Here is a 72,089-nt window from a genome sequence, read left to right on the forward strand (position 1 = left end):
CGTGTAGAAGGTCAGGCGGTCATTGAGGTACTTGGGGCCCAGGTCATGGAGAGACTTGTGTGCGTGGGTGAGGAGCCTGAACGTGATCCTCTTGTTGACGGGGAGCCAGTGCAGGTCCCTCAGGTGGCCGGAGATGTGGCTGCGTCAGGGAATGCCCAGGATGAGTCGGGCGGAGGCGTTCTGGATGCGTTGGAGTCTTTTCTGTAGCTTGGCTGTGGTTCCGGCGTAGAGGGTGTTTCCGTAGTCCAGTCGGCTGGTGACGAGTGCCTGGGTGACCGTCTTCCTGGTTTCGGTCGGGATCCATCGGAAGATCTTGCAGAGCATGCGAAGGGTGTGAAAGCAGGATGAGGAGACGGCGTTGACTTGTCTGGTCATCGAGAGGGAGGAGTCCAGGATGAAGCCCGGGTTGCGTGCGTGGTCTGTTGGTTTGGGAGCGGTGCCCAGGGCAGGGGGCCACCAGGAGTCGTCCTAACTTTCTGCAAATGTGGCGGAATTCCATTCAGCCATTCTTTTCTGTATTGCTGTTCAGTTTTTCCATTGAAAATTGCATGGAAATATGAGCTTTAGAATCCGTCCCTCCGTCTCCTTTTTTTTACCCCTGCTTTATGGATTACCCAGAAACTCTCAAGGACGGAACTGAGGTGGATAAGAACTTAAAAAAAATATCCATGAAGATATGTAAAATGGCGCAAAAGCTATCACAAAATTCAAAAATAAATTTCTAATGGAAACATGATCCTACGTATAGTTTGTAATAAGTTATATATATAAAATAGTAATCCATGTGAAAAAGCTCCCAAACTTGGTTTTATGCCAGGCAGCTCGATAACAGTCTACATCTGCACAGTAATGTTCTGCCAAAAATCTCCCCTACGCATTTCGGGCGTCTTCTCGACCTTTTTCCAAGGTAATGGCTTTAGTGGAACGGCAGCAAGCAGGTGATTTCATTAAGTTTGCAGTGCCGCCCAGTGGGCGTGTGTTCAGTGCATTATGGTATTCAGAGTCCTTAGCCTGTGTACCTCAAGTGGGAGCTGCTGCCAAATTCCTACCATGTTCTCAAACCCCCAATGGGTACTGTGCCAGTTGGTGAATGTTAAAGGGCTATGTGTTTACCTCACAGAACACCTCTCTGTCCACGTTGCACTAGTGGCTGCGCTGTATCCACTCTTCTGCAGTCGGGGTTCTCCACGACCAAGGCAGGCCGCTACATAATCCATGTGAAAAAGCACCCAAACTTGGAGGCCCGCACGCAGTTTTCTTTATTTCTGCCATGCAGCTCGATAACAGGCTATATAATAGTAAATCTATATTAACCTAAATATGTTTACTGTAAGAAGATGGATTATTATTTGAGGTTGCCCACCTGAAGGTCTAATAAAACTAATTTGTTAAAGTGAACCCCAAAGTCGCTAAATTTACCTAAGCTCAACTCTTTGGAAGCTATGGCACAGAGCAGACATCCCTAATTTGGACAATATGTAAAGCTTTTATGTAGTACCAAAAGTTTAAAAAAAAAAAAAATCCTAAAGCAAATTAGACATTTCTGCAAACTAAATGAATAATGACTACAAAAATTCATTAAGGAGATCCAGATTTAATATCAAAAGTGAAAAGTCATAAGTGCTAACAATAGTCTATGGAAGCAGAATAAAAGGAACTAGGTGCATTTTCAGGTTGATCCTGATGGAGCCCAGGACAGATACACCATGAGGATTCATCCTGGTCAGAGTACCTTCTGACTAAGGGGACGATTACGATGTCGTTCGGAAGGGCTCCAAACAGGAAGAAGCAAATCCAATTCGGAGAGTATGTTTCCGAAGGAATCGTCTCGCGTTCTGAATGACCAAGTACGATGCGAGGAAGCCGTCCGCTCCGACCGAATTGGTTCCAAACCTGAATCAGTCAGTCCAACTTGTTTGGAGACGATCTGTTCAGCTTAATGGGGCTGGCTTCTGAACAAGCGAGTACGATGCCCGATTCTCCCAGCCATACCAACTTGGTTTTGCCGAGATGAAACAGCTGTGGAAATCGGACTTGGGGGGGCGAAGCCGGCCCCCCTTCACTCTGGGCCCTCCGAATTGGTCACAGGGGGGTACCCAGTGGTCTCCCCTTTCCATGCATGAACCATATAGTGCCCGCCACAGGGGGCAAGATTTTCACCATCCACTCCATTTTGCAATGGGAGCCTGTGTACGCATTCGGTACACAGGAGCCCATTGAGTTCAATGGAAGTCCGACTGAACCAAGTCCGTCACTATACGGACACATCGAAATCGGTCGTTCAGACTCCTGGAGCATGATTCGTTCGGAAAGCTCTCTGGAACTGAGTCGTTCAGAGGGCTTTCCTAACAAGATCAAAATTGGGCCCTTAGTCTTTTTCATTGAACTCAAAATCCAGCATTGGGGCCAGCCTGAAGTTCTATCCAACTAAGGGGTATCAAAAAGGGCACCTTTGCCGGGAGATCCTGATGATTGCTATGGAGGTCTTGGAAGACTAAAAATTTTCTAATTCCCAACGTTTCAGGTATTCTGGAGAAGCTCCTCTTGGTCACTTTTAAGGCTCCAAGGTTTTCTAGGACTTCGCTCAGGGAGAAGGACTCAGTCTAGAAGAGGACACCAGCAAGTCCTGTTCAGGTCCAGTTAGTATTAGTCAACTTGTCACTTCAGTAACACACCTCTTGCATACCACAGTGTCATTTTAGCTATACAGGAGGTCAGTCAGTTTACACATGGAAAATGCGCCTTTTTCCTTGGTACCAGGCCCAGTCTTTCACAGCACCTGTGAAGTCACAGACAGCAGGTTTAGTTGTTTTCTGATCATCCCCTGGTTCAGAGAGTGTTCAGAGGATGGTTCCTTTGGGTGATGCATTTATAGGTGGCAGAGCTATTGAGTGGTGGTGACTTCTGTTCACTTCCTAACCAATGGGGAAAAGGTTTGTGGGGCAACACTACCCATCTTTGCAGGACATACTGCGACCAATCCCATTATGCACCTCAATCCTAAATATCAAGAAAGAGGGGCCCTTCCTTCCATGTACAGACTCATTTTGTCTACTTCACTCATGTGTGATCAGGGAACAGGGCGGTCCCCTCCCCTGTGTCCACTCAAAACCACTTCTGAAGGTAGCATACCACTAACTGGGTTGGTGGCAGCCTAGTTGGTGTGGGCGTTGGGGACAAAGGGTTTTCTCATCCTCAGATCTCCCCTTTCACTAAACTATGAAAAGGGTAGTTTTCAGATGTATCCCTTTCAAATTAAAAAGTTTCTGGGTACACCCCAGTTTTATTTCTTGAGCTGTTAGGAATTGTATACCCCACATCCAGCACATCTCATCACTAGGTATAAGTCATTGTTCTGCTCTGGGAGCAGTTTGTACACCTCATTAAAGTCAAACATTGGCAAGGCAGCTGTTAGCTAGCTAATGAATGTCAGCCTCCAGAAGCTTCAAGTAGGGAAAACGTAACTTTCTAAATGTTACTTTTTCTAATTATTTATTCAAATTCTAACTTTGCCAATGACTTGAAGTTCTAATAAATATCAAATATATTGTTTGAATTACTATTTTAGCTATTTCCTTTAATAAATTACAGATTAAAGTTTATAATCTGTATTTGACGTTTTCTAGAATCCAGCTACAGCTCTGCCACTGAAAATAGCTTTTAGGGTCTAGTCTCTGGAGGAAAATACCAACTTTAATGTCGCACATATTCTACTTTTAAATATGAGGCAACCTACCTTGTTGGCTACAAGGTGTACTCAGGGGTGACTTATTAATATTTTAAAGCAGGTTTTGAAGCCTGCCAAAAAGGGTTGTTGTGACATGTTTGAAAGCATGTTTTTAGACTCCTAAAGTCAAGTTACATAGGGTAGGCCTGCAACCATGTTTTACAGGCCCAATCTGTGAATGGCATAATAGGTGCCGTTTGCCACAGGTGGCATTTAACTTCACGCTCTGGGTTTAGTTTCTACACCATATACTAGGGTGTTACATGCAAGTTTAATATGTCAATCAGGGGTAATCCAATGTAACAATGTTTAAAAGGGGGAGCACAAGCCATTTAACCCTATTTACCAGGGGTAGAGTGCACAGAGTTCCAGCCAATGAAACAGATGGGGCAACAATTGACAACTCAACTTCAACTCTTTTTGATAGTTGATAATCTGGATGTTATTTTTTTGTTCACTGTATTCTGACAAGCACTTGTACAACAGCAGCAGCTTTAATGCAGTGCTCCAGAGTAATTAAAAGTATTGAAGCCTAAAATGTTTGGTAAAAAAATATGAAATGAAGGAGGTTTTTTCCCTTATCTTTCTTCTTTTTCTAAGCACTTTCACAGTAGTGTATTGCAATGTAAATACTACATTTGAATTTATCAGTGTTTTTTGCTAGTTTGTTCATGATATATTTTTAGTGAGTTGTCTATTTGATGAGGTTAATGCTAGATCCAACAAGTCTAGCTATAGTATCTATTTAATAAATATAATAATAATAAAGCAGCCAATCTATGCACCATTGTCAGTTGTCCACATTTATATTCCTGTTCAGTTGTAGCTATAGAAAGCCTTTTCCTTATTGTTTATGGAATAATGCAAACTAATCTGTGATCATCTATCATCATTCATTTTCATGAGAGCGTAGAAACTACAATAGCCAACATCAAGAAGGGCCTTCTTTTTGCCCAAGAGGATGATCACCAGGCAGCACTGATCACGCTGGACCTAATCATAGCATAAGTTAGGGTACACCTAAACATTCAATTCTACTAACAGGGTAAAAGGAACAGACTCAAATCACAAGAACAACCATAGTCTAGATCCATTCATTCCTCAACATTAGAAACGTTTAATTGTTTTAATGTGGTGTGCATCGTATTTTAATTCAATAGCCGTTTGAGGGGTCTGCTCTTAATGCTACACCCCTGACCACCGCACGGTCAGCCTAAAAAGTGGAAACAGCTATGTAGTTGTGTTGTTTATACTTTTAGCTTTAGCTTCTCTCTTGTGCTTTTTATTCTGTTCTCGTAAATTTTCCCATTGTCTATTTGTCAAAGACTGTTGTGGAAAACTGGTAGGCATTATGTGATCAGTCAAAGCCTCTTTAAACTCCATAGAATCTGTCAGTTTGATTGTGTTTTTGTCGGATCCCTGTACGTTTTCAGGTTATGTCTTCCTCTGAATTAATTGTCTCCTAATCCCATTCTCTATGCACTTCAGCCACATGTAGCAGAGTTCTTCAAGTTGTTGTTATTGTAGTTACAGGTGGGATTATTGTTTGTTGCCCTGTATTCGGAGTTTCCTCCTCCTGGTTTATATTTCCTCTTCTGTTATACCCTACTACCATGTCGTGTCGTAAACTTTTCATTTCTCCTGCTCAAGTGGCAAGAGAAGAGGGAAGTGATGTACATTTTTCTAAAATTGCATTACCTTTATATATTCATACGGAGGGCTTGGTTGTGCTGTATGAGCCCCTGTTTTGGGAAGTGGCAAGTAATTCTCTGACAGTAGTGCAGTCTTTCAAAGCAGGAGTCGATGGATAAAATGTACTTAACTTTTGTCTCTAAGCATGAGATTTGAATTTCAAATTTGTTTGACTGAAGTTCTAATGTTCTGGCTTTTGTCTCCGGTATTTAAAAAGATTTTTGCACATATTTTGTTTTGAACCCATCGTTTTACAATCAAAAAGCCCCAAATCTTCCAGCTCATCATTCATGCTCCGATTTAAGAAAGCCTTTTTTGCTATCAGGTGTTGATGCCAGTACTTAAACACACTGTCACTCAGCACGTAGGGCCTCATTTATGAGGCTGTGCGTCACTTTTACGCCGCCGGTGCGTCACCTTTTGTGACGCACCAGTGGCGTAAAAAATGCACCTTGTTGCGCCATTATTACAAAGTGACGCATCTAGTTAGATGCATCACTTTGTAAACCCCTGCGCCACATTATACATTCGCCAGGTATAATGTATGCAAGGGGGGCATATTGACGCAAGAAAGGGTCGTAGAAGCCACTTCTAGGACGCCATTGCGTCAAAATCTTGCACCTGCCTCACAGCAGGCGTAAGACTGACGCAGTCCCTGTCACATGGGGCTTGCCCCATGTGAAAGGACGCATTGTGGGAATTGTGTCACTTTTGTGACACACTCCCGCAAAGCGTCACTTTTTCGCTTACAGATAAGTCAGAAATACTGACGTATCTGTAACTCCTTGCGACATGATGCGTCATACTGTAAATATGATGCATCATTAGTGTCGCAAGGAGGGCGCAATTAAAAGTGACGCATCGCTGTTTTCACGCAGCGATGCGTCACTTTTCATAAACTAGGGCCGTAGAGTTTGCCCCTTCCTCAGCAGGGGATCAGACCCAAAGCCCCTATGTTCCTTCGGTGTACTATGTGCCATCACAGGCTCTTGGTGTACATGCATCGGAGACTGCCATGTTATTTCTCATCCCTTTATCTTCACCGTTTAGACCCAACTGGTCACTCAAAATAAGGCGTGCTTCTTTAGAGCGGCTCCCCCATTTCCTTCCTTCCCAGTCTCGTCACCAGCCTGTTTTGCTTCAGGCTGTGCCTGTCAATGATAGCCCGCACTCTTGTGTGCATCATCGGTCTTATTTGGTGTGAATCATATATAGCTGGATTTGTAGTCAAGAAAACGTTATGCTGAGACTGTATTTTATAATGTACTCGACGGCATTATATGTATTTTAGGTTCTGTTGTGTAAGAGGACACTAATGGCACATTTGGCTTTCGTTATTTTTGACACAATCATATCAGTGTGGATGGAGTCCAGGAAAATTAATGTTGGTGCCATAGTGGAATAGAAATCTTTTGTTTTGCAATTGAGTCCGGATAGCGTTTTGTATGTGTGCCGATTTTTATTGTGATTGTTTTTTCTTAATCGAAATAAAATATACTCCCTTTACTTATGCATGATGGGCCCGATTCTCAAAGGTAAAGTGAGACGAAAGTCTAACTTTACGGCTTTCGGTATTCACAAAGGGCATTTACTACTTGGTAATGCCCTTTGTGAATACTGAAAGTCGTAAAGTTCAAATAACTTTATCTTTGTGAATCGTGCACGTTATGTTTCAAGAAGCATTGCAGGAACACAAAACACCACCTGTGACCAGTGAAGTATTTCCAGATTGTTAATGTTAGACCTGACATCCTTGGCGTGGTTACCCCTGACTTTTTGCCTCTGCCTCCAGTGTTTTTGATGCTATGCTGGATTTCACTTTTGTTGGTTTAGATGCTTTGGGCACTTTGCAACTGCTGTTCAGTGTCAAAATGCAAGTGCAAGTGCTCCCTGAGTAAATTGTTATTAGGATTGGTTATCCATGATTGGCATATTTGTGTCACCAAGAAATCCCTAGTAAAGTGTGCCAGGGCAGGTGATAACAAATGCTACTAGTGGGCCTGCAGCACTGACTGGGCCACCCACATGAGTAGCCCTAAAATGGTATCTTAGGCCTGCCACCGCAGTGCCTGGGTGCAGTCTGTGAACTGCCATGTCGTCCTGGCAAGTGCCCACACTTGCCAGGCCCTACCCTTCCCTTTCTGTGCACATAGGACACCCCTATAGTAGGCCCAAGGTACCCCCCGGGCAGGGTGCTGTGCAGGTGAAAGGTAGGAACATGTACTGATGTGTGTAACATGTCCTAGTAGATAAATACAGCCAATTTCGTTTTTCACTATTGGGAGGCCATCTTGCCCATATGATAGAATGGGGAAGGCTGTGTACCATCATACCAGCCTATCTTCCCATAGGAACAAGATGGAGACATGGGGACTGGTACCCTTGAATTCAGAATTTAATAACACATCTTTTTGTGAAGAAGGTTTTTAAATCCTGAATTTAGAAATGGCACTTTTAGAAAGCTGCTGTTTCTCTGTTCAAACCTTCCTGTGTGTCTCTGCCCGTTTGTGGATTGACTGTCTGGCTGTGGGGAGTGACAGGGGTTGGTGAGGTGTCTTGGCTCCAGGAGTCTGGGTGTGTAGTCCTAGGCTGAATAGGCCCATCTGCATTTAGAGAGGTGGGTGGGGAAATCCCTGTAGCTGAGTTGGGCTGTGCCTGCCTCCACAAAGGACTGGCTCCACCTCCTGCTGGGCGTCTGAGGACCCTGGCCCCCTGTCCCAAAGGAAGAAGTTGTGCACTGGCAGAGTGCTCCAAGGACTGGTTTGAACTGGGTCCAGAACCCCCAACACATGATGAACGAAGACTTTAGGGGTATAAAAGTAGAACAGAGAACCCTTGAAAATGAGATTTCTACAATCTAGATGAACCTCTGCCGGAGGAAGACAGCTGGAGAAACTAAGGAAGACTGCCCTTGCTGGGTGCTCTGGGGCTGACCTGTTGTTTTGCTGCTTCAACTAAAGGAGAGAAGAAGGGGACTTTGCTGTGTGGGGAGGCCTGGAGAGGAGTCTACTGACAGCATGCAGGGACTGTTTTTCTGTACGTCACGAAGAGGCAGCGGGGGCTTATGTAGTGTTTGGAGTCCCGTGTTGAAATCACGCAGCTTTGCCATACTCGCTGCAATAGTGGGACCCAGAGACTGCCTCATGATTTGGAGCTGAGCCCCCTCCCCCCTTTTGGGCTGGAATGTGTTCTTTTTGCAAGGACAAGTGAACTATAAGTTAAAGAAACCCTACCAGACCTAGTTTTTGTTTGGTTATCAAAGAACCACTTTTCTTTTCATCTACAACAGAAGCTATTAAGTATGTTGGTCTTGCATTGTTGATTTTTGGTTGTGCCTAAATTTTAGATAAAGAGTCTATTTTTGATAATTACCTGTGTGGTGTCCTTTTGTGGTGTGTCACAGTGTTATTGTGGGTGTTGGTGAAAAATACTTTACGCATTGCCTTGGGGATAAGCCTGTCTGCTCGTGCCAAGCAACCAAGGGGATGAGCAGGGGTTATCCACAGTGTGTGCCCCTTTACGCTGACTAGAAGTAAGGGTCCCTATTTGGTCAAACGTACCCACCTCTGCCAACTAGAGACCCCCAATTCTAACAGTTAACATAAAAATAAATTCTAAAAGCGTATGCAAGGTGAATAAATCCATAGCTTGATGTATTGTCAATTGAATAGGTAAGTGTTGTGCTCTGGCATTTATTGTGTAAAAATGCTTTAACAAGGGTGCCAGAGCAATCTCTGTTAAAGGTTCATGGAGGCACATTAACAAGCAAAAATTATTCTGATACAAAATCCTAACGCAAATATTGTTCACTTTCTTTGAACGGAATCTCTTGCTAAAACATCATGCGTAAGACTAGCAATCTATCCCTTAACAACATCAGGAAGGATTCACAAAGGTAAAGTGAAATGAAAGTCTTTCGGTATGCACAAAGAGCATTTACTACTCCTAAATTCGCTGGAAGTATCAGAGCTCAAATTCATGTACTCTTTGTGGGTCATCCACACAGTACTTTGTTCATCTAATATGTATCTGCCCAGCCTTAGGTCCCAACGCCGCAAACTGCTGAAGAGACAGTTCAACGAAAGAGGTATCCGCTACTGCATAACTGCTATATTAAAATGCCTTGACTCAAATGACCCACAGCTTAGTTGCCATTGAACAATATTTCTAATCAGCTGCTAGAAAGTCCTATAACATTGAAACTGGTCAGGCATAGTGTCACTCCAGAGGTCATTATCTGCTGCTGCTGACACTCACTGTGAGTTGTAAGATGGTGAGCAGGGTCATTGATGATATCACCGAGAGAGCTGAGAGCTTTATTTGATGTGCCCGGGGAGTCCTCTATGACTATTAGGGCAACGTAATTTGTATTATCTGAAGAGCCCTTCGGTAACGCTCCTGTCCCCAAAATAGCGCCTATGGAAGACACTCGCCAGGTACCTAAAGCAATATCCCTCACTATTGGGCCCCCTTAGCTTCTACAATGATGAAGCTGCTAATGAGACTAAATCAGTAGCAGCAACTCCGATCTCAAGGATAGCCCTGGATTCTCTTTTTGAGCAACCTAGAGGGATCACGGAGGTGCCCCGCCTGATCCTAATATGGCGGCCGTCTCTCCCCCGGGCAGGTCCATTTCGGAAATACTCCTCTCTTAGGGAGGCAATCTGGCACTGACCCTGTCCTTAAACTGTACCATTGCACAACAAGCACCCCCCTCCCACTCTCAGAGAAAGATCAAAATGGGGGCCGGGTGAATACTACACCAAGGACTCAATCCCTTACCTGACCCTAAGATGGCTGCTACAGTGGCCCCTTTCATGCTGTGCTACTACCCGGGGACAAAAACGGGACTCTGAACAGAACTCGATCCTAACCCCCATCCAGTCTACTCACCTAACCATTGAACCTGTGTTCTTTCCCCTGACCATTGAGACCTAGCCTTTTGGCCGATGCCCAGTGGAGCTACACGATAGCTATAGAGGAGATGGGCTATCCCCTCTGCCCTCACCTACCCAGCCGGACTTTGGGCAGATTTTCATTCGTCTCACCGTCGTTCTCTCCCTCCTACATTTTGACCCTACCCTTTCCCCTCTACGATTCACTCTTCCAGTTATCCTTGCTCTTTTAATGTCTACCCGCCGAGACCTTGCTTTCTGGCCGATGCCCGGTGGAGCTACCTGATAGCTTTAGAGGAGATGGGCTTTGGACTTCCTCCACTGCCGTCACCTTCCCAGCGGGTCTTTGGGCAGGCATTCCCTACATTTCCCTGTCCTACCTCCCCCTTACACCCCCACCCAACGCCATTACCCTTTTACTTTCCATTTTTATTATCTTTCCTACTCTGGAAATGTTTTTCGCTACTGATGTATCATGATTCTAATGTACTTTGTTATTTTGTGAAACCTTATGTTAAGCGCTCTGATATCACCTATTTCATCTCCCCCCCCTTCCCTCTAACCCTTTAGATGTCATTTCTCCGTTCACTCTGTAGATAAGTAATATAGTATCGTTTTTAGCCTAATTGTGTGAAAATGGAATCCTGAGTGAATTTGCTATTTATATAGTTTCAACCCTAACACTAGTACATGTAGACGTTCTTTGTACTTAATATCACTACTCTGTGATTCTGAGCTTTCCCGTTTGCATCTCTCCCCTGAGTGACTCTACAACATATACATTTCCTTTTCTGCGATCTGTATCTCTTCCTGGTAGGACTCTTTTTAAAAATATATTTTTATTTGCATTTAGAATCAACACAAACACAGTTGGCACATCACCGTTAATACTCCATACTCCCAGGCATCCCCCCACCCACCCACCGACCATCCATAGTGCTAACATCATACACAGTATATCGAGAATAGCCATCCACCACCCATAGTACACAGCTGCACCAGACTCCAGCACTCCCTCAGAGGTCCCCATAGCATCCGGTCCCCTGGCACACCGCCTAGTAATGAGAAGTAGGGTCTCGATCAGCAGGAGTTGTGATACGTCAGTCAGGTCCCAGACCCCCATCAAGGCCATGATACTTCCTCCATTTGCCCCAAACTTTCCGAAACTTTTGAGGGCAACCCCTAGCCTTATAGGTCACCCTTTCAGTCGCCATGTACATATCTATCCCCCTCCTCCAGGCTCCCACTTGGGGGGCGATGGCGCTCCCCATGCTCGCGCCAGGTCCCGTTTTGCCACTACCAGGACCAGCAGCGCAAAGATCAGGTGTGGGCGACTCAGATCCACTTCGGTGGATATTCCCAATAACACAAATTTGGGGTCCACTTCTAGCGTCACCTCTAGCACTCTACTCAATTCCCCCAGTATCTGTGTCCAATAAATGCGTATGATGGGGCAGTCCCAGATGATATGATAGAAGGTTCCCTGCAGGTGTCCACATCTCAAACAACAAAGGTCACTAGCTCTGCCCATACCATGTAGCCTGACTCTGTCATAGTAGACCCTATGCAATACCTTATATTGGATGAGGCATAGTCAGGATTTAATCGCGACTTCCCTATGATGCATCAGAGCCACCACCCAATCCAGTGTGTCCATCTCGCCCAGGTCCTGTTCCCAAACTGCTCGCAGCCTCCCAAGCCTATCCGGGGTGTTATTATTCAGGGTCTTATATTTCATGGATACTAGCTTATTGGGTACTCGCTCTTGCAACAAGCGCCCCTCTAACGGGGCATATTCTGGCAATGTGGAGGCAAGCGCCGCCTCGGCCTTCCAGGCATGACGTAACTGCACATATTTGGGTTCAGTCCGTACTCCGTCTTCAGGGTCCCATATGTTTTAAGCTCTCCTTTTGCCACTAGGTCTCCCAACGACAAAATCCCAATGACATCCCACCCTCTAAAACCAGTGAGTTTATAGAGTTCCCTTAACCAAGAGCATGTCCATATTGGTGTCTGTTTGGTCGGTTTATGCGACCACCCCATCATCTTCGTCGCCCTGTCCCATACCTCTGTAGTTATCTGCATGGCCGGGAGTAGCCGCCTCCTTCTGACCCCCCATATAGAAAATGTAGGCTAGTACGATGTGCCATGGTCGTCCTTTCCAGTCTATAGGTCGGGTGGTCCGCAGGCCCATGTAGCCAGTCATTTATCGGTGCTAGGTGTTCAGCCCAATAATATGCTTCCACATCCAGTAATGAGATCCCCCCATTGCGTTGATTTCTTTGTAGCGTGTCCAGGGCTATCCTTGGTTGTTTCCCCAACCAGAGTAAAGCACGCAGTTCTGCATTTATCATTCTGAATGTCTGTCTGGGGAGAGGGAAGTATTCATTCTGTAGAGCGTATAGGAAGCGAGGCAGCGTGATCATCTTGAACATTGCCGCCCGGCCTAGTATCGTGAGTGGGAGGGTCTGCCATCTCGTAGCATCATCTGCGAAATTCCTAATCATTCCCAGGATATTTTTCTGATAGGAGACATGTTTGTTGGTAGTCAGGTAGATCCCCAGGTATATAAACCCTGCGTGGGTGACCTGAAGGGCGCCCGGCAATGGGGGCCAGTCCTCCACTGAGCGCAGGCTATACAAGATCGATTTGTGCAAGTTAATCATGTACCCTGAGAACGAACCGTATCTATCTAGGAGTTTAAACAGCGTAGGGACTGTGACAACTGGGTGCGTCAGGTACAGGAGAATATCATCCAAGTATAGCGAAATCTTCTCCTCCTGTAGATCAGACTGCGTTATTTGGAAGCCCGTTACCTCATCTGTTTGGTGGACCTCACAGGCCCCCACTTCAACTGTGAGGGCAAATAACAGTGGGGACAGGGGGCACCCCTGTCGGGTCCCCCTCCTGGTGGGAAAATCTTCGGACAGTATCCCGTTCACTTTAACCCGGGCCCTAGGGTCCGTGTATAGAAGTCCCACCCATTTCCTGAAATTGGGCCGATACCGAATTTAACCAGGGCGGCCTCTAGAAAGGGCCAATGAACAGCTTTGAACGCTTTTTCAGCGTCGAGAGAGAGAAACATATGTGGGTCATCCCTCTTTTGCACCCCTAGGAGCCAATTATGTGTCCGCCGTAGGTTTTGCCTAGCCGCCCTGTCCGGCAGGAATCCTGTCTGATCCTGGTGTACCAGGCCTGAGATCACCTGGCACAGGCAAAGGGCAAGGACCGTTGCCAGGAGCTTAGCCTCCACATTCAAGAGGGAGATTGGTCTGTAGGACGTGCAGTCATCGGGGCCCGGCCTTGCTTATAAATAGGCACTATCATGGCCATTCTCAGGTCAGGCAGGAGGATACCCTCTTGTGCTGCATCTCTGAAGAGCGCCAGGAGGTGGGGTGTCAGCAGGTCGGCGCCTTTCTTAAAGAATTCTGCTATTGCCTCGCTGATTTATGTGGATGAAATATCAGCCTCCAGGGTCTCTTTGTCCTTGTCTGCTAAAGTCGGGGTGTGAATATTAGATAGGTAAATCTCGATCTCATCTTGGCTACGCAGTTCCCTGGCATTATAAAATTCCCGGAAGTAGGTAGCAAATATCCTGACTATCTGGGGGTCCCCTCTCTGCAGCTGTCCCTGTCCGTCAACCAAGCCTTCTACCCACCTGGCGTCTCGCTCCCTACGGCCCAGCCACCCCAAGAGCTTTCCGGACTTGTCCCTGACATCATACAGTCTGTGCAGGGTTGCAAGTGCCTGCGCTTTTGCCTCATTTGTCACCAAATCCCTATACTGGTGTTGAGTATCTGTTAGTCGTCTAAGCACTTGTGGGTCCCTACCTGTCAGGTATCGCCGCTCGAGGTTTAAAAATTGGGTTTCCAGGGTACTAAGTTCCTCTTGGGCTTTCCGTTTCACCCAAGATATTCTACTTTGGGCCCTGCGTCAAAGTGCTGTCTTGTATGCTTCCCACACAATCACTCCTGACTGTACTGAGCCCATGTTTTCTGCGAAGTATACTTTCGTATCTGCCCTGAGACCCTGCAGTATCTCAGGAGTATGCAAATCCCATGCCGATAATCTCCAGCCCCCGTCATGTGGTCGGGCCCTCCCACCTAGCCAGACCAAGATCGGCGAGTGATCCGAAATGCCCCTTGCCAGATATTCAGCTTCATCAGTAGCCCTAAGTGCATGTCGGGGAAGGAAGACGTAGTCCAGTCTAGAGTGCACTTTATGCGCCCCTGAATAGAATGAATAGCTTCTGGTGTCCGGGTGTAATCATTTCCATACGTCTGTCAGTCCTAGGGTACCCACCGTCTTTGTTAGTGGTGTTGTTGGGGAGACACCATCCCTAGTCCCTGACCGGTCCATGGGGTAGACATAACATCATTAAAATCACCAGCTATGATGTGAAACGTGTCAGGCGTGTCCAGTAGGACTTCCGCCAACCCAGGCAGTGTCCTGGCTTGGAGTTTCGGGGGGTATAGACCGAGACTAATGTAACCCGTTGTCTCACGTTCCGGTCACACCTACATATGTCCCTTGGGGGTAAGTCCATGTCCAGGTCACCTTAAAGGGAGGGGATTTTTTAATCAGGATAGCAGCCCCCTGTGATCCTGCCATATATCCTGCATGGACCAGTACTTTGTAAGCTCCTCTCGCCAGGAAACCACATTTCGTTCCCTTTAAGAGGGTATCCCGGAGAAAGACCACATCAGGGCGTAATCGCTTAATATGCATCGCTACCAGCCCCCTTTTGATTTTGTCCCCTAGTCCATTCACGTTCCTCATGAGTACCCTGCAGGAGCTCATCACCAATCCACCCTCAGGTGCCCCATGCGCATCTACGGAGGCCATGTCACGATGGTGGTCAAGTGCATCATCATCACGGGCAGGGCGGTATGTGGGCCTACCAGAGTGAGTCTGTGATCAGTGTGCCAACCAAACATAAAGCAAAACAAACACCAAAACTGTCCCAACCAGAAAACAGGCGTAACCCCCCACCTCCCCTCCCAACCCACCTCCCCGTCCCCCATGATTCCCTCTCGGCAACGTGATGGAAGGTGGACTCTAGGGCAGGCAGAGGTCTGTCGCCCACCCATGCCCAACTCACACCATAAGTTCCAACTCCTGTGGGTGTCCCAATACCATCAGTGCAAAGTTCAGAGATAAGTGTTGTCGTGCGCTTCAAGAGAATAAAAGAAGATAAGCTTGGAAAAAACAGATATCAGCAAAGTAAGAAGGAAATGAGAGAGTAGAAAGAAGAGGGAGTGCGTGTCCATCTCGCATGCTCCAGCTTACTGGTTCCTGGCGCGGTCAACCCTGCAGGCCCTTGTTCATGAGTTAGAGTCTGGAGGTTCATTCTGTGATGCCCCAGTGTCATTTCGGATTGTTTGTTCCATTGCCAATATCTCAGCCGCTAGGGGATGCATCGAGGGGTCCAACACCTCCTCCCCTCCGGATAACGACTGCCCACTTTCCTTGTCAGCACCCCCTACCACTTTGTCATCCGCCTGCTGTCGCCCGGATGAGCGGAGCGCACATGCACTCGTCGAAAGTCTGGAATCCAGTGATCCTCCGGTGCGTCGTCTTTTCCTCCTCGAGCCCCTCAGGACATATGGGGTGGCTTCCAGGGTGCAGTCCTTTCACAGCTATTGTGGTCGGAGCGAGCAGTGTGGGTCCAGGGACCGGCCGTCAGACCCACCAGTAGGTGCCTCTTCGCCCGTCCGTGTGGCCATTCGCCCCAGGTGGGGCGCTCTTCAAGCCACTGCCATGCCTCTTCCAGCATCTGAAAAAAGTGAGATTTACCCATGAAGAGGAGCTTCAGCTTTGCCGGAAAAAGCAACATGTATTGGATTTTTTGTTCGTGCAACTTAGCTTTCACTGAGTCATTTCATTTCATTTCATTTCATAACTTTATTTCGATTTCACAAAGAAATCATAAAAGTATACATCAATATAAAACACCAGCTACAATAAAATCGCGATACATATTTACATAATTCTAATTTTCATAAACATTTGCTGATTTTCATAAAACATTCACTATGGGTTTCTAATAGCAAGCGCTGATCTAAAAAGGGTAGGAGAATTGATAGTACCCTTACCTAGGGGATATTAGTGTAAGACTGTTAATCTTGGTGGGGGAATAGGTGGGGTACTCGGATAAAAATCATACAGATCCCAGACGGAGATGGAGCCATCATTTTCATGGGGCAGGGAGGACCGTAAGTAGGGGACTTGTGTGCCTGTCCCTAAATTTGACTAGAACTAGGTCCCCGGGAATTTCTTTAGAAGATGACCCTAACCAGCCCACCCTTTTAACGCTCAGGATACCACCGTCTTTGTTGGGTGGCAGGGGTCTATTTTTTGATAACCAAAACAGGACCTTGTGCAATAGGTCCTGGTGTCTTTCAGGTTTTCCATGGATGGGTGCAGGTACTCCTGCAAGAACGAGCACAAAGGGGGCGGCTTCTGGAGGCAAATCTATACAAGCTGCTCTGTTAGGTTCTGCTCTAGTAGCAGAGTAATTAGATAACGCAGGTATACGAGCAATTTTGGTGGCAGTTGGAGGTTGTCTCTTGGGAGGTTGTCTATCGGTAAAGACATTTTTTGTGGTATTGCTCACAGATGTGTGGGCAATTTTGGTAACTATGTGAGGTGGGCAGTTGGGAGGTTTACTTACAGTTGGAACAGTTTTTGTAATGTGGGGCCCTTTGGGAGCAGTAGGGAGAGTAAAACAATTAGATCTATCAATCTTTGCGGGAGGGAAAGAATTGGCTTTAATGATAGTCTCTAGGCTTGTCAACCTGTCCCCTAAGATGTTGATTTGGTCAAGCAGGGGTGCTATTACAGATCTTATCATCAGTTCAAACTGGGGCAATAGTTGCAGACGAGGGGATGCTATTTCGTCATCCAGAGCTTCAGCGCGCATTTTAGGTAAGATAGAATTTATGGCAGGCGATGAGGGATCAGTACAGAGTTTTTGTATTTTAACTTCTGTTTCGTATTCGTTAACCCCTTCGTGCTTCCTTTTCGCACTTTGGCCATGTGACAGTCCACTAGCTTGGCTGCTATCCTCCTTGGGTGATAGGCGTGGATCGCAAAGAATATCTGCGCAATGGTCGATAGTAGAGCCTTTTACAGGGGAAGGGGCTATAACAGGAAGAAAATTAGTCCCGCACAAAGCATTTAGTTCCTCCCAGTAAGACATTTTTTCCGGTCTGACCGGGGTTTGTGGGAGGATTTGAATTGGATCTAGAAGTTGACGCCAAGCATCGGTGTTTGTTTCGCTGATAGTGCTAAGGGTTCTATGCTTTTGAGTGTACGTGTCCATTTCCTGGCCCGGGCATCGTTTTTGAATGAAAATTGGATAGGCCCCCTTAGATGTCATGATTTATGTGATGTGACTATGTTGGCGAAACAGAAAGTCCATAAGTCTTCTACAAGTGAAAATAGACACTATACCTTCTCTTGTGGGGATGACAAGGGGGGTGACCCGTCCCCGTCCTCCTCGTGCCGCTGAGGGCCGTAGAGGGCCTGCCCTTTGCCCGGGCTTAGCCCCGTGCGCCAACCCGCGCGCGATCCCGCAACACGGGGTCTGTTGTCCTTTAGTGGCGCCTCCTGGCACGATGATCCCGTGTCTGGCGAGAATCGCCGCTGGGGCGTCTGGGGATTGAAGTCCCGACCCCTCGCGCTCCGGCCGCTGTTGTGCTTGCGGCGGCGAGGGGGAACTGGCAGGAAAAGTTGGTCCCCGGCGTAGGTGAGCCCTATTACCACCTCACAGGACCCCCGCTCCCCCGGGTCTGTTCTCCTTTAGTGGCGCCTCCTGGCGCGATGATCCCGTGTCCGGCGAGAATCGCCGCTGGGGCGTCTGGGGATTGAAGTCCCGACCCCTCGCGCTCCGGCCGCTGTTGTGCTTGCGGCGACGAGGGGGAACTGGCAGGAAAAGTTGGTCCCCGGCGTAGGTGAGCCCTATTACCACCTTCACGGAGTCAAAAGTGCGTCTCTGCTTTTGCACGTCTCTACTGTAGTCCGGGAAGATCATTATGCAGGTATTTTCGTGCCTTATGGCCCCCAGTTTCTGGGCCTCTCTAAGTATCATAGCTCTATCTAGGAAGTTCAGAAACCGGGCTATCACCGGCCGTGGCTGCGCCCCTGCGGGTGAACGGGCCAGCAACGCCCGATGGGCTCTTTCTATGACAAAACAAGAGGAGAACTTATCCGCCGGAAAGGTAGACCGCAGCCACATGTATAGGAAGTCTGGCATGCTTGACCCCTCAATTATCTCTCTAAAGTCCACAAAGCGGAGGTTATTAGGGCGGGCCCTGTTTTCCGTGTCGTCCACCCTCCACAGCAGATCCTTATGTAAAGATTGGAGCTCTCGCATACCCTTTTGGAGGTCAGGTACGGAATCTTCCACCTCACCCAGCCGCGTCTCCACCTCAGTGACCCTACCAGCCAGGTTTCTGAGGTCCTGCCTCAAAAGCGCCACATCCATCCCCACCGCTCTGATCTGGCTCTCTAGCATTGTCCTGGATGCCTGGATCGCCTGCAGTAGGGTATCTGTGTCAGATCTGGCACCCGGGCACTCCTCCTGCGCGGGGAGAAGGACCTTCGCATATTGGTCCATCCGTCCTTGTCACAGCGGTTTCGGGCCCCCATCCCGTCCCATGCTGCGGCTAATAGCCTGTCCACGACACAGGCGATGCCCATAGACGATGCACTGGGGGGAGGGGAAAGGACAGTCCCCACGCGGTCACTCCGTTGTCTCGCCCTCAGGGCTACTCCGCCAGCGTCTCTCTCCAGAGCATCCACTTCTTATGCTGGGTCTATCACTGATCTCCACATTAGCGAGGCGGCCGTCCCCAGCACCAATGGGCTGCTCCAGTCTCCAAGGGGTACCTCACCCGCCGTATCGTCAGGTCTGGGTCAGTGGAATGGTAGCGCTACTTCCCCTACGTGATGGTCAATATGGGGAGGGGGGAAACGACCCGAGGGTTCCCACCACTTCAACACCTTGTCCAGCCCTATCTCCGCTGCTGTTTCCTCCGCTTGTCACTGTGTGCCGGGCTAAGGGTGGGGGGAGTGGGGCTCTGCGCCCGCTCTATCTTCCTAGTCCAGGCCTTCCTCTCCTCCCCCACAGCTCCTCACCTTCCAGCCGGTCTCAGCCATGTTCATTCGCTCTGGGTCCAGGGGTGGGGGGCGGCCGATCACAGCAGGTGCTCCATTCCCCTGCGCTGCAGCACCGCTCCCTCTCTCCTTTTGGCAGCCCCACAAGTCCAGAGGGCTCCCCTGCGATCCGCCAGCCACTGTGCCTTTCTCTCTGGCGGTCCGCGGAGCCCCACAGGGACACGCTTCCACCCTCAGCAAGGGACAACACCCTCGGCGTCCGGAGGCCACCCGGTGGCAACACAGCTCCAGCCGCAGCCAGCACCTCAGTCCCCGGCCATCGAGGGGGAGAGGCCTTCCTTCCTCAGCCCATCCATGGAACACCAGTCTCACTCAAGCCTCCATGGATGGGGGGACCATCTCCGGTCCACCTCGGGACGTCGCGCACTCGGGGGTTCGCCGCCTCAGGCCGCCTCCTCCGTCTGTATTCACACTGCCTCGGATCTCGAGCAATGAGGTAGGCTTTTGGTCCTCAGACCCCGTGCGGGGTCATCTTGATTCTCCCCTCGGGTCGGAGCCAGTCCTGGTAACGGGCTGCAGGGCTCGATTCCGGCAGTGTGTTCACCTTCCGTTGCAGCAGCACTGCTCAGGGCACTATTCCAGGTGTCGTACAGGTATTCTCTGAGCCTGCAGGGCATTAGAATCGATGTTGGATGAAGCTTTCAGCCGGAGCTCGGCGAAAGCGCGTCCTACTCAGCCATGCTGCTGGCCTGGCCCCTTCCTGGTAGGACTCTTCAACTCATTGACTCCCTCCCTTTGTTCTCCCTGACCCCTGCCTTGTGGATCCTGTCTGTTTCTGGATCGCTAATTTACCCTGGTATTGAATTTGTTATCTTTCTGTAATTAATGTGATTTTTCTTTTGCAGTTTGTTACCCCTCTGTTGACCTACCAGTTCTGACCCGTCTCCTAGCCCCCTGTCCCTTGTTGCCCTTGACTAAGCACTCCTTCTCCCCTTGTTGTGGAAAGATCCAATATTCTTACCCTGGAGTCTCAGTGACCCCTCTGAGAGAGTTCACAGCATCTAGGGAGCCATGAACAGTAGAGGTATGGTATGGCACCCCTAGCCAAAGCACTCCCTCTCCCCTTTTTGGGGAAGTATCCAGTAGGTAGGCCTTGGAGTCTCAGAGACCCCTCTGAGAGAGTCAACTGAGTAAAGGAAGCCTCTCGCAGCGAAGATGTGGGAATGATACCACTTCTCCTGGGTTCGCATCTTACCGGACCTCGGACGTGGCTTTTACTCTACCGGTTTGTGCACCCTTCACCCTTTCCCCTCCATCCTCCCCCTCCTCTTTCATGCTCTGTCTCTCACCCTCCCCCACCGCTTTCCCTCTTTCATTTTTTGGCTACTTCCTCTGCTGCTATCCCTTCTCTCCTGAATCTCTCCCCCTGCCTGCGACGCCGCCTGGCCCCCTGTCCCTTGTGCCCTTTGACTAAGCACTCCTTCTCCCCTTGTTGGGGAAAGATCCAATATGTATACCATGGAGTCTCAGTGATCCTTCTGAGAGAGTCCACAGCGCCAAGGGAGCCACTCACAGTTGAGGTATGATATGGAGCCCCTTGCCAAAGCACTCCAGTAGGTAGGCCTTGGAGTCTCAGAGACCTCTCTGAGAGAGTCCACTGCGTAAAGGGAGCCTCTTGCAATGAAGATGGGGAAATGATACCACTCCCCCAGAGATCACAGCATACCTGACTTTGGACGCAGCTATTACTCGTCTACCGGTTTGTGCCCCAGTCACCCTCCCCCTCCTCTTTCATGCTGTCTCGCTCCCTCCCCCTCCTCTTTCCCTCCTTCATTATCTGTCTACTTCCCCTGCTCCTACCCCCTCTCCCCTGAATCTCTCCCCTTACATGATTTTTCCCTCACTTGTATGTCCTTATTGTTTGTCTCGACCAAACATGTAACTATGTAGCTATGCTCTAAAACTGTGCAACTGTTATAAGGATGTAACTTGCAACTATGGTCTGATACTCTTGTAAACCGCTCTGATACCTCCGGGTCTTGCCAGCGCTATATAAAACATTTCAAATAAAATAAATAAATAAAATAAATAAATTATCGGTCTCTTTTAACACCGACTGTGCAGTAAAAATCAATTATTTTTAACGTATTGCATAAATGAGGTCGTGCATCACTCACTCCTATTCACCTTACACCTCCAAATCGAATGTTTAAAGAAACGGATGTAAATATGAATTTTAACATGTACATTCTTCTGTGTGCTTTTAAGGGTTCAATATATCTAGTGTGTTTCGAACATTGTTTTGGTTTTAATTAACTAAACAATAAAAACTTTTCACTTTCACTTACTCCTAAATGCCCTTTGTGAATACTGAAAGACGTAAAGTTCGACTTTCCGTATACAAAAAGGGCATTTACTACTTGGAAATGCCCTTTGTGAATACCGAAAGTCATAAAGTTTAGGGCCCATCGTCTTTCCTAATATTTTTACAATCTGCCTTGCGACCTGACCTGTGTTTTGATCTGTGACTTAGGAGGGAGTCGCAAAAATTCCTTTCTTAAAAATACATTTGCAGCACATGTGGACATATTTACAAGGGCATTGTGCCACTGGAGCATCACTTTTTACGACTCTTCAGTGGCACAATGCCCTGCTCCATATTTACAATGCAGCACTAAGCCACTTTTGTGTGGCTTAACGCCGCATTGTAAACATTGTACCCTTTCACACAGTGTTCTGCGTCCAAAGGAGCATGCAATGGGTATTGCTTTTCCACACTCCCCCAGATTTACAATGCTCTGTAAATCAGAGGCATCACCATAAACGAACGCCATTGAAAAGCAGGCTTTAGAGTGGTGCATCGAGGAGAAATACTTTTATTTTCTGCTCTTTCTACGTGTGCTGCATTTTGAAGCACAAACAGAAGGAGCAAATTGCCTTTAATGATTGTTGATATGCAGTAAGGTGCCCCTTTCTGCACATAATCAATCATCCCTGCAATGCAGGCACCATTGCGCAAGGGTGTGTGTGTTGGTGCTTTTTGTTGCGAGGAAAAACACAGGGGTGTACCTGTGATTTTTAAATGATGCAGCGCCGTGCTGCTAAATTGTTTGCTTTGCTGCATTCTTTTTGTGTACATATAGCCCATGGTATGTAAAAACACGTCACAAAGTCCATTTAACAAAAATAATGACAACATATTCTTCAGAAAATTAGAAACAAGCAGTTATTTCTGCTTTTATTAGAGTTCATTGTGTTAGGCATGCTTATGTCAATATTTGCTGTGCTGTGAGTTAAGCTATCGTGTTGCTGGTATGATCGGCTACCTTATTAAGTTACAGTGAAATACTTTATAACAGATATGTAAGTTCTGTGTATTAGATATCAGAGCATTACTTTTATTTTGGTCTATAGAAAGCAGCAGCTTATTTAGAGTTTGGGCAGAATTTGGGGCGGATATACCACTAAGCTATGATGCTGTTAAGCTCTCCCTGCGCTGTTGCACATGACGCGGCCTAGAGCCAGCAAAGGCAACCTTGCACCATGGTACAAGGGTGCTCACATTACAGGCAGGATTGTTTTTGTGAAGGACAGGACATTTTCCTGCAAAAAACAATCTTTAGAAGCATACTAACATGGAAAATGAAACTAACGAGGAGAAATGAAGATAGTTCTCCTCATTATGCTTCACTTTGCAGGATGCCCGTGGTCCCTGCAGGGGACCCCATAGGAGGGCAGGCCCCGTAGTATCACGGAGGACGCAGACAGCCAGCTTATCCTGGAGGGGTGGGCGGCGCGGGGGACAGGGGAAAGGAGTGGGGAAATAGGTATATAGGGGTGTCCCCTCCTCCCACGCGCTCTCTTTGCCTGCTGCCACCTCTCCCGCCAGGTCGCATCCTGGGCTGCCACCAGGCCCATTCAGCCGCAACGGCTGTAGCCAGTCCCCCCCCCCGACCAGGTCCCTTAGATCCCCCTTTTGCATCGTCGAGCACCGTCGGGATCGAGGTAAGCGGGACACTCTTCACCTCCCCGGGCCCTGTTCTTGGGCAAATCCCAAGTTACACAGGGCTCTGTGGTCGGAGACCACGGGGAGGTGGAGGTGTCCGTGGAGAGGTCATGCGGCATTGGGATCGGGCAGGGGGCGGCATTAGAGAAGCTCCAAACCTCAATGGAGAGGGTGGGGCTAGGTGGGGCCTCTAGCCGGCGTGGCTATGGGGCGCTGCTCAAGTGAGGATGAAGCGAGCCCCGAGGGGCCTGTCGTGTGTCTGTGGGGAAGTGCTGGGGAAAAAGCTTTCGGCGAGCGGCACAGTATGCATCCTTAATTTTGATTAGATTGGAGATGCAGCTCTGAGGTAGAGCGCAGGCTTCGCATACATGAAGCCTCGTGTGCTTTCCCGGTAATGCTGGATTCGTATCTGGGTTCACGTAAGTGATTTATCCTCTGTCCCCGATTTGTTACGGTTAGCCGAGCTGTGATTGCACCGGTCTGCCGCCCTGGGGCATCCTGGCGCGCCGACTTTCAAGGCGGGGAGCTGGGTCCGAGTCTGACGGGAGGCTGAAGCGAATTGTCGGTCTGGGCAAATCACTTCATCACTCACTGCATACAAACTAAGGCCCACAACACACTGGGTACTAGGTTAATTTATTGCTTTGCCCTCTACGGGGCTAACATGTCCGTCTAGGCGCGACTGGCCGTTAGGAATGTGTGAAGCTGCCTCAGCATTGAAGTCGCTTGATCGCGTGATTAGGTTAGGGCCCGGCTTCGCTTCCCCCACACAACAGCGACAATGATTCCGCTGACGGAAGGGTCGCTCAGGGCAGCGGGTAGGCTTGGGCTGCGTGGAAGCCAGTCTGTAATGAAAAGCAATGCCACTTCGATTAAAAAACAAATGCGAGAAGGATCGCAGTGGCGGCGTGCAGCTCATTTAACATGGGCAGGGTACAACAACCATCACGGACAAGTGTTCGATTGCCCTCTGGGAACAGTAGATACTTATTGTGTTTATGCAAGCTCTTGTTGTATGTTCTGTCGCATACGGTCAATAGATTACTACTTCCACTCCACGAATCTGGCTCGACCTCGTGGTCACCGCTTCGAACCTCGGCAAGTCCAATCCACCTTCATCCTCCTGAGGTCGATAAACCGACCACAATTCCGTGGCTAACAATACACATTCAGCTATTCAGCGTCAAGACGCCTCAAGCAGTGGACGTGTGAATTTGCCTTGCACATGCCTGACTACTGGAGGTCGTGTCTGTCGGAGGTAGGGGAGCAGGACAGGGGTGGGGGAGGGCAAGGTTGGGGACCACAGGCAGCAGCTGCTTCACGTCCTGACAGCACTGTGCCCGCATTCCTAGACATCCACGCCGCAGCCCTTCCTCGTGGGCTCGGCGAACCCCCTCCACCCCCGCCTTCCCAGCGGGCTAAGGATCCATGTTTCCTTGAAGACCGGGAGGATCGCTGAGCTGGTTAGGCCGCCAACTCGCATTTACAGATAAGGCCTCTTTTGCGCCACCCCCCGGTGTCCTTGCTGTGACTGTCTCGGGGACTAGGCCTCCTCCCCCATCTTAGCCTCGGATTAGTACAGGCCGTTGCACCCTTCGGGGAGCAAACCGGTCACGAGGGGGCGATCATTTTCGGGAGCTGTTATTAGCCTTGCGATGATCATTTTAGGTTGCGGAACAAGAGGACACGCGAATAAGAGCGGGATTTGCATTATAAGAATTTATGTTGCATACATAGACAGTGAATTAACTTTTAATGTTACAAGGAAGTTTCGTAACCACTGGAATGTACACCGACGTAAATGCAAAATGTTCATGGCAAACATGCGACCAAAAACCCCAATTTTCTCTTGCAGAGGCGTCAATTGCAGGCCCCGTTTAATTCACACGAGAATTTAAGGGGAATAATTTTCTATCGGCTTAATTATCAGCCTCTGTGGCGCTATCTTTACCGCGTCGGCTACTAATCGAGGGGTTGGGGGTTCGAGCTCAGCCAACTCCAGTTGGTAAACTCATGCACAAATGTCGGTGCACTGCTAATCAATCCATTACGCTTTATCTGCTGTCACATGCAGGATGGTATTCATTAGCTAAGTAATGATTTTAAACTTAAAGTCTCGTTTTGTATCTTCCATTAGCAGTGCCGAGGCATAACTTTTCCTTGACAGTAGCCAGAGAATGTAGAAAAGCATTTTAATGCAAGGGTAACCTTCATAAGACCTTTAAAATAAGAACCTCAGCTCAGCGGGTTTTCTCAGACTCAATAGGAAAGGAAGATATACATTCCAGAGAGTGGACATCTTTTCACCAAAATGCCAAAAGCAATGGACTTGAATTTACACGCCCCTTGATCACTAATCACATCGCACGGCTGAGCTCTTGTCATACCCTATCCCGCTTACCTGTATCCTATTTGCCACAGAGGGTATGGAGTACACAGGACAGATAGTAAAAGGGTCCCATGAGCTCTCTATATTTTCTCGTCCTAGCACACTTTTCATGAGCCCTGAGACCACGGATATCAGGAGTGGTGCAGGTGGCACCAAAGAGTAGGCAGGTGGTAGCAGCTTCTCCTCCTGAATGTACCAAATTGACTTCAGCAGATAGGGGTAGCTACTGCAACCCCTGGTTAACCTTAAAAAGACTTAATGGTCTATTCAGATTATGCTCCAAACATCTCCTGCTATCATGAAGGACACATTACTTCATTTGGCTTTACATATTACATGGGCAATTACTGCAAGCCTAAGCACACGCTAAAATTACAGTGCTTATTGCGACATAATACGTAAATCTTCACAGAACTCAAGAGTACATATATTATGCAAAGAAAGTGCAGTTGTAATTGTATTGTTCTTCTTTAATCCGAACAGTTACCCAGTCAACACATGTTTCGTCCTGGGAAGTACCCCACGACTTCTTCAGGGCTGAAAAGATGTACAATATGACATCATGTATCATGGGATCGGCTGGTGCTGCCATTCATGTTTGCCGAGGGAGACGTTTTGGAACGAGCTCCTCAAAACAAATACTTTTAATTAGGCCCGTCAGAGTAAGAATCCACACTGGACTTTGCTAGCTATAAAGATTGTATTTAACTATACTCGCACATCCCGTCCATAGACAAGATGGAATCTCATTACAGATTAGAATGAACGCACATTTTATCTCAGTACATTAGACGTGTCCTCAGAGGACCAACAGCGGAAACATGAGCTGTGTTTTGATTCTCGCAGTGCACGAGGCCTGCTGCTTGAATTGCATGCACCCAGTCGGAGAACCCCCGAGTTGGATGCACGTGCTTTAGGAAGTGCAATCGCCTTGAAACAGTTGTAAAGCATCGCCCTGCGCAGATTACATATCCGTTTTAGGCGCTAGGTCTTCATCTGGAGGTCTACAGTAAACAGATAAAAATACGGTAACGAATGACCACATCTTTATTCCAATCTTCAAATATCATAAAGTAAAACAGGCTGGAAAATGTACCGATTGATGTTCGGGGTGCCTTAGGTGTTTTAATGCACATTTGCTAGTTAAAGTAATACTGGCACGTCACAATTGTCTTTGATACATTTCCATACATGGAAAATGTGTCCAATTCATCCCGAACAGCAGTGATGCGGCTGCTCCATGATGATCTCTAGTTGCAACGTCACGTGTTTGTTGACACAAGCTAATGTGTGGACTGTAGATGGGGTTGGGACTGGCACAGGGGGCAGAGAAAGAGTCGAGCATTTCTACATCAGAGTTCACGATTAGTTATTATACGTGGATCACTGCATGGAAGGAATAACTTATGTACCATGCCAGCCATTGATGCCCAATATAAAGTATCACAGCATATAACCGATAGCAGAAACGCCATTATATATAACCTAGCTAAAGCAAGTGTAGAATTATACACAGCATAAAAGGAATGATTACTATTCTAAAATAGATTGCTTATAAAGCACGCCCTGGTCAGATTTTACCACTGCACAGCACTGCAACTAACAGATAATACTATCGGACGGCTCAATGAACTCAGTTCATCAGCATCGCAATGATGAAGGTACAAGCAGGTGCTGCAGGGATTTCAATTGTGAATGCAATGCAGCATACATGGTAGCAGAAGACGCTTATTATGTGATCTAACTTACTGACTGCAATCGAGGCAAACTAACGTGCTGCAGGAAGGGAAGTTCTGAAGTGTTTTCAATTACTTAATTCATTAGAATGAGAACATATGGCAATGTGCACGTGTTGATGACACGGCAGCTCTAAGTACAGTAATAGGACCAGGGAAGAAAGGTAGATTGTGGAGGAAATCTTCAACCCAGTTTTGAAGTCACAAAATAATAGACCCCTCAATGTCTGTGGTGGAGTCAAACTCCTCGAGGTGTAGCGGAGTACACACTTACGGTCGGTGGCGGCTACTCCGCAAAGGCAAGGGAGCATTGCTTGCAGTAAATGACAATAACCCAATGACATTACCGTTTTAGGTTTCTCTGCTGCTGCAGCTTGGCAGGCAGGCGGGGCGGGGCTGCTCACACAGGAGATGGGGAGAAGTGATTCGCCCACTCCACGGGCTCAGGAATGTTTGACCGCCCGCTCGGATTGGCCAAACATTCATGAGCACCTTGCATGTTCTCCACTGAACTGCATTGTAGCCCGGGAGGAGAACATACCCAGGCTCCCACTGCGTGTTCGAGCAAAGAACCACGAGCGCAGCCCAAGCACAACAGGGATTGTAGCATTGCGAGTGGCCATGAGGAGCATGGCGCTTCCTGCTTCCTGTTCTGGCTAGGACAGACGACAGAGGAAGACGCGGAGGAGACGCGGCAATCAGGTTAGTTTTGTGTTTCACAGCAGTGAAAGGAGTTACATGGGCAAGCCCTTGAGCGAGAGAGAGGGCCCCCAGAAGGTATCAGCATTAGCTTGGAAATGGTAATTTCCGATGAAACTGATATTATGCTCCATTTTAAGAATGTATGAATGACTGCTCCACAAGTAAGCAGTCCCTAGATTTGCTCCAACACAACCCCTGCGGAGGTGCAGGGAGCTACCGTGAAGAGTTGCTGGAACCTAGAGGAAATTAGGGCAATTTCAACGTTGATGTCTGGAAATGTAAAGATCTCCTGGTTTACCGGGCTAAATTGCAGGGAACCTGGTATTGCTTCCGTTACAAAGAGCAACGCAGTATTAACAGCCTAACAGCTTCGCGGTAGTCATGATAGATTTTGCAGGCACACCTTTCGGTGCCCTGATTTGCAAACAATACAGACCAGAAGACATCTATATGAATTTGGGGGGTAAACTTCCGTTAAAGCGAAAGCAACACAAAAGCAACAACAGATTCAGTTTTCTTTACTAATGTCCCCCAGAAAGGACCTATCACTTAGCGTACTGACCGTATAAATAGAGTTATTATCAGATTTTAGCCAGAATCTTAGAGGCAGGATATGCTCCGGGTCACACCTTAACTAATTGATCATTGCGAAACAAGACAGAAGCAGAACAGTCACACCACACCAGAGCAAATAAACTAGAAAGGTAACGCGATGCACCGGTGTGGCTGGGATCCACAGAACACGGACCTTAGGTAGGATCCACAGAGCAGGGACCTTAGGGCAGCACACTGTCTCCACCAAACACATTTCCATGAATACAATAGAAAGCATATTCCCCAGTCCACATAGAGCCACACCAGCATCCCTAGACAGCTTCCGTGCAATAATTGAGTTGAATTACTTCCAAGCTCAAAGTCATTTATGGGTTTCATAGCCATGCTGCCCAAGATCACACCCTGAGGACAGGGTGATATTACATAATAGTTTGCCTGCGTGCTAATTGGGGAACCACCACCAACTTACATTAGCTCTGTCTGGATGCTCAGGTACCCAGTAAACCAGTTAAAGGTTTAGGATGTTGGTAGCCCAACCCTGCCGGAGCTCCCGGGTGAGTGTTCTATTGACATCCGTGACGGCAGATCCGCACTCTTAAGGGGCTCATCATTAGGAGAGCTTCGGGACAGGTTCTGAATAGGAAGTGCTTTATAGTAACCCTGGACTATAGCAGTCAATGCTCCCGGCCCATGGCGTATGGTCCATACCGCAGACCTAGGGTGTCCACAGACGCTGGCCAGTTTAGAGGAAATAAACGGTTTTCATTTGATCTTGTAGTTCTCCATTGAAGTAGGCGGCTGAGCCTCTTTGCAATGAATACATGCAACTAAGGGGAACTGGTGCACGACTTTGATATCCAATTTTATCAGGGCTCTTATCACAGATGGTATCCTCAGCAGAGGTGAGATGACATAGCAGGGCCCCATGCAATTTGGAGAGTTGTATTCTTGATATGGGGTGTTATCAATTCAGAAGGCCGTCTTGTCATCCCTTAAGGGCTTTGGGTTAGGAAACATAACAAGAGGCTAGTTATAACCGGGCATGTGGGGTGCCCCCCCCCAATGCCCTTGCTTTTAATTACAGCCCCTTTCATATTTTAATTTGAGGCATGACGGTGAAGGAGGGTAGACCGCAGCCGTGCATCGGACTCAGCGCACTGAGCAGTGAGCTGGGATCACGTGCCTCTGGTGGTCTGGGATGACACCTGGTCCCATATGGCACGGGGCGAGTCCCAGGAACATGGGAGGTTGCCCGCGTGCGCGTAAACGCATCCATGTGCAATTCACAGAGATGCGAGGGTTAGGTTTCACAAGACAGGACCTGCTGCAGGCAAAACGATCGGCTGCTGGGAAACTTACGGGGTGCATTGGTCCAAGTTAGTCATGGCAATCCTTGCTAGTCCTGGGTGACGCTCTAGAGACAGCCGGGTGTCAGTAGGATGAGATCTAGGGGGCTAAGTGGTGGGGGGCCCTGGGTGCAGCTGGGGCCACACCCAGGGCTGTGGAGGATTTACAGGGCGATCCCGATACAGGAAAGGCGCAGGAACAGGACCTGAAACCTCCAGTGCTAGGCGCACCATGCATAAGTCATACAGGCTCCAAGGGGTCCTTCTTGGGAACTTGGAGTTCGACGGCGCCCCGTTAGTCTTTAGGACGTTTGTAAACCTGAGCAAACGGGGGCTTGCTTTATAGGCTCCGCCCAGCTGGGGATGGTGTGAGCTCACTCTCCCTTGTTCAGCGGGCGGAGTTGGTGGACGATAGGTTCACCGGTGGGAGGAGAGATCCTCCCAGGACCACACCGGGCTATGGCCGCTGGTGTTTATCTTGGCTGAACTTCAGGTGCCCTGCAACGAGGGGTTGCGGGGCGAACGGGATCGCCTGTAAGATAACCTACCTTTTATTTGTATACCAAATGAACCTGCAACTTTATCTCTCCAATAACATTGTGTCTGTGTATTATTGTAGATTATTGTGGGGTTGCGGGCGGCGGTGTACCGATGGAGATACTATGCAGGATGCCCGTGGTCCCTGCAGGGGACCCCATAGGAGGGCAGGCCCCGTAGTATCGCGGAGGACGCAGGCAGCCAGCTTATCCTGGAGGGGTGGGCGTCGCGAGGGACAGGGGAAAGGGGTGGGGCCATAGGTATATAGAGTGTCCCCTCCTCCCACGCGCTCTCTTTGCCTGCTGCCCCCTCTGCCGCCAGGTCGCATCCTGGGCTGCCACCAGGCCCATTCAGCCGCAACGGCTGTAGCCAGTCCCCCCCCTGATCAGGTCCCTTAGATCCCCCTTTTGCATCTCCCCTCCCCACCGCTCACCCGCTGAAAAGGGGGGAAGTGGTGAGGGGGACTGTATTAATGTTTGTTTTCTTGTTGCAGGAGGAGTTACAGGGCGATCCCGATACAGGAAAGGCGCAGGAACAGGACCTGAAGCCTCCAGTGCTAAGCGCACCATGCATAAGTCATACAGGCTCCAAGGGGTCCTTCTTGGGAACTTGGAGTTCGACGGCGCCCTGTTAGTCTTTAGGGCTGTTGTAAACCTGAGCAACAGGGGGCTTGCTTTATAGGCTCCACCCAGCTAGGGAAGGTGTGAGTTCACTCTCCCTTGTTCAGCTGGCGGAGTTGGTGGACGATAGGTTCACCGGTGGGAGGAGAGATCCTCCCAGGTATCACACCGGGCTATGGCCGCTGGTGTTTATCTTGGCTGAACTTCAGGTGCCCTGCAACGAGGGGTTGCGGGGCGAACTGGATCGCCTGTAAGATAACCCACCTTTTATTTGTATACCAAATAAACCTGCAACGTTATCTCTCCAATAACATTGTGTCTGTGTATTATTGTAGATTATTGTGGGGTTGCGGGCGGTGGTGTACCGATGAAGATACTATGGAAGTTGTAGCATTTTAACACATTCCCAGGTTTACCTGCGTTCGCTAATCTAATAATGTGCCAAAATTCATGGGTGCATGCATGGGAAATTCCATGCTCCACACATGGAACAACTTCCCAATGCAAGGTAATGCAAGGCATTGCAAAGAGTCTTTGCATGGCTTAGTAAATACCAACATTTATTTTGTGTTGAAGCTACCCCCAAAAAAGTGTCGGAAACCTGACACAAACTCCAAGGAAATCTGTCTCATATAAATGGGATGAATACCTCATAGTCATATAGATACCACACGCTTTTCTTGCATTTGCTTGAATTTTTCCACCAGCCATTTGTTATTAAAGATCATTACTAGATTTCACTTATAATTTGGGTAATATTGCATAACTACACCAATGACAATGCTCATATGAGCGATAATACAGTCTGCACTTTTTCAACTCTGCAGAAGCACTATAAATGTTTGCGTTGGGCATTTTAGCTAATATGGGGCACTCCTCTTGAGGCCTGCAGAGAAACTTGCACTGTTTTCTTGATGCGCTTTGCGTAATCTAAACCTTACCATCTGTGCTGGAAATGTGCAGATTACAAGTACAAAGGAAGTGTTTTTTTAAGAAAGAAAAAGAGGAAGACCACAGGGCTTTGAATAAATTACATGAGTGGCCGGTGGAACAAATAAAATCCATTGTCAGAACTTTGCTGATGCATTTTTAGGTCGATCTTCAATCGACCTGTAATATCTCTTCTGTGGGGTTTGGCAAACCCACTGATTGCATTGGTTACTATAGGTGGCATTCAGACATACTGGCTTCTTATTGGTGCATTTCTGTCAAAGTCCCACTTTTTCAGTCTGTGAAAATTTTAGTTGGCCAACACACAGTACAAAATAGGATGGCCTCTCTTCCCTCCCATCTGGCTATTGCAGGTCAAGCCTTATTTTTTTTGTCTTTTTAAACCATCCCGCCCTGCTGGTTATCAGGGGCCCAGGCAGCCGCTCATTCTGGAGCTCATGGGGATGTGGGAAGGGACAATTTTCAACTTCTCAAAATGAAAACGTTCTGAGGTGGATGGGTTTACAAAGGTTTTGCATTTACACAAGGGTTGTGTACTACATTACAATAACAATTGTGTGCATGCTGCCTCGATGTATCAGCAGCAGAGTAGAAGACACAGAAAAGGGCGAAGTGCTTGCCACCGAGTCCTTGGCACTGAAAATGTGGCGGCCATTTTACAAATGAACTGCCACTAAAGACTGATTTCCTGTGATGTCAACATCAGTCCAAAGGGCATATGATGTAATTTTAATTAATGTCATTATAACACTAATTAATAGTTTAAAATAAAATCTTAGCTCTTTGTGATCACGGTGTTGGGAAGTATACCATTTTTCCGTATTTTAGCGCATCTGGGTCCGTGTAACACCCAATCCCATGGGTGTTAACTAATAAAATCATCCATGATTGAAGCATGTTAGATGCCACATCTAATTGTAGTAAGCATACATAATTCCGAAATGGTGATTGGCTTTTGAGTCAGCTCTATCTAGCCCTGATCTGAGCAGTTGGGGCTGAAGAGAGTTTGGAGGGACTCGACTGGTGATGACTCAGAATCTAGTCACCGACTGGGCATCAATAACTAGGTTGCTGGCGCCTGCTGCTCTGGTTTGGTAGGGGGCGCAGAGTAGAGCTCACGCCAGATTGTTGTGCCTCCTCGGTTTCCTTTCTGTTCATGGCTGGTTCTTTTGCTGTCAACGCTCCTGGTGCCCATGCTGAATCATTTGAGTGTCATATGAGGCGTGGCTGAGGCATGCTGGAAACTGGTTGAAAGTCCTTTAAGGCAATGTGGTATTGTGTTAGTGTATACTGACGCTGGATGTTCCGTTTCTTATGGAGGCAAGCAAGCCAGCAAATTCAGATGCAGTGGCTTGTCTGGGGCACTGTTTAGGACCAGACCACAAGACGATCAATCAAAAAATGTGCACGCATGTAAGCCTGGTTCATGAAATTATTTTTGGGCCTCGGCCACAAGCCCCATTAAAAAAAATACTTTTGGAAGAATTGCTTCTAGGGTGGCAGTACAACAAGAGTATCCACTTGTGAAATCCAACAGTTTTGTCATTTGATTTTATTGTTAGCTCTGTTGCAGCACCCTATGTACATACACTGCCCTCTTTGCCGCTTATGCTCAGCAGGGCTGGCCAGTAATCTTGGACACTAGTAGATGCTATATATCTGTTGAGTGAGCCAGACTTCTAAGAGGGCTCTTAGAAGGTAAGCCCCTGTCCACTCGAATGCTGTAAAAATATGGGTCAAATAGTGCATTTTAAAGCTTCACTTACACATAACATTTGCTAAAAAGCCTTAGGCTCTGAAAGAGCACTTATGAAACATTCCTTTACTCTCGTGGCATGCCCAAAAAGCCTGGCCCTACCCAGGAGATTACTTTTTTAGGTTTCGCCCTGGCCGTAGCAACTGCGTAGCAGTTGCTCCGCCCGGGGCGAAATCTTATATCCTACATATGGGGCTTTGGTCCCGCCTCTGTCTTCCATTGGCTAGCTCCATAAATGGAGGCTAGCCATTGGAAGAGATTGGCTGTCAATCACGCTTTCCCCGTGAAAACGCGATTCGGGGGCGTTTCTGGGTCTTTTTTTAAGCCCCGCCCCTTGTTGCTGTGTGCCCCGGGCCGCGCTGTGATTGGCTGCTGGCCCGGGACACCCCCGTGACGTCATTCCCCGGGCCGCGCTGTGATTGGCTGCCGGCCCGGGACCTGACTTGGTTTTTTTGGCCGCCTTTAATTTGTCATTTGCCCCGATCTCTGGTGAGTGCTTGCTGCTGTCCTGCCTTCCTCCCTCCCCCCTCCCGCTCTCCGTGTGCCGTCCCCCCTCTCGCTGTCCGTGTGCCGTCCCCCCTCCCGCTGTCCGTTTGCCGTCCCCCCTCGAGCTCACGCATTCTGTGTTTATAAGTATGTGAGAGTGGGTCCACAATGTTTAAAATTACGAATCAAGGGCTTTATATAAGAAGCTCTAGGGTTCCTGTAAAATGTACAAATAAACTAAAGTGCATAATGCTTTGAACTCGAAGCTCTTCCTTTCGACAGACTCTGGGGTAATGTTTCCGGTCCTCTCCCACCCCTCAATGTACTCTCTAATCCGTCTTTAATTTAATTTAATTTAATTGCGGGTTTATATAGCGCTAGGAATCGACTCCCGGAGGAGTATCTCCACGCTTCGACCGCTGGGGAACCCGTCCTGGCTCACCCTGAAAGATGGTCCCTGATGGGTATCTCTAAGGTGCGACCAAGCATCCCCGGCGGTCTGGGGGGGCCGTTGTGAAGATGAGGCAAGCTGATGCCCAGAGTTGCCGAGTGTGGTTTCTGACTAGAGTAGGCACCGAGGCGAGAATTATCGAGTCCGCTGACCCTGGTCCACGACCCTGCCGCGTCGGGAATCGAACCCTGGTCCCGGGCCGTTCTCTGCTTACAGGTCTGCCGCCTCTAACCAGTGAGCCACACTTCTCCATAAACTTAAACTGTCTATGGTATGCATATTGTCATTGTTTTGATTCGGTCCGTTTGTAATTGGGATTCACATGTGACGTTTTATTCTGGCCCTACTGTAAAGCGCTCTGATGCTCACGAGCCAAGTCCGAGCTGTATAACATCACAAAATAAATTCTTTAGCGCCATGGTGAGGGCCATTTGTTTTCACCGTTCCCTCCTCTCTTTTCTAACACCGTTGCGTCTCTTGTTTACATCGCTTTCACTAGCGCTGTGCTGTGTTTGTCGGCTCCCTCGCGCACATTTTTCTTCTCCCCTCCCTTTATTGAGAAAAAAATCTCTATGAACCGGCCAGCTCTGGCTACTACAAAGCGCTTTTTTAACCATCCAGTTACTCACCTCCACCTTTACAAATCACACTTCTTTAAAAGTTTCTTGTTAAACATAGGTGTCTGCAATTGAAGCTTGTTTAAGTGTCACTTTACACATGTGTGTTTGTAATGTTTCACATCCGATACATGGGCTTCTTTGCACTGCACACTTATTTTGAAGTTTCACATTATTTAAATGTGTTTGTCTACATTGCACACTTTTGTGAAGTTTTACATCACAGTGTCTGTCTGCACTACACACTCGTTGTGATGTCTCACGTTATGCACAGATACATCTCTCCACTCACTGCACCCTTGCTTAAAGGCCTCACTTCACACACTTCTCTTTATCAAAGATGTGCATGCCTTGGCATGCTGCATACCTGCCGGTGCACAGCTGAGGTTTGTGTTTACACTGCCCAATACTTTGGATGTTTCATATTATATAGTAGGATTTGTCTGCACTGCACACTCATTGTGATATTTAACATTACACATAGATGCTGCTCTCCACTGCACACCTTTGTGAATGTTCACAAAGCAGCGTTTGTCTGCATTGCACAGTCATGATGTTTCATGTTACACACGGATGCATCTCTTCACTGCACACTTATTTAGAGGCCTCCCATCCCACACTTCTCTTAACAATAGATGTGCACACATTGTGATGTGCTGCATCCCTGCCCGGGCACAGGTGGGATGTTGCGATGTGCGTGATGTTTCATATGGCACACAAATGCTGCGGTTCTCCACCGCACACCTGTTTAGAGGCTTTCCCTCACACATTCTCTTTATAAAAGATGTACACGCTTTTGTGAGTGCTGCATAGCCGTCTGGGGAAAGTTGGAGTGTTTGCTTACACTGCATCCTAACTACCACCACCACTCCCACTCTAGCCACCATTCTAATGACCACCACTACCACCCTAGCCAGCTCACCACCTTAAACTCCATTCTGCCCACCACCACCCTAACCAACTTGTTTCTCATTGGTTAATGCATGTGATTTTATTTTTCTCCTTTGTGTCTCTGAAGTGTAGACCCAGTACAGTTTAATAGCTTTATTAATGTCCTTCCACTACTTGTGGTACAATGCTGGTACCACCATGTTGTCTTTCTTCCCACCCCCCTTCCGCCGTACTTTCTGCTGCCTCTCTTCTTGCCCCTTTCAGTTGTCCGTATTCCCTTAGCTCCCACCCACGTTAGCCGTGTTGTCTTTTTTCCCGCCCCCGTTGTCACGATTCCCTTTGGTTGCGCCCCGTTGTCTGTGTTACCTTTCTCCTACCCCGTGCTCTCCCGTAACTGCCTGGGGAAGAGGTGTGGCATCTGCACTGGACAGGTAAGGGAGGTTTATTTCCAGCTTTGTTTTTGCCATTTTTGCAGTGTCGTCTTCAGGGTTAGGTTGCGCGATGTCCCGCTCTCATTTCCCGACCCCCCTCCCGCTGTCCGTGTGCCTGTTCCTACCCCCCTCCCGCTGTTCGTGTACCCCCTCCCGCTGTTCGTGTCCCCGTTCCCGCCCCCCCTCCCGCTGTCCGTGTGCCCGTAGGTGCTTGTTTTCATCGCACTTAAAGCACCAGGGCTCACTTTATATCATCCCTCACTCTGAGATTACACTGACCCACTTCCCCCCACCGCACCCTCCATCCTCCCCCTTTCCCCAGCCAACACTTTCAAAACCCCAGCTCCACTTTTGCACTCTCAGACTCACGCTTTCCACACTTTGCCTTCACATTTTGCACACAGAATATTGGTTTCTCACACACGCACATTCATGCACTCACGCACTCACCGAGCCTCACTGTTGACACTCTGACTTCACTTTCCACACTTAGCCTGAGCCCCACTTTCCACTCTTCTGTCTCTATGAGTCAGTGTGCCCGAGCTCCGGGCAGGAAGCTGATGGAACCGGACTCCGGGGGCTCCTGGGATCCCAGAGGTGACATGGCGCAGAAGGAATGTGAGGAAAGACCCCGGAGACGGACCTCCTCCTCACCGGTCGGTGAACTCTCCAGGGGCCAGTTTGGTTCACACATGTGTCATAGTTCCATCTTTTCTTCCAACCACAAACCACTAAAAATAGAACTTTCTCACATCATCACTGCTTCAAACCCACGCTGTACGTGGAAGGTCGGAACCAGCTGGACAATAAATACATCTATTGCAGGAATCTATGTTTGAATATAAGATTACATTTTCGCTTCCCAGCAGGGCCATTTAGGCGTTCATGCCTCAAAGGTCGATAAAATGGTTAGCACTACGTTTGGGCATAATAAACGTTTGTTATCTGTCAGGAATGCAATATGCCGCCCCCCCCGTTATATAAAGGTCTTTATAGGAGAAATATCCTTATAGGTCCTGTATCACAGGGCACAGATCTCAGTCCACCTGTCACCAGTAGCTCTTCCCACAGGAGTTGGAGCTCAGACACGCTAGTACCAGAAAGGTGGAGAGAAAGAGGCATGAAGCATTGCAAAGTGAAGGAATGGATGAGGAAAAACAAAACAAAAAGTAAGATTTTCGGGTAGATTAAAACACTGGGGAACTGAAATAACGACGAGATAAGCTCTGCTAGAACAACTTCTTGGAAGTGGCAGCCTCTTCTTCATGTGTGTCACATAGGACACATATGACCTTATCTTTAGCCCCCACAGCGCAGCACACCGCGACTTGTTCGTAGAAGGCGCAAGAGCACGATGTGTGCCTCCACTGGCCACACCCATTTGGATGCTGGTCAGAGGGTGGAACCAAAAGAGGGTGGTGTCTTCCTGGAGAAGCAAGTACATGAACGCAAACACACATGGCGTTGTCCAGCTAGTCACAGACCCTGCTCCTATGCGTCAGTCGTGCACTTTCAAGGCCACTGTTGCATTTGTCTTTCTCATCCTAACACGTAAATGTAGCAGCCATCTTGATTAGGGAAACCTGTTGTGTATCGGGAAAGATTTATACCATGAAGGTGGCCCGCCCCATTTAAAATGACGTCAGTAAGCTCTTTTTATGTCTAATACAAAGTTTATATCGGGACTCTGGCTTCGCCCCATCTATGATCACAATTAGGACCGGTAGAAACATAAAATGGTTATCAATATGTGCGTGTTTTCTGCTGTCCAAGTCAGCTTAACGCGAAGGATGAGGACAGGAGGCAGTAGCTGTTAATCTATATTCACCCGGGAGCGGAAGATATGCTGTTTTGCTAGCCGAAGCAACTTCCGGTGTCTGAGTGACGGGTTAGCTGAAGGAAGATGGCTGCACCGGAGGAATTGGATCTGACCCAGGAACAGACCGAGCGGCTGTTGCAATTCCAGGTAAGGGGACCGGTGTTTACAGGCGGGAGAGTTTTAGAGAAGAAGGGAAGATTGTAAAATGGTTTCGTGTTGAAGAAGAGTCTTACAGTGACGGGTTAAAGATGGACTGTCAATGACAGGCTAAAGATGGGCTTCCGCAGTCCCAGGCTTCTTCCTTTTGAACCAAGGGTTGTCCTCAAAGTCTGCTTTCAAGAGTATGGTGGCTATTGTGTCCTATTCTATGGTCTCTTTCGCTTAGGAGGTGTCGTTTTCTGATGGTGCTGCTCTTTCTCTTCGACTGGCACATATGCCAATGGAAATGGGTTGGCGAAACTGCCTAAGAAAATACGACGGACACTCTGTACCCCTGCTTTGAGGCACGGACCTCTTCCGTTTGGATGACGGAGAAGAGGGCCCTGTTTTGAAATGGAGCGACTTTGACAATGTGTCAGGATCTGTGTCCATAAATAGCTGGTCTCTCTCTATCTCTGAGGATAAGGCGAGCAAGGGGGTACTCTGAGAATACGGCGAGTCTGACCTTTCCCTGAGGGGAAAGGGTTCCACTCCGATGATAAATAGCAAGTCCCACATACCTCTACTTCTTCTCTTGCACTCAGTCTCCATCTCTCTCCCTCTTGCCCTCTCACTTCATCCTACACTCTCTCCTTCTTGCCCTCTCTCTCCTGTCTTTTCTCACACTCTTGCCTTCACTCTCCATCTACCTCCCCATTTTCTCCTCACTCTCTATCCTTCTCTCTTTATCTTTCCTTTTTGCACACTCTCTCGCTCCTGCCCTCCTTCCTGCTCTCTTCTTCTTTCCTGTCTTCCCTATCCCTTCTGCCTTCTCACTCTATTCCCTCTGCCCTCCTTCTTCCTTTCTCTCTCTTCTACCATCCCTCTCTTTTCTGCCTTCTTACTCCCTCCTGCCCTCCCTTTCCACCTCTCTTCTGCTCTCATTCACCTTCTTGTCCTCCATCTCTCTTGTTCTCTCTCCTTCCTGTCCTCTCCTCTTCTTGCCCTCCTTCTCCTTCCTGCCCTCCCTCTCCTACCTGCCACCCTCTCCTCTCTGCCCTCTCTCACACACTCCTACCTTCCCTCCTGCCCTCCCACTCCTTCTTGCCCGCCCTCTCCTTTCTGCCTCTTTTCCTTCCTGCCCTCCCTCTCTCTCCTGCCCTCTCTTCCTTTTGATCTCTCTTCCTTCTTCCTCCTGCTCTCCTTAACTTCTATATCTATCACTTCTTCTCTTGCACTCAGTCTCCATCTCTCTCCCTCTTGCCCTCTCTCTTTATCTTACACTCTCTCCTTCTTGCCCTCTCTCTCCTGTCTTCTCTCACACTCCTGGCTTCACTAACATGCTAACATGCTTTATGAAATAACTTGTATTCTAATTCACTGTGCATCTGCAACTAATTGCATTATAAATGCAATCCATATTTCTGTGTAAAGTAAAACACATTAACGTTTTACACATAATTCAAAGAAGTTAGAAAAGACCATTTGTCAAAAGCAATACCAAAAGCTCAAACTTTAACAAAGGCGAAACCATTGCATTGTAAATGCTTGTTTCTAATTTGCTGTAGGATCACCCTATGTGACAGAAATTACCTCAAGTATTCTAGGGCCAGGTTTTTGACTTGGGTGTCACTGTATTTCAAGAATTACTTTTAGAATGTTAGAGCCAGCATTTTGATGTGTAACTCCAATAAACCAATGCGTTCTGCTTTGAGGTCAAGAAATACAGGCAATAATTCAGGGCCAGTATTTTGCCATTGATGCCACCCCTTATACCATAAATGCCATCATGTGTCAAAAATGATCTCTAGTATGCAAGGTCTGCATTTTTGCCATGGATACGCCATTGGTAACATCTGCACCCAAATGTCAGGAGACTTCCCCATAAGCCAAGAATGTCCTCCAGCTTGTCATTCGTAAGTATTACACAGTGACACTCACATTTTCCAATCCGCTTTTGTTATGTCTTTCCCTGTTGCGGCTGCTCCTGCCATGATTGTTATTGAGCCTTGGTAAAAACATTCTCTCTGTACACCATGCGCATATCAAAACATCGCATTAGAAAGGCTTGTTTTTGTGCACGATGTGAATAAAATGGAGCACTTCATAAAAAAGGTGTACCCTTGCGGCTCCAGCAACAGCAATATTGTAAATTAACACACTCAGGGACTCATTTATGAAAAGTGACGCATCGCTGTGTGAAAACAGCGATGCGTCACTTTTCATTGCGCCCTCCTTGCGACATGCTGGATGCATCATATTTACAGTATGACGCATCATGTCCCAAGGAGTTACAGATACGTCAGTATTTCTGATGTATCTGTAAGTGCAAATATGACGCATTGCTGGAGTGTGTCACAAAAGTGACGCAACTCCATCAATGGGTCATTTCACATGGGCAAGTCCCATGTGAAATTTGCCTGTTCCAGTCTTACGCCTCCCATGAGGCAGCGCATAAGATATTGACGCATTTGCGTCCTAGAAGTGGTGCAGTGAAATCTTATGGATTTCACTGCGTCACTTCTATGACCCTTACTTGCGTCAGAACGCCCCCACTGCATACATTATACCTGGCGCAGGTATAAGGTGGCGGAGGGTTTTACAAAGTGACGCATCTACCTAGATGCATCACTTTGTAAATATGGTGCAACATGGCGCATTATTTACCCTGCTGGTGTGTCACAAAAAGTGATGCACCTGCGGCACACAATTGACGCAAGGGGTCATAAGCCCCTCACTTTTTAAAATGTTAAAACATAGCATCCAAGTGATCTTATATCACATCTGTCTGCTTCAGACTGTCTTAGCTTTTTAGCCAGCAACACGTTGAATTTTGGGATTTTACATTCCTACTTAGAATGTTTAAAAATGTTACGAATGCCTCAGTGTGCCTGATAAACCAAAACTGTCTTAGGCGTCTCACTCAACAATAAGCAACTTGACAACTTAGTAAAAGAGTTTAAGTCAAGTAATAAATGGTTTGGACATGACGGGGCATATTACCAACAAGTAGCGATATTTATCGCTAAATAGGCTTAGCGACAATTTTTTTCTCGCTGCCAATCGCTGGATATGTTAGTGGAGAAAACATGCTACTAGCAACGTTTTTTTCATTGTGCTAAAATATCCAGCTATAGCGGCGAAATGCGTGAATATCGCTGAGAATACAGCGATATTCACGCATTAGCGACGAAATGCTCTTAACCATGTTATCCACCTCCCATTGGATAGCATGGCTAAGAACTGGTCTGAGCAGGCGTTGGTTTTTGGCGCTAGCGGGAATATTTCTATCGCTACGCCTGCCTTGCTAATAGGCGATAGCGACATTAGCGACTGCTTTCAGTCGCTAACAGGTTGGGTACGCCCACTTTGCATGTCATTAGCGATAAATATCGCTGACATGCAAAGCGGGCCCCAAACTGCTTGCTATCGCCTAAAAGCTGTCGCTAACATCAGTTAGCGACAGCTTGCTAATAGAGCGATAGAATTATCGCCGCTTAGCGGCCGAAAATGGCCGCTAAACCGGCGATAATTGCCTATCACCACCCTTGGTAATAAGCCCCGACATTTTATATGCAGAAGTTAGTGCTAACAGGCAAAAGTCCCGCTTCCCTAAGACAGCGGCTTGCTCAAAATTACCACCACAATTACAGTCCTCTGTTACAGCACCCTCCATCCTTGAGAATATACAAGTTAGACCAGGATTATGCCCAGACAAAATCCGAAGAAAGAAGGAGGTATACTGGATTTTTTCTCTGGACACCACCATCACGGGATTAAATTGCGAAATTCCTTGGGAACAAGCTATCATTTAAACAACTTCCCACATGGCACTGTAAAGTCAAATATCTATCACTAAAGACACGAGAACCTCCTAACCACCAGAGGATGGTAAGAGCCCCAGTACCCCTTTCTATCCTGACTGAAATGGAATGTATGCTACCTCTACATCCTTTATATAAAAAATATTTTCTGCATATTAAGACCACATCGTGGCTATCTGAGAAAAATAACATGACGGAAAAATAAATAATGTTTGCAACAATCTAAATATAATAATTCCATATATAAGTTATCTGAGGCAACGTCTGTAATGGCGGAAGATTAGTCAATCCTGTGCCTGTGGTTCTATTGGAACTATTCGAGGACGCTAATTGGGAGATACCTTCACGTGATCAAACCTCGAGAAGTAACGGGACCCCCGTCATATGTACTATCTCGCTGGCTTGTGGTTAGATATTGATACTATCGACATATGCCGGTAAGCTGAGGTCCAATAAATATCCCTTTTAGTTTGTATTATGTGCAACGTTTGTATTTGGTGGGCATTAATATATCTTCCACCTGTAGTTCTATTTAGAACTACTGTTAAATGCCCATTGGTTGCTGCAATCATGTGACCGAATAGCGAAAAGAAAACTAGTATTGCGACATTTGCACGTCCTCGCGTTACGACCTTACGGGTAGTTCTAAACTCGAAATACTGGGATCTGTTGATTGGCTGTAGCTAGTTCTTGTCTCTCAGCCTCTATTAAGTACACCTGCCGTATTTCGCATTAGAGCGGACTATTTAAACAGGGCTAAACAAAAAGCTGACTCTATCCATAATCAACACACGGAGGGACGCCTTCCAGAACCCCGGTCGAATCCGGCTGATACTGCCGATTAAGGTAAGATAGGATTCCTCACTTAGTATGTATACCGGCAAATCGGACGAGATACAATCCTGACATCTGTTTTCCTGGTTTTTGTATGTTTTCTAGCGCAACCGCTGAGAACTACTTATTAATTTTACCTACACTAAGAGCTGGCTCCATCTAGTACCATAACGAGGAGGGACGCCTTCGAGAACCCCGCCCGAAATTCGGCTCATGTTGCCGACGAAGGTAAAAAAGACCCTTGTCTTTATATCCATATTGGCAAACCGAACGTGATATAACTCTGACACCCGGTTTCTTGTTTTTTGAATGTTTCCTAGCGCAACCGCTGAGAATTACTAATTGTTTTAGCTCGCCCCACATCAAGAACCTAATCATTGGATACAATGCATCATGAGTCATAGATAAGGTAATGCCAATAATTTAGTATTAAAATGTCCACCTAGATAGAACTCTGCAATATAGCAGGAATCCATCTAAACTCAGTGACCCTTTTTCATCTACCTAGGTTTTATAACTGTTAGGTCCGTGTGGCGCCCTTCTGTGCTCTTCCAGCTGAATATAGACATCGATGCCACAGCGACAGGTGAAAAAAGTTTGTTACTTTGGTATTTCTGACACGCATGAGAATATGTAATGAAACAACATGTATTAGTCTTGTATATCTGATAGCCCTCTAAAATAGTCGATATATTCAACTTCATAGGTTGCATGAACATCTTACGGTGAAGTTTGGAGGTCTCAGAGATTTTACTAATACCGCATACCCTATTAGCTCGAAACAACTAATAGCAATAAGAAATATCCACTATGAGATAAGGTAAGATGTCGGTACAGGGATACCTGCTTATAAAATGGGAGTTTGGGATGGCAACCACCCTTGACATTCACTTATCTTCCTGTAGCGTTCTACATCGTATATACTGGATTCAATTCGTCAATGTCCTGCATATGAAGCGCAGACATATGAGATAATATTACTTCTACAAGGTACTAATAGGTCATCTTTATAGTCCATAGTTATGGTTACTATTTCTACCTGGGATGATTTAGATATAAACTAATCAATGCAATATATATTGATCCTACATGAAAGTAATAATAAATGCCCCATGCTATATATATGCCCTGCAAACAAGAATATCTAGCAATGGAATATTAGATGATTGTAACAACTACCTTGATTCAATTTTCTGATTCTGTTTCTTTCTCTCTTGTTAAAATGTAGGGTATTCTACATAACCCTACAGAGCATTGATAATAAATACCTATTAGTTGCACTATCTGGTCAGAATATCAATCATAGAAGAGTGTCGCACCTACTTTTTCTGTAAGTAATCATCAGATATAGAAATTACTTTAATTAATGTTGTCAAACCCTACAGCTCTTTTATCCAGCATGTATGGACTACTACGAGAATAAGCTGTAGGCCTTCAGTAGGGGATTCCTGTTTCTCCATCGTTTTCATTTACCCCCCTTTTCTAATACTATTCTAGGAAGTTGCTCTTTTCTACCCCCCTTTTTCTTACTTTGGTTTTCACTTCATCTTACATATGTATCACTCAGTACCTATAAATGTGATTGGTCCTTAATAGTTTTAATTCCTATTCAATGTTGAGTATACTAAAGTAACACTTGTTCTAAATATTAGAAGACAAGAAGACAGTCTCCATAAAACTAGTGGCCATCAGAATGAAAGTATTAATAAATTTATGTGACCAATTATATGAATAAGGCACGTCGTATATATTGATGTCTCAAAACAATAAACAATTTGAGTTATAACAAAGAATTATTATGTCTATGTAAATACATCTGCTCCTTTTGTATATATGTAAATAGTACCATTGTATTACATGTGCTATATGCTTTTTTATATATAAATGAGACCTAGGCCCTAGGAAGTAGTCTATGTAAATAATCACAATAATATGCATAATGTATGACACGGTTTTTTATATGTTTTTCAGTGTTATGTATATGTCCTAGTGCAAATGACGGACTCCTGAAGAAGGCAAATGCCGAAACGCGCGTAGAGTTTCCATCCACCGCTTTGCTTACTCCAATAGCCCCGTTTACCATCACTGTCATTTGAATAACTGTTTTTCTTTTTCTGTTCTTCCTTTAGTGTTTTGATTTATGTATCTTTATTATTTAGCTGATTTTTTGCACAATCGTTATATTCACATATGTTTGTCATTTTAAAGTAATATGTACAGATAAATATGAAATGTGTATCAGAACACAAGAAAATGATTTAAATAAAACAAAAATATTTTTATAAAATTAATATAGTAATTTTTTGTTTATGCATGACTATATTTAGTCACTTGTCAGATTAGTTTCCTAGGGTGTTTTTGGCTTATTGAATTAGCTCACTATTAGGTGTGTTACAAATATAGTTTACATTATTCCCTACATTTAGTGAGTTCACCAATAGTAGGGGTCCCCTTCTTTCTAAATTGTGTTACTCGAGGACGTTTCCTTGAGGGGTTTACAGTTTTTTAATATCCGAGTTTGTTGTTAGGAGCAATGGGAGTCTACACATAATTACAGGACTGTGAATACGTGTGTCAGATGTATTTTTGATTATCTTTCTTTTTTCTTCTTCTTTTATTTACTTTGTTGTATACCTTAATTCTAACTTTGTTTCTATAACCCCAATCGGAATCCCCACTCTTATAATCCTCAAAAATATTTCCTCAACAGTGGATTAATTGATGTAACCTCTTTCAGTTGCAACCTATATAATAACATGGCCACTATGAAATCCTTTGGTTTTTCAGATGATGATTTTGCTTCAATGGTGGGTGCTGCCATAAATTTTGATAATATTAATTCATCTGATACTAGCCAAAATGAAGAACTACAGAAACTCCTAGACCTTAAGAAAAAATCTAGACGGATTGAATTACACGGTAAATACATCCTTGATTATTTGAAGGCCGGAGTAATCCCACAGGGTCTTCAAATCAAAAATATTCCGGGCCTGTTCATTCAAGTTAAACAATTCCTAGAAAAATGGTCCTTAATTGCGAACAGATGTTCAAGAGATATGATGATGCTGATAGTGGAGACAGCAAAAACAGTATTACTGGAACTATTACAAGAAATACAGGATCTAGAGAGCAAAATCAAATCACTGGATACCATTCCTGATATCAAAAAAAGACTGGAAGAAGTAGAGTCAGAATTAAACTCCTATTCAGACTACCTTTCTAAACGTAAACTAGATAAATTCCAAAAAGATCTGAGGTATTATAATAAAGAAAAAGTATACCCTTACTTATCGGAAGGCTACTATTCACAGTCAGACTTTCAGTATGAATCAAATGAAACAAACAGTCGAAAAGTCACCACCTTCTCCAATACCTCAGACTCAGATAGTACTGGGAGTGCCTCCCCATATCAAAATCAGGGATATCAATTCAATCAAAGATCCAGACCCTCTTTTTTAGGGCAACGCCCACAGAACAGGGGCAACTGGCGACCCCGCTATCGACCACAGTACAGAGGTGGTTACCGACCACGCCAATCCTACCAGCAGAGAGGATATCAACCCCAAAATACACCGCAGTATCAGTCTCACTATCAGGACCATCAACCCCAATACCAGGAACATCAACAGATGAATCCAAACAGATACCTGGAAACTCGCAATTCACGTTATTGGAGAGAATAATAACTATCCCTATCTTTAACCTGAGTAACCAAGCGCCCACTGAGGCAGTATATTCATTACTCTCCAAGGGACTGAGTTATGTACCACACTCTGGTCTTAACAAATTTGAACTGTTTAATGACATGATGGCTTTTTTTAGGAAAATCCGACTCAAAGATTTCTTCTCGAATACTGAGTTCGATACTAGGGAAGTAAATAAATCTGGCTTAGCACCAAAGTCAATTTTCACCCCGACGTTAGACCAAGTGTCTCCGGAGATCCACATCTTTGAACAAATAGTCACCAAAAAGGTAAAAACAGCTACCAAATATATACCTAACACTCCTTTTAACCTCACAATAGAAGAGTACAATGCACTTAAATCTTTAAAAGAATCGCCATCCATTACAATAAAAGGCTGTGATAAAGGAGGTGGGATTGCTATCTTGGACACCTCCCAGTACACAGCAAAAATAAAAAAACATGCTAAACGATGATGTATTCTACAGTGCAATAACAAAAGACCCCACTACTAAAACTAAACAAAAGATTCAGAAATTAACATCGAGGGCATTAAATGATGGCCATATTTGCCAGAAAGAGTATGATTACCTTAATGTGGCGTCACCTAGAATGGCCTGTCTATATGGAACACCAAAGGTCCATAAAAACGAGGTAGATCCACCTTTTCGCCCTATTGTCAACACTATAGGGAGCATCACTGAACCCTTGTCAAAGTATTTGGACGCTATTTTGAGACCATACATATCAAAAATTCCTGGATATGTAAAGGACACTGGCCATATTATCAATCTACTAGAAGGAACGGTATTTAATGAAAAAAGACAATGGCTAGTGACGTTAGATGTGGAAAGTTTATACTCTAACATTCCCATTGATGGTGCCATCTTAGCGACAGAATGGTTCATCAACTCATTTGAGGTCGATTGTGATATTACCTTTATCTTAAATTGCTTAAAGATTGTTCTACAAGAAAATGTTTTTGAATTCCTTGGGAATTTATACAAACAAACCAAAGGAGTCAGCATGGGCGCTTCTTGCGCCCCTACTATAGCCAACATCTACATGGCACATTTCGAAAACATTCACATTTTTAATGAAATTGCACCATTCTTCGAGACAATCCTTCACTGGTCGAGATATATCGACGACGTGATTTTCATATGGGATGATAATGAGGATATCCTTGATGAATTTATATCATGGCTAAATGACTGTGACAGCAACCTCAGATTCACGTCTCATGTGAGTAATACTGAGATGGAATTTTTGGATTTAACCATCAAGCATGAACAGGGACAGCTTTTTGTGGACCTATTTGTTAAGCCCACTGCACGCAACACCTTGCTTCACTATAATAGCTTCCACCCTGCCGCACAAAAAAATAGCATCCCGTTCAGTCAGTTTTTAAGATTAAGGCGTAATTGCACCAAGCTAAAAGATTACGATGATCGATCTGTAGTCATGAAACAGAAATTTGAAGATCGAGGCTACCCGCACAGGCTTGTCCGGGAATCGTTTAAAAGAGCCCGATTTTTCGATCGACAGTGCATACTACAGGATAAGGACAAAAAACAAAATGACAAACTAGTATTTGTCACCAGACATTCCCTATTCAATGACAAACTACGGCAAATTATCTGCTCTAATTGGCATCTTTTAAATGTCAATAAATCAAAACAAGATGAGATACCAAAACCAGTTTTTGCCTACAAAAGGAATAAGAACATAAAGGACCTAGTAGTAAGATCAAGGTTGCCAGACAAAACAAAAACTGTACAAAGAAGTATAACGGGCGATAACCCGGTGAAAGGTAACTTTAAATACGGAAACTGTAAAATTTGCCCTCAAGCCATCGAAGGTAAAGATTTGAGATTTAATAACAGAACTATCTCTAGTAAAACAATGACAAACTGTAAAACGCAAAACGTGGTATACTTGATACTATGTCCATGTCAGAAAGGATACGTAGGGGAAACATCTAGGGCAATTAACAAAAGGATAACAGAACATAAATCTGCAATACGCACTAAAAAGATCAATGCCCCCCTTGTAGAACACTTTTTGGAACAGGGTCATTCACCAGAAGATTTAAGATGGTACATCCTTGAGAATATACAAGTTAGACCAGGATTATGCCCAGACAAAATCCGAAGAAAGAAGGAGGTATACTGGATTTTTTCTCTGGACACCACCATCACGGGATTAAATTGCGAAATTCCTTGGGAACAAGCTATCATTTAAACAACTTCCCACATGGCACTGTAAAGTCAAATATCTATCACTAAAGACACAAGAACCTCCTAACCACCAGAGGATGGTAAGAGCCCCAGTACCCCTTTCTATCCTGACTGAAATGGAATGTATGCTACCTCTACATCCTTTATATAAAAAATATTTTCTGCATATTAAGACCACATCGTGGCTATCTGAGAAAAATAACATGACGGAAAAATAAATAATGTTTGCAACAATCTAAATATAATAATTCCATATATAAGTTATCTGAGGCAACGTCTGTAATGGCGGAAGATTAGTCAATCCTGTGCCTGTGGTTCTATTGGAACTATTCGAGGACGCTAATTGGGAGATACCTTCACGTGATCAAACCTCGAGAAGTAACGGGACCCCCGTCATATGTACTATCTCGCTGGCTTGTGGTTAGATATTGATACTATCGACATATGCCGGTAAGCTGAGGTCCAATAAATATCCCTTTTAGTTTGTATTATGTGCAACGTTTGTATTTGGTGGGCATTAATATATCTTCCACCTGTAGTTCTATTTAGAACTACTGTTAAATGCCCATTGGTTGCTGCAATCATGTGACCGAATAGCGAAAAGAAAACTAGTATTGCGACATTTGCACGCCCTCGCGTTACGACCTTACGGGTAGTTCTAAACTAGAAATACTGGGATCTGTTGATTGGCTGTAGCTAGTTCTTGTCTCTCAGCCTCTATTAAGTACACCTGCCGTATTTCGCATTAGAGCGGACTATTTAAACAGGGCTAAACAAAAAGCTGACTCTATCCATAATCAACACACGGAGGGACGCCTTCCAGAACCCCGGTCGAATCCGGCTGATACTGCCGATTAAGGTAAGATAGGATTCCTCACTTAGTATGTATACCGGCAAATCGGACGAGATACAATCCTGACATCTGTTTTCCTGGTTTTTGTATGTTTTCTAGCGCAACCGCTGAGAACTACTTATTAATTTTACCTACACTAAGAGCTGGCTCCATCTAGTACCATAACGAGGAGGGACGCCTTCGAGAACCCCGCCCGAAATTCGGCTCATGTTGCCGACGAAGGTAAAAAAGACCCTTGTCTTTATATCCATATTGGCAAACCGAACGTGATATAACTCTGACACCCGGTTTCTTGTTTTTTGAATGTTTCCTAGCGCAACCGCTGAGAATTACTAATTGTTTTAGCTCGCCCCACATCAAGAACCTAATCATTGGATACAATGCATCATGAGTCATAGATAAGGTAATGCCAATAATTTAGTATTAAAATGTCCACCTAGATAGAACTCTGCAATATAGCAGGAATCCATCTAAACTCAGTGACCCTTTTTCATCTACCTAGGTTTTATAACTGTTAGGTCCGTGTGGCGCCCTTCTGTGCTCTTCCAGCTGAATATAGACATCGATGCCACAGCGACAGGTGAAAAAAGTTTGTTACTTTGGTATTTCTGACATGCATGAGAATATGTAATGAAACAACATGTATTAGTCTTGTATATCTGATAGCCCTCTAAAATAGTCGATATATTCAACTTCATAGGTTGCATGAACATCTTACGGTGAAGTTTGGAGGTCTCAGAGATTTTACTAATACCGCATACCCTATTAGCTCGAAACAACTAATAGCAATAAGAAATATCCACTATGAGATAAGGTAAGATGTCGGTACACGGATACCTGCTTATAAAATGGGAGTTTAGGATGGCAACCACCCTTGACATTCACTTATCTTCCTGTAGCGTTCTACATCGTATATACTGGATTCAATTCGTCAGTGTCCTGCATATGAAGCGCAGACATATGAGATAATATTACTTCTACAAGGTACTAATAGGTCATCTTTATAGTCCATAGTTATGGTTACTATTTCTACCTGGGATGATTTAGATATAAACTAATCAATGCAATATATATTGATCCTACATGAAAGTAATAATAAATGCCCCATGCTATATATATGCCCTGCAAACAAGAATATCTAGCAATGGAATATTAGATGATTGTAACAACTACCTAGATTCCATTTTCTGATTCTGTTTCTTTCTCTCTTGTTAAAATGTAGGGTATTCTACATAACCCTACAGAGCATTGATAATAAATACCTATTAGTTGCACTATCTGGTCAGAATATCAATCATAGAAGAGTGTCGCACCTACTTTTTCTGTAAGTAATCATCAGATATAGAAATTACTTTAATTAATGTTGTCAAACCCTACAGCTCTTTTATCCAGCATGTATGGACTACTACGAGAATAAGCTGTAGGCCTTCAGTAGGGGATTCCTGTTTCTCCATCGTTTTCATTTACCCCCCTTTTCTAATACTATTCTAGGAAGTTGCTCTTTTCTACCCCCCTTTTTCTTACTTTGGTTTTCACTTCATCTTACATATGTATCACTCAGTACCTATAAATGTGATTGGTCCTTAATAGTTTTAATTCCTATTCAATGTTGAGTATACTAAAGTAACTCTTGTTCTAATTATTAGAAGACAAGAAGACAGTCTCCATAAAACTAGTGGCCATCAGAATGAAAGTATTAATACATTTATGTGACCAATTATATAAATAAGGCACGTCGTATATATTGATGTCTCAAAACAATAAACAATTTGAGTTATAACAAAGAATTATTATGTCTATGTAAATACATCTGCTCCTTTTGTATATATGTAAATAGTACCATTGTATTACATGTGCTATATGCTTTTTTGTATATAAATGAGACCTAGGCCCTAGGAAGTAGTCTATGTAAATAATCACAATAATATGCATAATGTATGACACGGTTTTTTATATGTTTTTCAGTGCTATGTATATGTCCTAGTGCAAATGACGGACTCCTGAAGAAGGCAAATGCCGAAACGCGCGTAGAGTTTCCATCCACCGCTTTGCTTACTCCAATAGCCCCGTTTACCATCACTGTCATTTGAATAACTGTTTTTCTTTTTCTGTTCTTCCTTTAGTGTTTTGATTTATGTATCTTTATTATTTAGCTGATTTTTTGCACAATCGTTATATTCACATATGTTTGTCATTTTAAAGTAATATGTACAGATAAATATGAAATGTGTATCAGAACACAAGAAAATGATTTAAATAAAACAAAAATATTTTTATAAAATTAATATAGTAATTTTTTGTTTATGCATGACTATATTTAGTCACTTGTCAGATTAGTTTCCTAGGGTGTTTTTGGCTTATTGAATTAGCTCACTATTAGGTGTGTTACAAATATAGTTTACATTATTCCCTACATTTAGTGAGTTCACCAATAGTAGGGGTCCCCTTCTTTCTAAATTGTACAGCACCCTCCAGTGGTCACGCTTTGCAGCAGAAGCAATTGAACATGTCTGAAATCATGAAAGGAAAGCCTGGCTGCTGGCACGTATTTTCCCAAGCAGAGAGCCAGTTCTTTAGTGCACATGCAGGAGCTGCTTTGTGAAATATTGCTGGAGTTTGAGCGCTAGTGCGGTACTGAAGTTGGCATGCAAAATGATACAGTGTATATCAAGTAAAAATATAATACTCCTTCTAATGAAAAAAAAGGTTATTTCTTCAGTGATTTTAGTAATAGTTTTTAAAGATGAACTTTTTCCCACCAGTAGTGGGCTGGTGACACTGCCATGTGCAAACCAAGGGATGTTAGTTTGTCATGTGAACTGTGTATTGGGCTAATATTTCCACTATTTGTGTAGTAACCTTAATTATCTATTAAAACATGCACATACGTTTTTAGGCCGATCTTCGATCGACTTGTTCTGTGGGGTTTGGCAAACCCACCGACTGACATTGCCAAAACAATGTGACTTTTCGTCCCTCACTCGTTGCTCCCCTCTCCCTCCAGGCCTCTCATCGCTCCTCTGCTGCTCTCCTCTCCCTCCAGGCCTCTCGTTCGTCCCCTCTCTCTACCGCCCTCTCGTCCCTTCCTCATTGCTCCCCTCTCCCTTCAGGCTTCTCGTCCCTCCCTCGTTGCTCCCCTCTCTCTCTAGACCTCTTGTCCCTCCTCTGCTGCACTCCTCTCCCTCCAGGCCTCTCATCCCTCCCCTCTCTCTCCCGCCCACTTGTCCCTCCCTCATTGCTCCCCTCTACCTCCAGGCTTCTCGTCCCTCTCTTGTTGCTCTCCTCGCGTCCCTACCATGCTGCTCTCTTCTCCCTCCATGCCTCTCGTCCCTCCCCTCTCCCTCCAGGCTTCTCGTCCCTCCCTCATGCTTCCCTCTCCCTCCAGGCCTCTCGTCCATTCCTTATTGCTCCCTTCTCCCTCTGCTTAATTTGAGCTCGTTGTTGCAGCACCTAGGATAATGTGCTGCATGGATAAATAGTTATAAGGTCCTCAATGCGAGACCGATTGCATTGCAAATGCTTGTTGTATTTTGAAAGGCACCTGTCCTGCATATAAGACTCCTGCCCTCCTTGACCCCAAAGATGCATATATAGTCTCATCTTTGTTCACTGTAAAGTGTTTGTGTTAGCTCTGGAACCACAACCTCAATGCTTGAAATAATTCAATAGATTGCTTTTGTTAAACACAGGCTGTGCCAAATTTTATTCCACTGCCGCACACTATAGGACTGAGAAGATAAGAAAGTGCTGGCAAACAGATCTCTTTTTTATTTTTTTTTATTTCTTTATTTGAATTTTCAAGTTTTACACATCCCCCCACCCACCCCCGGAGAACAGGAACCCAGCATTCTTTAATTTTATTACAGCAAAAACAGTAATAAACATAAACAATTTATACAGAAAAAAAGAACACATCGCAAGAATACCATGATAATAGGTTTGCGGCAGGTGAGAGGGGGCGTGGCCACGAGCCAAGCATGGTGGTCGAGCTTTGAGCTAGCTCCATCGTTTGACCTTTAATACCAGCGGATTATCCTGTTCCCCGAGCCCTACGGGACACCTGCCCAGGCTCCACAACCACCGAGTGCGTGGCGCCCGCTGCGGCGCGGACTTCGGCGACCGGGACCCCCCCCCCCGGATGTGAGCGCGAAGATCGGCGCTGGCGGGGCCTGCCTCCGGAGGGTAGACCGCAGTCCGCCGTAGCTGGACACACCGGACGCGGAGGCGCCGACCCGCCCGAAGACGGGCAAAACCCAACAGCCCCGAGCGGAGCTCTGCTGAGGCGGAAAGCCGGCCGTGGAAGCACCCGCTGCAGCCACAAACATCACAGCTGGTGCGTGGTCGTGGCGGAAAAGAAGACGCCATACTCCGGGCTGGCTCTGTGCGCGTCGCGGAGGAAGGTGACCGCGATCTATGAATCACCAGCGCCGGCGGGGATTGTGACCCCGCGACCCTGTGGGAGAGCAGCGGAGGTGCAGGCGGCTGGCCCCCAACCCAATGAGTGACACCAAGGCCTGCGCTGACCCCCCCCCCCCCCCGGGGGAGGCCCTCCCTCAGCGTACAACTGCGGGGGCACACCGCTGAGAGTGGCACTGGACGAGAGGACGCCATTTTGGACTGCATCGCGCTCCTGACACAGTGGCGGCCCCTCTGCGGTGGACACCTGCTACCCACCCGTGACGCTCCTGGGCACGCCACACCGCCAAACGACAGAGGCGGCGCGGAGGTGCACTACGGTGTTGCAGGACCCCCCTGGCAAGTGGATATTGTGACTTTGTGAAGCGCTCCAAGTCACCAGGGGGCAGTTCTTTACGACAACACACTGCTGGCTGCGCACAACACGGTGCTGCGGGACACTGAGAACAACGACCACCTGCACTACTGCTGTGGCGCAATACTGGACACTGGTGGCAGGGTAAGCGAAAATCCTGACGGGCGCCGTTCAGTGGCGCTACAAGAACCGGACAACTGTGCCACCTGCATTCTGGGAGCTGAGGATTGCCTGATACCACGCGAGCGTGGCCACGACCCGGCACGTCTACCCTTACTGACCATACGGAACCAGAGGGCGAACACCGCACGTACTGTCATTGGAGGTGCCAGGGGGGCCTCAACACCACCATCCTGCAGACGAGAGCCATGGGAAGGAACAGGGCGAAAATGCATGATCAGGGCGCCCACGCGGACACCCAATCTACTGGCTCCGATGACCCGCTGGCCTCCTCCAACGTGGAGTTTATACCACCGACAGGCAAGTGCACACAAGACGCAAAATTAGACCTCATCCTGGCTGAAATCAAGGCGTCTAGGGAGGCGCTCGAGACGCGTATGGACAGCATGGCAACTGGCTTGTCACTCCTGCGGGCGGACCACAACAAACTAGCCGAAAAGGTATTGGAGCACAAGATTGCTCTGAACGACCTGATACCGCAGCAGACGGAACACTCTACGAAGCTCGAGCAGATAGAGAAACAGGTTAAACTGCTTTGGGACAAGATGGACGATGCGGAAGGGCGGGCGGGCCGCAATAACGTGCGAATCTTAGGAATTCCGGAGCGCAGTGGGGGGAGGAACCCCACGCAATTTGTCGAGGACTGGCTAAAGAAGGTTGTGGGACCTCAAGATCTAACCCCATTGTATAGCGTGGAGAGGGCGCACAGAATGCCAGCGAAACCGCCCAAGACCGTTAATAGCACGACTTCTGCATTACAAGGACAGAGACTCGGTATTGAGAGCAGCACGAGAAAAGGCACCGCTGAGGTATGAAGATAAAACCGTTTCCATTTACCCTGACTTTACCCCGGCGGTACAGAGTGCCAGATCGACATTCCTAGGGGTGAAGCGGAAACTACATAGGAGACTGAAATATGCACTCCTGTTCCCGGCCCATCTCAAAATACTGCATGGCAATAAATCATATTTCTTTGACACACCCGAGGAGGCAGCGGAGTGGATGGAAGTGTCCTTGTCACCGCTGAACACGCAGGACCCATTTGCAGATAACCAGAGTGGAGGGCCTTCACGCCAAAGGATGCAACGAGGTGACACGAGTGGGAAAAGCGCAAAGGGATCATCGGCCAGCGGTGGATCAACATCAGCCCGAGCTAGAGGAACGCCGGAAATCGCCCGGCTGACGGAGGCTGCCCTGGCTGCTCACGATGCAGATGACGTTTTGGCCGTATGCGGCGACTCAGTCACGCACACAGAAGTGTCGGGCTCTGCCACCAGCCTACAACTCTTCCCTAAAATCACTGCGCAGGTGGCGCACGACCTTTGATTGCAACAATGGCAGCCTTGGTTGGTAAAGTATGAGAATTGCAAGGGAGCATGGGTGGGCTACCGGGGGAAGGGGATGCACTAGCGCAGGGCACGCTGTGGTGACACCAACAGATCCATAGCGGGCGTCGGTGGGATCCACCCCCCCACAGCATAGACATGTTCAGGTTTCACTATCACCCACGTTGGGTGATGAAGTTCGGACCTCAGGATTTTTCACTTGGGGACCTTGAAGTTGAGGGGTTACAGGTATTGACGGCACTTGGAACACTATCTACTACATGCACACTGTTTCTAGTACGTGGCCTACTGACAACACCAGATACAAACCATAATGGGGACTCTTAATACTTACAAAGTATGCACCTGGAACGTACGGGGCATGGGGTCCGTACACAAACGACATAGGCTTTTGGCACAACTAAATAGGAGGAAAGTCATGGTGGCATGCCTTCAGGAAACTCACCTAAACAACGCTGAGTGCATGAAGCTAAACAAAAAATCGAAGGGCCAGTTAGTCGCTACTTCATATTCAGTGTTCTCGAGAGGGGCGGCCATTTGGCTGAGGAACTCTGTCCCCTTTAGACTGGTGGAAAAGAAGGTGGACACAGAGGGCAGATATGTGTTCATCCGTGGACTGTTGGATGGCTCCCATGTGGTGATTGGCAGTATTTACGTGCCGAACTCTGGCCAATCGAATTTCTTAGCTAACATTAATAGAGTACTAGCGGACTGGGCGGACTATCAGTGGCTTATTGGTGGGGATTTTAATGCTGTGCTAGATGTGTCACTAGATAGGTCCCACCCTCCACTACACGCCACTGAGAGCAAGAGACAGGCGGACGCGCTTGCGCACTGGGCGGAGGGTTGGGATTTGGCTGACGCCTGGAGATGTACGCACCCGCTTAATAAAGAATACACATTTTACTCTCCACCCCATGGCCTTCACACCAGAATAGACCGAGTGTTCAGCACTAACTCTTTACTGGGGGCGGTGACACACGCAGAGCACATGGGTAAGACCCTCTCTGACCATAACCCGGTTGAGATCACAATACAATGGGGTAGGATCCCAACACCTATACCGACCTGGTGCCTTAACACGGAATTACTAGAGGACACGGTTTTTAAGGCAGCACTTATGGAAGCCATAACAACCTACTTCACCACAAACAATGACACTGCCAGTTCCCGACAGGTGGAATGGGACGCCTTCAAGGTGTACATCCGGGGAGAGGCAATGAGCACACGGGTGGGCATGCGACACACTGTGATGGAGAGACTCCGAGACGTTGAGGGGCGACTGGCCATGCTCGAAAGCGAAGCTGCAGGCACGAATCTGCCCTTCACGCCACTGCAGGATGCGCACATTCAGCATGCCGAACTATTAGAGGAATTGCGGGTTCTTGACTACAGAGCATACACTAGCAAACAACACGCGCAGGCTGAGAGACCAGGTCCTTTGCTAGCCCGTATAGTACGGGATGACCCAATACACTTGCCCATCCTAGAGATCACTGATCAGGGGGGAACACTAGTCACGACACAAATAGGTATTAACGGTGCCTTCAGGGACTATTATGAGACGCTATATGGCCCGCACCGGCAGCTGTCAGAAGCGGCACTTGAGACATTCATGACGGGGCTAGACTTACCACAACTCACGGCCTGTCAGAAGACAGACCTGGCGCGACCCCTCACAATCGCGGAAATACGCCAGGCCATTCAGGCACTACCTCGAAATAAAAACCCCGGGACGGACGGCCTCCTGGCTGAGTTCTATGGAACCTACGCCGACCTGCTCGCCCCGCGTCTTCACGCGGTGTACCTAGAGGCGTTGAAATCACAAGACTTACCGCGCTCCTCCTTACAGGCATTGATAGTATCACTTCCGAAGCCGGGTAGGGACATCGCACAACTGGCTAATTACAGACCCCTGTCTCTGCTGAACACAGATTATAACATTCTAAGTAAAGTTCTCGCTGTAAGGCTGGCCCAGTATATCCCGCACCTAATACACCCTGATCAATGCGGCTTCGTCCCTGGCAGAAGCACGGCTATGAACCTGCAAAGGCTCAGCCAACTCATGCTACACGACCGGACGTAGCTCGGGACGGAGGGATGCATTTCTCTAGACCTTAAATAGGCATTTGACTCCCTGAGGTGGGACATTATGTTAGCGGCGCTTGCACGATTTGGAATACCCCCGGAATACATTGCCTGGGTACAACTGCTATATACCTGCCCGACAGCCCGGGTCCGCACGAACAGATGTATCTCGCCACAGTTGGAAATAGCTAGGGGTACTAGGCAGGGATGCCCACTATCCCCGCTCCTGTTTATACTAGCGTTAGAACCACTGCTATGTAGGCTCCGCGAATTGGCACAACACCGGGGCATACAAACGGCCGGGTATCGGCGTATGCGGATGATATCATCATATATCTGAGAGACCTGGGGGGCGGGCTTGACCCAATACCCGAGATCTTTGAGGACTTTCGGGCACTATCGGGCCTAGCTATCAGTGAACCTAAGTCCTATGGGTACTACTTCAGCGACACAGGAGTGACTGCCCGGCTGCCTTTCCCACCACACGCCTTCCAAATAGCGGAAACTACTTTCAAATACCTGGGGATACAAATATATAGGGAAGCGAGGGATATGATTGACGGTAACCTGGGAAGGGCGATCGCGAGGCTGAAATCGCAGATAAAGTTCTAGACTACTTTGCTGCTGTCAGTGGCGGGCAGAGTGACCATCTCTAAAATGGTGGTACCCCCGCCTTGTATATTATTGCACGGGCTTGCCCTTCGCGATCCCCATATCCTTATTCAAGCTACTGAACACCCTACTTACGGAACTAATATGGGGGCCGGGTAGGAGACGCATTGGCTTGGCTAAGCTGCAACTTCCTGCAGCGGCAGGTGGCATGGGAGTCCCGGACTTCCAGGTGTACTGCTACGCCTGCCAACTGCAATGGCTAGCCTACTGGCTAGTGAGACGCAACCTCCATGAAATAGGTATAACAGAGGCGGAGTGGGAGAGAGGGACTGTCCACACATTGTTATTGCCAAGGGCAGAGGTCCCCGGATGGGCACCACCCCTACTCCGGCTTGCGATTGGCTACTGGACGAGGGCGGTGAAGTACACGGCCCCCGATTCCCATTACGCCCCCACGATACCACTGCTGGGGATTCCGACGGGAACAGGCCCACTGTCAACCCACACACTGAAGGTGTGGCATGATGCGGGGGTGTCACAGGTGGGGGACCTCTTCGCAGATGGCAGACTTATGTCCTTTGAGGACTTCCGCACCGCACACCGCACCCCGGGGGGGCTGTTCCTCCTACACGCCGGGTTGCGACGCTATGTAACTAAGACTTGGTCTCCGCATGGAGTAGAACCCCCCGCAAACCCCTGCCCACAATGCAATACCTCATGGGATCGGGTAGCCACCTAACGAAATGGATAACAAGTAGTATACGAGTAGGAAGGACGACAACACTGCAACCACTGCGAGACAAGTGGGAGGGAGATTTGGGCAGAGCACTTAAAGACAAGGAATGGGAACGGGTTCTCAGATTCCCCAAGACAGTGTCCAGGAACCCGAAATTTAAGTTTATTCAATTAATGTTACTGCACAGGGCATACCTCACCCCTTACCGATTACATGTGATGTTCCCCAACACCCCCACTACATGCCCGATGTGGCGCGGATAATGCACGCCTTCTACACATGCTATGGAGATGCCAGAAACTGGACTACTACTGGAAGATGGTCCAAGACGCATTATATAAACTGGCTCCTTCCAGACCATACAGCTCCTTGGAATATACCATGTTGGGACTGGGACCTGTAGAGCGGAAAAAGAGCGTAACTGCGCGTTTTACAGACCTAGCCCTGTTGCTCGCCAAGCGTACCATCACAATGCGATGGAAATCGGCCAGGCCACCAAACCCAGAGATGTGGCAGTCAGAGGTAATACGCTGGGGGAAGGCAGAGGGTATGACACTGCAGCGCGAAGAGCGTAGGGGACTCAGGAAGACCCCAATATCCCTAGACTGGAACACTATGGTGGAGGCCTTTACTGCGGGTAATGACACTCCATCCACCCCATCGACTACAAATGGTTAGGCGCAGGAGAGGTATGACTGGAATACATAGACTCACCCCCGACCCCACTGCTATTGCAGCACTGCAGTTAGACAATACCTCCGGGTGTAACATGAGAAGAACGGTTGTGTAATGCATTGTTTATAGTCCTGCCTTGGTTTATAGGAAAATGGACACTGTGTACTAGAAACGCTCGTCTGAGCCAAGTACTGTATATAATTGATGTATCCACATTAGTGCCGGGGATGGGAGGGAATGGGTGGGGGGAGTTGAGAGAAATGTAATGGATATGTATAAAATTGAAAATGTTTGACAACTGGCTTATTACTGCTAACTTGTAAGAACCGTGAGATGTATGCTGAATACCGATATTGGAACTGCTGTAACTGTTCTTACCTACTTGCTAATAAAACAAAATTTTCAAAAAATAGGTTTGCGGCAGGTTTCCCCAATATATTACTTCCAAAATCATACATCCTGAATCCATAGTAGTAATGGCGCCCAAATCTGCAACCCCCTATTCCGCTTAACCCTCCCTTTGTTTCTATAGATTGCGACCTCCAAGCTACAGGTCGCAAGCAGCCGAGTTCTCCATTCAAAAAATGAGGGAGGGAGCGGATCTATCCAGGCTGATGCGACACTCAGCCTAAATACAGCCATGGCTACAAAGATCAGTCCTTGTATTTCGGGTGGTCGGGTGGTACTGGTTAAACCCAACAGCACCTCTTCATTAGTAATGTCAACCCTATATTGGGCAATGTGAGATAGAAAATCAGAGACTGCCGCTAGTACTTTAATCAGAACAGGGCACGAGGCGAACATATGAGTTATATCCGCTGCAGGTGATGCACATCGTGGACAGGTTGTCCCTTTCCCGGTCCCCCATTCAGCTATTTTTCCAGGTGTGTAATAAAGTGAAAAGAACGTTTTAAAAAATTGTGCCTGGAGTTTCATAGACATTAAACACGTCAGTGACATATCATAAGCATCCCGGGACACCTGAGGTGAAATCCCCAACCTAGTATGCCATACCATCCCGTGCTTATCCATATCGTCGGGTAATAATATATTTAATTCTTCATATATCTCCCCGATTCTCGGAGTTTTAGCTAATCTGAGTTTATCGATAATTTGACTAGGTTGGAATTTGATACGACCGCCTGCTTTTTTTAATAGAAAGTCCCACACCTGGAGAAATTTTAAAAAGTCCCTATTCGACAAATCAAACTCTACTTTCAATACGTCAAATGTTTTAAGTCCATTAATAGAAAAAAAAAAAACAAGATGTGTAATTCCTGCGTCCACCCACCGCTTTGTACATACATCATGGAATATATTCGGAAGGTCCGTATTCTGTGACATGGGGGTAGAACAGGAATAGCGACCTAAACCAACTAATTTTTTAACATTGACTCAAACTTTAAAAACGCTAGAAATAGTCTTGAATTTCACTTTTTTAATGTAATCATCATTGATGTGGCGCCACAGACAGCCAGCACTTCCGTCTCCCAAAATAAGTTCTTGTAGAGTAGGTACCCTACACCCCACCAAGTTAGCCATTAACAAATTAGAGCTGTATTTTAAAACTGTAGCCCAATGATACAGTTTAAAATTGGGTAGTGACCACCCCCTCTATCTCTGGGTAAGGTAATCCATCTAAGTGCCCGGCGTGGTCTGTTGTATGCCCCAACAAAACCTAAAAACATAGGGGCATATTACCAACGATTAGCGATATTTATCGCTAACGATGCTTAGCAACACATTTTTTATCGCAGAGATGACTTGCTATTAGCAAGGTTTATCTCAGAAGTGATAAAAATCCTCGCGCTAACTGCCAAATGAGAGATTATCACTGGAAAACCAACGATAATCTCTCGAAGTTTGGCGTTAGCTTGATAATAGGGGCTCACAAACTTAGCCATGATATCCACCTTCCATAGGATATCATGGCTAAGTCAGGCAAATATCAGGTGTAAAAAAAGCAGTGCTAACCGCGGCTAGCGCTGCTTTTTTTATCACTAACAGGGTTAGCGAAATCCTTGATAATAGGAGAAATGTCGCTTAACAACATTTCTCCTATTATTTTTCTCTGGAACGCCCCCTTTGCATCTCATTAGAGATGCAAGGGGAAGCGTAGAGAAAAAGGGTGCTAACATGCGAATTTGCGTGTTAGCACCCTGTTGCTGATAGGGAGATAATTTTATCTCCACTTTCTTGGCTTTTAAAGCCAAAAAAGCGGAGATAAATCCCTTGATAATATGCCCCACAGTATCTATGTTTTTACAGATCAATGGAGGGAAGTCTAAGCAAATAGCTCGAAAAAAATATAGATACATTAGATCTACCCCCAATGGATAAATGCTAATTATGTATCCGAAGTAGTTCATGTTTGGTGCGGTGCATAAGGGGATTGATGTTGTCTTCTACTATATTTTCTATCTTTGCACTAATGCTAACCCCTAAATACATCGCCCTAGCATATATCCTAGAATCGTTCATCACTATTTTATCGTTCAAAACGATCTGGGTTTTACTAGAATTCAATTTATATCCAGATACACACCCAAAATCATAAGCCTCTTTTTCAATCTGTGTTATAGCATTATTAGGATCCTCTGTAACAATGGCTATATCGTCTGCGTAAGCCATACATTTAGTTTCCAAATCTCGGATTTTAATTGGGGGGATTAAGGCATTTGTTTCCCATCTTTGTAAAAATGCATCGATATAGATGGCGAACAGGAGGGGGAACAGGGACACCCCTGTCTAGTACCCCTGGTAATGGCAAAGCTTTCCGAAAGAGCCCCATTGATCAGAACACGGGCGTTCGGTTTAACATGCAGCCGCTTAATTGCGGTTATATATATTTCGCCAATCCCACATTTGGTCATGGCTGGCCACAGGTATTTCCAGGAGACCCTATCAAACGCTTTCTCTGCGTCCAGCAGTATAAGCGCCATAGGGTCTCCTGTCACACCCGTGTAATCAAAGAGGGATATAGCTCTTTGAATGTGATCAATTGTAGAACGTCCGGGGACGAACTCATGCTGTCGTTCCAAAACTATTTTGTGAATAATAGGGGCCAACCGTGCTGCTAATATTTTAGAATAAATTTTCAAATCCCCAATAATCAAAGTAATTTGGCGATAAGAGCCATTTCTTTAGGATCTTTATGTATTTTAGGAAAAATGATTATTTTGGCCGAAGACCAGGACCTAGGCGGATCCCCCCCCTGAAAGATATGTTGAAAGAGTGATGTTAAAGTGAGATTAAGTTGTGGGGCGAATTTGATGTAAAATTCAGTGGGAATCCCATCCATGCCTGCTGCTTTTCCCTTGGCCAGGCCCTTAATTGCTAGTAATATTTCCTCCCAAGTAATTGGCCCATCCAAGAATTCCTGGTCTTCTGTTCCCAAATGCTATGGGGTAAATAAATCTAGATACACTTTCGGATCACCAATTTCATTATTGTCTGCCTGATATAAATCCCTGTAAATCCTCTCAAACGATAATCTTATTTCCGCAGGTTCGGATCTTAGCCCCAACTCTGGATCCCTGATTTCTTTTATAACTGCAAATGACGTTTCTTCGCGAGTTCTCACGGCTAATTGGTGTCCCACTTTTTCATTAAGCTCATAAGATTTCTCCCTATTGATGCTTGCTTTAGCAACTGCCCTCTTGACTAAGATCTCAGAGATGTAGTTTTTAGCAATTGCCACCTTGTTCATCTCATTGTTAGTCGGCCTTCCTTCATTTACTGCCTTAATTAATTCCTCTTCTGCTCTACGTAAGTCAAGTTCCAGTAGTGCCATTTTTTATTTTTCTACTTTATGAATTTAAATGAAAATTGCATGGTTTCACCCCTAATACAGGCATTCAGGGCATCCCATACCATATCAATAGTGGTCGATCCTATATTATCTTCCAGACAGGCCGGGATTCAAGTACTCACTTGTTGACAATATGCATCGTTAAGTAATAATGCTCTTTCAAATGTCCAAGTTTTTACATTTGTTCTCTCAAAGATATTCTTGAGGGTAAGCACTAGCGGATTATGGTCAGAAAGAATTCTGGGTAATCTGTCAATTTGAAATGTTGATTTCAAGGAGTTAGACAAGATCATGTAGTCTAATCTAACATGTCTGGAGTGTGGATGTGAATAATAAGTATAGCCAGGGTCCACTGGAAACTGTGTTGACCAACCATCTATCAACCCGTGGAGCATGCACAAATCTTTTAAGGCTTGAAAAACTTTTCGCTTTCGACCCTGGAATTTAAAACTTTGGTCTGTGCACCACTCATTGGGCAAATGAATATTTAAGTCTCCACATATGATCATCGGAAGAGGCCAGTGCACTAATTCATTAGAGACCTTGATCAATGCATCTGGGTCATCGCAGGTATTACCATATACTGTCTCCAAAATTAGAGAGTCTCCCAGGGACCAGAAAGGACTGGGTAACAAGAACTATGTCAAAAAAATTTCCTTTCTGTGTATTAATCTTTCAGTTGGTGACCATAAGGCCTACACACTTAAATCAATTATTATCACTTTTTGATTATAATTTTTGGTTACCAATAGTACGCCACACATGAATGTCATTCTTTTTAACTCTCAAAGTTTTATTTTTTATAAAAGGTTTTTATGAAAAGAAAGAGAAACATATTACATCGGTAAACCTTGTGGATACACCTACAATTATAAAAAGTGTGCTCTGTTACACTCTTAACCACTTTCTAACAAATCCAAATTACGGTATCTAATGCAGAGTCACACCACAGTTAAAATCTTTATGTAATCAAATTAAATACATGATACAAACAATTTATACATAATAAAAAGTCCCATTGTCGACGCGTTTCGGTGCGTAGAAGTACATTTGTGGCACCTTCCTCAGGACAGACGAAATATTAAAACCAATGATTTAAACTTCTTTCTAAAAAAGACAAAAATGAATATAATCAGTACTTTATTTCTATAGAGAGTTTATTAGACTAACTGTGGGCTAATCTAGTGGTGTTCACTATTGGTATATTGAATGCCCTTACTTGAAGTATAGGGTTTACGGTCCTTGTATTAACTTTTCAGGACTTCTTCGCTTTTCGTTTGGCGTTCGCATAAACTCGCTCACACCGTAAAATTTTTCTTTCAATGGCTTTCTATGGAGGGAAAGCATGGAATTATACACCATACTGGAACAAGGTATTGGCTAGTTTATCCCTATCTCGTATATTACTTACTCATAGGGTTTTAGATGACCCCTTAGAAAGGATGTCTTATCAAAGCAGAAGCTTTTTTCCAAATAGGGTCCGTATGTATTCTGTAATTTTACTGCACCTATGAAGAGTGCACAGTTACTTGAGGGGTTTTTTATCATCATTTACAGATGCTTATTATGCATGGGATCAATCACACCTATACATACCGATAGCTTTTGTCACTATTGCCGGCACCCAGGCTGTTCTTGCTCGCACCCACTCACATAGTGTCTTTATACCTGTGCTCAAGTGACATAGACTTATATTAGAGTTCAATGTCTTGTTTCTTCCATTTATACCCTGACACAGGATGTGGTGTACATACCTAGTTGGGGTGAAGATTTCTTTAATCGCCCGAGATGCAGCTGTTAGTTTTCTTTGGCCGCTACTGGTTTAACCGTTTGGTGGAGATTTGTTTTCAATTCAATCTTATCCAACCTGAACAGTAAATACAGCATATTTTAGTAGGGTACTGAATAAGTCGATTTATGTTGCTTTATCTCACTTGCATGATTGCACTATATCGCAGCAACCGATACAGGTCGCTACTGCTGGGGCTTTTACCAAGTCTAGGGCTCCTTTACATGGTACTCGTTTTTATCAAAGTTAAATGCTATATTAGCACTATTTGCCCACAACCGCTTACTACCGCTTACTAATGGTCATACATTAGTCTAGGATCAGCGATCTACGTCACAGGGGCAGAGGTTCACACTCCTTGTTCAAACCCCACCGCTGCCTGACTCCCAGGGACAGAGTGCTCACCTTCTAATTACGGGCATTCGGCGGACCTTCTTCCGACCGCTTCCTGCTTCCGGCTGCTTCTGATGGCATCGGTCAGAGGCGCCGGCCTTATATACCTATTCCTATGTTTAATTGGTCCCAATTATTCAATTATGGGGCATATCCGGCGCCATATTTGTAGTTTTCGCGACTATTTACATGATTGGAAACTACCGAACTCTCGGTTATTTATTCATCCGCATTTTATGGTTCGTTAACGGGACCCAAAATAAGGCATTCGTTTTCCTTAATTTGTATAAATCACAGAGTTAGTAATACTCTCAAAGTGTGGCTCGCGCTTACTACTTATTGTGTACTAACATCGCGGCACCCGTGTGTCAGCGCCATTTTAGTAGTTTCTAGTGATTATTCTTTATGAACTACGGGGCTGCGTGTTCGAGCCCCCTATTATCCTGAAATTTATTGCTATTATTCACTTCTTTACTTTTGCGTGCTAACTTCGCACTCGATGTTTATATTTATTTTCGGAGTTTAGCACGGGCCCTTGCCCTTGTATTGAGGCTGTTTTCTAAAGTAAGCATCGTCCTCTAGGGACTCCATGGTTACCGGTTCTAGTTGTGAGCTCGCTATGTTTCCCCAATCACCCTTTCACCCTTTTCAAGATTGAATTGAAAACAAATCTCCACCAAACAGTTAAACCAGTAGCGGCCAAAGAAAACTAACAGCTGCATCTCGGGCGATTAAAGAAATCTTCACCCCAACTAGGTATGTACACCACATCCTGTGTCAGGGTATAAATGGAAGAAACAAGACATTGAACTCTAATATAAGTCTATGTCACTTGAGCACAGGTATAAAGACACTATGTGAGTGGGTGCGAGCAAGAACAGCCTGGGTGCCGGCAATAGTGACAAAAGCTATCGGTATGTATAGGTGTGATTGATCCCATGCATAATAAGCATCTGTAAATGATGATAAAAAAACCCTCAAGTAACTGTGCACTCTTCATAGGTGCAGTAAAATTACAGAATACATACGGACCCTATTTGGAAAAAAGCTTCTGCTTTGATAAGACATCCTTTCTAAGGGGTCATCTAAAACCCTATGAGTAAGTAATATACGAGATAGGGATAAACTAGCCAATACCTTGTTCCAGTATGGTGTATAATTCCATGCTTTCCCTCCATAGAAAGCCATTGAAAGAAAAATTTTACGGTGTGAGCGAGTTTATGCGAACGCCAAACGAAAAGCGAAGAAGTCCTGAAAAGTTAATACAAGGACCGTAAACCCTATACTTCAAGTAAGGGCATTCAATATACCAATAGTGAACACCACTAGATTAGCCCACAGTTAGTCTAATAAACTCTCTATAGAAATAAAGTACTGATTATATTCATTTTTGTCTTTTTTAGAAAGAAGTTTAAATCATTGGTTTTAATATTTCGTCTGTCCTGAGGAAGGTGCCACAAATGTACTTCTACGCACCGAAACGCGTCGACAATGGGACTTTTTATTATGTATAAATTGTTTGTATCATGTATTTAATTTGATTACATAAAGATTTTAACTGTGGTGTGACTCTGCATTAGATACCGTAATTTGGATTTGTTAGAAAGTGGTTAAGAGTGTAACAGAGCACACTTTTTATAATTGTAGGTGTATCCACAAGGTTTACCGATGTAATATGTTTCTCTTTCTTTTCATAAAAACCTTTTATAAAAAATCAAACTTTGAGAGTTAAAAAGAATGACATTCATGTGTGGCGTACTATTGGTAACCAAAAATTATAATCAAAAAGTGATAATAATTGATTTAAGTGTGTAGGCCTTATGGTCACCAACTGAAAGATTAATACACAGAAAGGAATTTTTTTTGACATATTACCATATACTGTACATATTGTCAGCTTACCTTCCCCATTGTTAAGGTGGCATTCTACTATTGCAAAGCGTTCCAGCGTATCTGCTATGGCCCGTGGAAACTGTAACCCCCCTTTCGCTAAAATGTCAACCCCCCTGGTTCGTGTCCCCTGTGTAGTAGCTACTATAAGTTGATATCCTAAAGTTTTGAGTAGATATTGCTGTGCACCCTCGATATGTGTCTCCTGAAGGCAGACAACATCTGCTCCAGAATTTTTCAGACTTTCCGACACTTTCTGTCTCTTCTTTAGATCGTTTAGGCCACATATGTTCATAGATAATATATTGATCTTAGCCATATCGAATTATCAAGACCTTCCCCAGGAGCAGTCTTATTTTCTTTGTCTTTCTATCCTTGCGATCTCCATACCTATTATGTTGCTCTAATATCAATGCCGAGCCCTGTTCTCCCCCCCTGTCTAATTCACACCATCCCCCCCTTCCTCTCCCACCCCTTCTGAGCTCCGCCACCCCCCACCCCCATCCCATCCATTGAGGCACCCTAGATCCCAGGGTACCCAGGTGCGGATGACCGTGCAATCCGTCCTCCCCTCCCCCCTAGCTTCCCGGCCCGATGCACCTGATATGCATGATTCAAGTTATTTACATGATTTTACTTTTCCTACCACTCACCCCCCGCTTTATTTAAATAGTGCGGGGTTTTTTTGTGTGTTTTTTTTGTTTTTTTGTGGATTGCAGTGTTTAATAACCTTCTCGCCCCCTTTTCTCTACCCTTAGTTATTACAATGTAATCAGTAAATCGGAGTTACAGGTTCATATTCCAATTTAGTTCATTTTCCTTCAGTCTTTTATGCCAGTTTCCCAGAATTACTGGTCTCAGACACAGTTATTTCTTTCAAGTAGTCTTGAGCTTGGATTTCACTGTTAAAGCTTTTCGTTGTGCCCTTATATATTATCTTCAATCTCGCCGGATTTTGGAGGAAGACTGTTGCTCCAATTTTTTCAAACGGTGTAAATAATTGTCGCATCCGCCATCTTCTCTCTACCGTGGAATGCGCAAAGTCCGGTCTGACGAAAATTTTTAACCCGTTATATTCCCTCGGTTTTGTTGGTCTGGCAAGATCGTAGGTTAGTTCTCGCAGAAGGAAATTCCCAAAGTTAATTAACATGGCCCTGGGATATTGCTGGTGTTTCTTTGGATGCTTAGGTAACATCATAGGGAATCGGTGTATCCGCTGTATTTCCCTCTTCATGTCCCAGGGCACGAGTTCCGGAAAAGCAGATTTCAGGAGTTTGATCATAGATCCTTTTGGATCGCTCCCCTCAAAGCCTTCGGGGATACCAAGGAACCTCAGGTTATTCCTTCTTAATCTGTTTTCCTGTTCCTCCACTTTAAGCATAAGGTCTCTTATGATCCCATCGTGCTCCGTCTCGATTCTTTGCAATTCTGTAACATCTGTTTCCAGACTTTCTGTGCGCAATTCGACTGAGGCCATTCTATCAGCAATCTCTTTACACGTGTTTCCCACTTTATTGATAGCACCCTGTAATTTTTCAATAGCAGCATGATTTCTTTGGCTATCTTTTTTTTACGTCATTATGAAAGTTCTTGATAGAGCTCAAAACTTCACTCAGTGAGGGTTCATCAGGGTTTGTAACGCTTTTTGTCTTTAACCTTCCCTCCTCGATCTCTTCTTGGCTTAGATGTTGATATATAGTTTCTGCCCCATTTTTCTGAAGTGGGCTTTTCCGTTTAGAGCCTGTCCTTTCTTTGACATAATCGGTATGGTTGCCGGGATCTGTAGTCTCCTCATTCGTACAATTACTTTGCTTTTGACGCTTCGGCCTTTTTTTACCCAATTTTTTCCTCAAGTTCGTGCCTTGACCTTTTTTATCCGATTTTCTAGAGTCGAGGGAGCCTAAGTCTTCCGGAGTAGCATCGTCACGTGCAAGAGTACTCGGTTCACTTGTATCTGTTATTCAACTAGGCTCGCTGGACTTGCTTGAGATCGACATCCCTGTTTCGTATATGTCCGAATCAGATTCCTCTACAGTACCCACATCATTTACATTGTTAGCTGGCAGTTGCTGAGTCACAAGTGAGTTTAAAGGCATATTGTTTGAGGGAGAAGAGTGCTCCTGGCTTTTAATGCCCACTGGATAAACCGCATTTTCAATAATTTGCTCCTTTTGCCCAATGATCGTTGTATTTGCCATTGATGTTGACCTAATTTCCTCATTGTTCATCACGAGCACTATGGTTGGGCTTCCTAAATCCAGATTTTTAATATTTTGACTATTTTGAATAGTTCTTCCCACCCATATCATGTTGCTCCGTACCCGCACCGGTTACCATAATGAGATATTTGTCAATTTTTCTCAAATCGCTACTTTGAATGCAAGGTTGTTTAATATTGTGGTCAGGATTGCACAAACCGGCTTTGGGTAATGGGCTGAAGATGGTTGAGATGCTGGGTTGAGAGATTGTCAAAGACCCTGTGCTTTTTGCCGCAGCCTTCAAATTTTTAATTGCTTGTCCTCTTTGAGCCTTCTTAGCCAATAAATCTAAATCTGCATTTTCCTCTTCATCTCCCCGCCTTTCATCCACTTTCTCTTTCCTCTTCAACCTTACTTTTTCTTTCTCTTTTAATTGCCTTTTTTCCTTATGCTTCTCTTTAGTCTTGATTCTCTCCTGGCCATCAAGTCCCGTATTTCTTTCAGCATTATTCTCATTAGCTTTGGTTTTGGCACCTCGTGTTTCTGGTCCCTTGAAACGGCCCTTATTAATTTGAGCAGTAGACGCAGTTTGTATATTCAGGGTGCACATGATGCCCTGCAAGTCTGCCATGCCATTCAAGCTTTCTAGACTTTCCAAACTTTCCACACCTTTGGGGCCACCAGCATGTGCCGATATTGTTATATCTGTCGTTTGTGCCCCTTGAGCACCATCCTCTCTCTCCTCTCTTTGATTAGGTGCAGTAGGTATCTGTACCAGCGCTAATCCCTGCTGCGTCGGAATCTCCATGCTGTTAGTGATCCCGGCGCCGATCTTATCCAATCGATCTATCTGTATAGATGTTTCTATTTGCATTGAATACGGCTGAGTTCTCATCCGCCCTTTGACTACTCTGGCTGACTCCAAGTCTGGTGTTCCACTTGCTATATTTGTGGTGTTTGCGGTTTTTAGGGAATTTCGACCTTTTAATACATGCTCCGCATTTGAAGTGCCTTTCAAATATACCCTATTGGTTGACCAGACCCTCTTCTTACGTTTCCTATGCACACCATTTATTTGGAAGCCCTCCTGTATGCAGAAGGGGAACCAGTTTATATTATTGACAATGTGAATGTGAGTTATAACCAGGTATGCAGCAGGACCTAGTCTCTTCCGTAATCCCTTCTGCTGCACTCTCTGTTCTATGCTGCCCGTTTTCCGCTTGCACCACTTGTCCGCCTTGGGGCTACTGTTCAATCCCTTCCATTTTGGTTTTCTCTTTGCTCTTTTTTTCCTCTTTATT

This window comes from Lissotriton helveticus, chromosome 5_1 (genome assembly GCF_964261635.1).
Source record: "Lissotriton helveticus chromosome 5_1, aLisHel1.1, whole genome shotgun sequence".
Lineage (NCBI taxonomy): Eukaryota > Metazoa > Chordata > Amphibia > Caudata > Salamandridae > Lissotriton > Lissotriton helveticus.